At 40.3% G+C, this 72,089-nt stretch overlaps 1 protein-coding gene across 2 annotated transcripts; it reads right to left on the bottom strand.

Annotated features, from left to right (window-relative positions):
- Positions 1-3,900: 3,900 nt before the first annotated feature.
- Positions 3,901-48,547, bottom strand: Vvl (ventral veins lacking). Of its 2 annotated transcripts, XM_072909725.1 has the most exons (3): positions 44,378-48,547; positions 7,020-7,255; positions 3,901-4,087 (listed from the first exon to the last, which is right to left on the bottom strand). In XM_072909725.1, the coding sequence occupies exon 1, from the start codon at positions 47,249-47,251 to the stop codon at positions 45,896-45,898; it is 1,356 nt and encodes a 451-aa protein (XP_072765826.1). In that variant the 5' UTR covers positions 47,252-48,547; the 3' UTR covers positions 3,901-4,087; positions 7,020-7,255; positions 44,378-45,895. The 2 variants fall into 2 exon arrangements, with proteins under 2 accessions (XP_072765826.1, XP_072765828.1); XM_072909727.1 differs by lacking the exon at positions 7,020-7,255.
- Between the last annotated feature and the right edge of the window lie 23,542 nt (positions 48,548-72,089).

Below are 72,089 nucleotides of genomic sequence, written 5' to 3' on the forward strand. Positions count from 1 at the left end.
AGGAGGAGGACGGTTGGTTCGGTTGTGCCGCGCGGATGTCTCCAGCATTGTATGCAGATGAAGAAGGCAGGGCGACAATGACTCGGGACGACGTCGAGGCTCCGTTCGTCTTGAACCGAAAGAAACTCACGAAAGGGGTGTCGCGGGGCTCAGCGGAGGACTTGAGAGAAGGAGAGGGCTGTCTGCTTTGGCTCGTGCTTAGCATCGGCGTATTCTGCTTCGGTACCTCCTTCCAGACACGCTTATGTACTACGCATCCATACATTAACATGTCATCATCGTGTAGAAACCGAGCTGATCCGAGGTGAACCTTTCTTTTCTCTTTCTTTCCCTCCCTCCCCCTCCTTCCCAAACTGCTTCGTTCAAGACTCAAAGTTAAACGTGCCGTCGTCATCAGACGCAGGACGTGTGACGCCTTCCTGTAAAAGACTTGCCTCTCAAAAGTCTCCTCTCGCGCGAAGATTCAGACGGTACGGCCTCCTCTTCGTGGGCGTTTCGTTTGCTTGCACTGGATATCGCGAGCAATTCGTCACGGAAATTCGTGCCGGGCCGTTTTATAGACGGAATAATTACTTTAGAAACTTGTCTGTGTGCATGCACGTGTGCGGGTGTATATATATATATATATGTGTGTGCGTGTGTGTATGCGCGTGTATACTCGTCGACGCTGTTCTTTTTGCGGCGACCGGTCGATTTGTCTGCGACGAGTCCATCCTAAACTTTCATATAAGCGCGAGTAATATTCCGAAGCTCAGTGTTCGATATTATGTCTCTATCGAATTGATTATTATCGATGAATAAATGGTTCGTGTTGAATTTTCAAATATATAAATTTATAATTTATTTTTAATTTGTTTTCATTCTTTTCACACCCGCGACAAGGAAATAACGAATATGAGAAAACGAAAAATCGTAGAGTGGCAAGTTCTTTTTTTTAGCAGGATGAACCCGGTAACAGAATCAAACCTTGGAAAATCGTTTACGAGAGAATTTCGGAATCGCGAAGGGAGTTCGGGCCATTCGAGCTGGTCGATATGACTCCGGGGGTTGTTTGGCAGATACACGTACACACAGGTACCCGGCAGCCCTCGCAGCGGAAAAGAGGTATATAGACGGGGCGTCGGTGGTAGTGATGGTAGTGGCGGCGACGGCGGCAGCGGGGGTGGTGGTGCAGGAAGGACTGGATTGGCAAACCGGTCACGTAATGCACGGCGATGAATGGACCCGCCGAGTCGAGCCCAAAGCCGGGAATTGGCTACTGGGCATACCACCGACCATCTACCCCACTGCGTTAGCTTTAGCCACCCCACGGCAACGTAAAATTACACAAAGAAGTGCTCAAACCTGAGCTATCTCGCGTATCTGCCGTCACACGAATAGAGACGAGTCGCGACGAATCGCCACGAAATTTTAACCACGCAACGTGTGTTTTATATTCGAAAAACGACCGATGTTCCATGTAATCCGATGTAATTGATCGGAATTCGACGGAATAACGTAACAAAATGTATACAATTTCGTTTGTTGACTGAAATTACTAAAGTGATTGGGTCATTTTATATAATGTAAAATTGTAAAATTATTGTTATAGAAAAGAGGAATCTAAATTACTTGTAAAACTGTTACCTCTGTAAATCTTTTTAAAAAGACACAATCACGATCTAATAAATAATTAATATAATTAAAAAAAAAAGTACTTGAGTGACTGTGATTTAAATACTGGATCAGGCACTGTTGTTGTGTATGCTAGAAGCATCTGCCTCATTACATCAGCTTTAACGTCAGCTTCTCGTTAAATGCAGAATTATATAGCGACGCCCGTCTATTTTGTGGCAGTTTACGCATAAATGTGCATAATGAAGACACGCAGTAAAATACTCGTGTAACTTTCTTGGGACATAAAAACCTCCGTATTAAATTAATTCTTTTGCTCCCTTTGAGACAAATTAGTCTGCACAAGATCCAGCGAATATGTTGCGTATAATAATCGCGCAAAGTCAGGCATTTGATGTTACGTAGCACGATTACGAACCCGACTACGTCAGCTCCAGTCAGCTCGCTTAAAACCATAAAAAAGGTACTCAAACCGAATAACCCTTGCTCTAGAGCGAACGTTGTGCGAAATACCTGTGCGCAAGCTATAATAGCTCGTCGCGCTTATGACACATTTTTCTCTATTAATTCATACAAAAAAGAAACTACTCTTTTACATTAAATTATACGGTCTAATAAAACGATGAAAGATTTTACTTACCGATCTTGCTGATCCATATTGCATGAATGACGAGGCTTCGCAAGGACGACGTTATTTGTAATCAGGATTCCATTTGCGAAATTCTCTCGGGCCTGGCTCCTCGTTGTCATCATCATAGAGATAGTTCTCCCAGCTTGGACATGACATCGTATGGAGACCGAGGCGCGTACCCCTTAACGCGTTACTTCTGGACCCCTTATGCAATCTAAAGCAAGCCTCTGATCTGCCATAAAGTCATTTCATAACCCATCCCGAGGGTTAAGTACCCCTCGAGTTCCAAATCCCGAGTTAAGCACGAACCCACCGAGAGCTTCAAACTTTCACGACACGATCTCTGGCCTCTTTCCTTCCTCGTTCCGCTTCTTGCCTCCCACGGCGTTATCTTTCGACAATTAAAGCTACAGGAACGATACTCGCTGAAAAGTTCAGCGAGCAGCAGCGTGGTCGATTGTTTCTGCGACTTGTGGCAAGCCTAATAAACTCTCTTGAGCTTATCTTGTAATAAATAAGTATATTTCCATATTATTAATACGTCATAAAATTTAAATCTTTTTAAAAAATCTTTTAAAAAAAAAAAAAATGTAGTTAAGGATTTAATAAAAGCTTAGATTGTATAGTTTAATTTTTAATGTATTTAATTAATTATATATCTATCATTAAGCTATATATCTATTATTAGAAGTCTATTATTAAAATATTATTAGAATATATGTAAAAAATGTGATGAGAAAATATTATTTCTTTAAGAAATAGACATATCTTTTGCAGATAACGACGCATTAATTTTCCGACTCGACAATGATTTTTCACATTTACGATTAATCTCGACGATGGCGTCCAACGCTATTACGCAAACTCGAGGAGCTAAATAAGACTGTGCATAAATTATAGGCCGCCTCATAACGCGTTCGCGACGCAACGAGTTTCCTGGTAGCCAAGGCAAGGAAAAAAAAACACGGTGACACTTGCGACGGAATTAAAAAGTAAAAGCTCGTTATAAATCAAACGCCTTGTCAGCGGGTGTGGCGGCCGGCCTTTAAGCTGCCGCGCTGGAAAAAGACGAAAGCAGGCGGTCGAGGTGGAGAGGCGAAAACCCTTTCGTTAATTGCGCATCGCAGATGCCGGGCAGTTGCAGGCGCTCTTTACGAGCCACTCTTTCCCTCGGTGCACACAGACACGGTAAAACGACCGTGGAGAAAAGCCGAGCTTCTTTGTGTCCCGGAGAAAAGTTCTCTTCGTGCCGTAAGCTCCGAAAGTGTCTTTAAAAGCGATTACGACCATGCCTCGTAATCGTAACACGATCCGTTTACCGCGCGGAAAAGAAGAACAGGAATTAGACGCGTTCGACAAATTCCGTGGGACGTAGAGCCCGTCGCCAAATTCCAAACGACTTTGGAAGACTGTAATTAAACGACGAGTCCCCGTGTGTTCGAATGAGATTTCGGCTCGCAGCAGCGAGGTAGTCTTGTCACGACTTGAACATTTTTCCTACGCTTCGTGGATTTCGTTGATTACGCGATCCAATTAACCGAGATCCAGTCAGATTTTACGAGTTCGTTCAATCGTCAAAACTTATTTTGATTTCGGAAAACTTTTTGGAAAAAGGAACGGTTCCTCGAAGTAAACGACAGTGGCACACAGGCAAATATACATAAAATAATGTATTTATTATAATACCCCACTTCGCTACAGCGATTAACATTGATTTAACACAACTTATACCGTAATTCTATGTAATTATGTATTTCCACACTGAGACACGATGCCTGGCTGCGACTGGATTCTGGAGAACGATTGCTTGCAGGAGGACGATGCGAGACACAACTCTGTAAGCTGTAAAACACAAAGGCAATTCTTATTCTCATGAGAGATTCTCGAAATGTTGGTCGCACGATTATTCTCGCATCTCTTCACGTTACCGCGATACGTAAATACGGAATCGTTAATATTTCGTTTGCTTGGTGACGCTTTAACTCATTACTGTCCCGCGGCACGATTCCGCGGAGAGGACACCGTAAATATAAAAGCGCGCGAGATCGAGTAGTTACAGGGGGCCCGAGATGTCGTCTTCGGGGAGTCCACGAGAGAGAGAGAGAGAGAGAGAGAGAGAGAGGGATATCTGAAGCGAGATCTCTTCTTCGCGAAGAAGAGGCTGCTGGACGGCGGCGAACGGAGAGAAGAGTTGGAGGAACCCTGGAGAAACGTTATTAATTGGCTACACGATAAAACAGTGTTAGTCCCCCATTCGCTGTCCTTCGGCCAGACCCCCCCTGGTTTCCTCTTAAGATATGGGGCCACGCGACTTCTTCGCGCACGTGTGCGCGCGTATACGTATGTACGTGTATCGCGAAGTTGGAGGTCCGGTGAGAATTACGAGGAAAAAGAAATTCCGAGGGCGTCGTGCAAGCTCGGACAAGCCGTTTCAAGCGAAATTCTTTGCGTTACGAGAAACACGAGAGGCTCGATCCTCCAATGCCCTTTCGAGAAAAAATATTGATCACACATCGGGAATTGTGTCTATATACAAGCTTACAATTTAATTAGATAATTAGATAATTATATTCAATATGTTTGAATATAGTTTCTTCTCTTTACGCTAAAATTTCTTTTTATCGAAATTATAAAGATCTTTGATGGAGTATTATTTTTAATTTTTTTTTCACATCATATATCACGTCACTATTTTCGAATTCTTAATGGATATAATGCGCGATTGCTGCTAATCGCAGCAGATCTCAATGATAATTATTATGATAATTATCAGACTGAAGTAACTCGTGTATTCGCAATTTACTTGCACATATATTAACATATTAAATCACTAATTGTAAAAATCAGCTGGTATGAACTCGGTATAAAAAATGTAGTCTAAACTCGGTATTACGACGATAAACGCTTCCTACTGGTTCAAGATAGCGACAATAGAAGAATAAAAATTATATGCCCGAGAATAAAGTTTAGCGTTCCTTTTTTATTCTCTCATTTCTTTCGGTTTTATTCCTTTACGTCAAAACACAATCGCTCACTACGGTTGATGTCTTGTGTCGTTCGCTAAAAAGATTTCATTTACGTACTATTTCCAATTTTATACAGACATACATCTGTAATGAAAGCTAATAAAAGTAACGAAATTAAAATTTAACTCTGTTAATTCACGTGAGTATCAATTTAAATTTCATGATGCTACAGAATTAATTAATTCTGTTATATTTTTACTGCGTTTTTACTTGACACATTAATTAATTTAAAATTTTTTTCTCACATAATATTACACATAACATTACAAGTTTTATATCGGTTTACAACTATCGTATTTTCTTTATAGAGTGACTCGAATCAAATTAAAAAAAAATCTTCCATTAAAGGAAGGGACGAGAACAAGTGCTCTGTAAAAAAAACACTCTTATCTCTTATCAATGTTTCGATATTGCATACATGTATCAATATGTACTTTCCATATCACGTGTAAGCATTTCAGATTTGCCGAAGATTCTCTCGTCCCATATATCAAAGCTATTTCTTTTATTAATTAGCACATCGTGAAAATAAGTAATGTGACACGTGCAAAATACTGGAGATATAAACGACAATATACACGGTCGATTTTAACATGGAAAATGGACAGATAGTCCATGAAGAAAAGGCGAAAATCAAGGAATATTTAAAATGCGATTTCTTATCTGCTTGTACATATCCGCCCTTTATAATCTCTTTCTCTATCTATCGTCATCATTGATTTTTTCTGTTTTCTACTTATACAACCTTCTCCCTCTTTCTGCTCCCTTTCTTCATCGTCTCAGCTTGCTCTTCAGCTTTTTATAGTAACTTTTAGTTCCTTTACTTCACTCGTTACACCCGGGGTCGATGGGGTACATATATCGCGTGTGTTTGGTACCCCTATCGTTTCTCTGCCTTTTTTCTTCTATTTCTCTCTCTCTCTCTCTCTCTCTCTCTATCTATCTATCTATCTATCTATCTCTTTCTCTCTCGCTCGCTCGCCTTTTTCTTTTTCCTTCTTTTATATCGATACGTGCATCCGTTCGCTGTTGTTGTTGCTGTTGTTATCCCTCCTAAAGATGAGGGAGTGAGCATGAGGGCTATAGGCCATAAGGGCTAACAAGGTGATTACTCATGCCTCCCATAAGAAGAAGTTACAAGCGGTTCCGAAGGTTTATTGCGGCAAATGGCGAAATTTGTACCTTGCTAACGATTGGCCGTCTTTTTTGCGTTTGTCACCTCCTTCTCTTTCACTCTTTTTTTTTTTTTTTTTTTTCTTTTTAATAGTTTTCCGTATTTTTAATACCCCACCATACTATTTATGCATCCCTCGATATGGGCGACGTTCGTGATTTAATGATAAATATATATAATTATACAACAAACATCGACGTATTCTGAAAACGAGTGACACCAGCCTATCGATCGCGGAGAGACCGTATTTTATCGTTATCAATGTTACTGTACTCGCGAGCAAAACGCGAACTATCAAATATTTGCACAACGTATATCAATCAGCTGTCGGAATATTTCTAGTTTTAGAAGGTAATAATTTAAAAAATGCAGGAACATAGCCAAATAAAAGATATTAAAGATAAATATGACGAGATAATTTCTTTAGCGATAAAAATGGAAGAATATTTTCATTTTTTATTTTTCGAAATAATTTGATATGCGATTTTTTTCTTTTTCAAGTTAGAAAGCTTGAAAACTTAAACTGTGCATGGCAAAGTAGGATTTGCTCGCAACGATAAAAGAAAAGTCTCACCTCAAATCCGACGATATTTGTATCCGTCCGAGTGTCCTGACTGCGCGCGATCGACGGATGACACGTCCCCAGACGTCCCAAAAGCCTTGACGACCGATCCTGGATGCTTGTTCAGAGACCCCGACTGAGCTCGATAGAGCAGCGGCTGTGGCGGCCGGGTTGGTCGGGGCCCATCGTCAAGTTCGGTGGGTCCGAAAATGGGTCCGGGGGACGATCGGCAATCCGAGGGCAGGAAACTGCAATTTCGCAAAGTAGGGCCTTAGGTTGGGATCCGTCTTTATTCCGAGGTCAAACTCGCTTGTGTCGAGAAAGAGAGGAAGGGAGAGAGGGACTCTTTCTTTCTCTCTTTCTCTTCGTCTCTCGGTCTTGTTCCTTTCCCCTCCTCCCCTCCCCTCCCTTCTCCTCATATGTTCTGTGGTCGGCCTACGGCAGCTCGAGCTCCGGCAAGCTCTAATTAGATTTTAAGTGAGAAATTGAGCCTGCCGGCAATTTTAAGGAAGCCGAACACACCGCCCTGATTAATATCATTATGCGCGTTCGCTTGTTACACCGTAGGGCCCACGAGATGGAATCCGCGGATATACAGGCAGATCCAAAATCCCTTCGTAATTCCTAACCCAACCTGGTTTGCTATTCAATAAAAGCGACTTAAAATCTTCATTGAAAAAAACATAGACTATTAGATTATGCCTCCCGAAAATATATTATTATTAGATTATTCCTCGCGAAAGTGATTATTATTTTTTTATCTATTATGTATTTTATGTATTACAATAAATGGAAAATTTATATTTTATTATAAAGAGAAAGAGAGAGAATAAATACGATATTAAAAATGTAAGAACCAAAATTCACACGTTTCAGTCGCTGTGTAATTTTAACGAATCGCTTGCCGCGATTCGTCGCGTAAATGAACAAACAAACGTCATTCTTGATGCGTGCTATATCAAAATATGCGACGCGATGATCAAGATAGCCGTGTACCGAATGACGAAAGACGGAAGAGAAACAGCAAAGAGACAAGAAGCAGCAAGAAGAAATATCTGCCGAACACGGGAGAGAGGAAAATATATACATTTTACAAACGCTTATTTTCGGATGATCGTGCGATGGAAAGAACAACTTGCAATTATATTTGTTACATGAATGCATCGCCTGTATCGAACGGTATCTTTTCTGTTTCATCGCGAGCTTACTTTGTTTCTCTGCCCATAGGCAATGCTAATTTTTGCGTTTTGAGGAAACGAGGCCCATTGTCCGCGATCGCTTCGCCACGTACATATGTTACTTGACACGCGAATCGTGCATATCGATACACAAATTTCACATGCGTGTTAAAAAGGCCCGGTAAAGTATAATCTAGGTAAAAATTTAAATAATCGTTCTCACACGAAGAAAAAATTAGAAAGTTAAAAATCAAACTCTCTTTAAATTCACCGAGATTTTATAATTACTAGTAAAACATTATTAAATATATAAAATTCATGTGTTCTTTTTATAACAAATCTCGAATAAATGACGATACTTTATTTCTTCTTTAGAGATTGCAAAAATCGCGGATGTAAATGCAGAGAAATCGAGAATCTCTCGTTAACGACACGTTAGAGACAAAGGCGACGTTAAATATGCGTAAATATAGCGCTATTGCTACATGTTTATTTTAATGACAGTCCGTTGATTAGATGCTACCAATATGCGTATGTTACAACCAATTATATATATTATCTAATCGTACTTAAGTAGCGTATAATCGTTAGGATTATATTAATTATATTATTATCAAGTATAATCGCACGGATGGATGGGTTAGAAATTGGCCTGAGAGAATCGTTGTTGTTTTTGTAATGAAATAGTAAGTTCATATTATTAGCGCGATTCAGTGGTGGAATATTTTTACATAAATCTTCATCTTCAACGTAATCGACGTGTGCGGTTGCACACCACCGGCCCTGTTACTGTTGAATGTCGATGACGCTATCGTTAGCGCTGGACGATCCAAATCATTAGTCTTGGCAAAGTGCCGTCATTAGCACAACATTAAATGGTTATTAAGGCGTGCACGTCGGAAAAATGTGATCTCGCGGGCGAATAAATTAGACGAGAAAAAAACCGACGCGTTTACTATTAATCACCGTCCGCGTCGCGCATCATTTCATATTGATTTCTAACTCAATGTTTTCATGTGTTTGCTCGTCATATTGTGATAGCCGCAAGTTTAACGACATATCGTGGCCGACATACCATTTGTAATTGATGTCGTATAAATAAAAATGGATATCCGGTTTTGTTATTTTATGCTAACAAAGTCTTAAAGTTCGAGATATTTTATTCAAGTTGACATAATCTCACCGCGTATAAAGTACTATTTCAATGATTCAAGTTATATTATTAACGTGTCCTACTCACATACATTGAAATCTCTAGTAGTTGAGAATTCTTCGAACGAGTATTAAAATTCTTGAAACCTCGGCAATTCAGGCGTACCGAGTTAATGACAGGTCGAATAGCATTATACATCATCGAGGTGATTTTTCCGAATAACAGCCACGGTGATTACGTAAATGACATTACGGAAGCGTCGTGCGTGCCTCCGGTTTATTTCGTAAAAGAGAAGCATAATGAATGGTGGCGCGGTGTCGGATAGACTTTACCCTTCGAATGCGACGATCATATAGCGCTATTCATCAGCTGCGCTCTTTTACCACCGGCATGACGTGCCGTGGCTAATGGGACCTTTAAAAGCGCCGGACAGTGACGATAATCCCGACGTTCCACTTCACGGCCGCCCTTCCACGTGCATGATTTCCCAAAATCTCATACGAGCGTCACGCGTGTATCACCTGTCGCGCACGCAAACGCAAAAAATGTGTTAACATGCAGGTAGCATAATTCCCGATGACTCGATGTGGTTTGACCTACGTGTCGATCTTTCCTTAACAACATGTGCCGAGCTCTTCTGAATAACTTTTGCAGACAGCGTGAATATACTTGAGCAATGAAATGTTAATGTATTTCCTTCTCCTCCTTTCCTCTTTATCTATACTTACGAATACATATATAATCTCTTCAAATCTTTTTACAAAATTCCAGATGTGAAACTTAAGTTTCATTAACTTTATTGCCTTAAATCGTGAATCTATGATTTCTCTCTCTCTCTCTCTCTCTCTCTCTCTCTCTCTCTCTCTCCCCCTCCCTCTCTCTCTCCCCCTCTCTCTCTCTTTATTTTCTGCACTTTGATTTCAGGTACGAGATCTCGTGCAGATTACGAGGTCTCGTAATGAAGTTGTTAACGCACGAAGCAGCGAGCTGGATTATAGCCCCTCAAACTTAATGCGAATAAACCAGCAGTTATAAAATATTACACGTATAAAGGATTTATTACGTAGAAATAATTATATAATTTAACACGTTCAATGGCGCATAAATTTTGCGTGACTTGCCGCATGGTCGCGCGAGAAAGAATTAGATATGCATAATTCTCTTATATTATTGCCAGTCAGCGCTAATTCATGTGGTGATAAACGCGTTAATTAATCCGGTATATTAATACTTAAGAAAGTAAACAAGCAGTTAAAAAAAACTTTGAATTTAATCTATTGTGCAGTTAAATAATAAATAAATGACAGAATGTGATATAGACAGATGAACGTCTAGTGTATCAAGTAGTTCGTTGCTCGAACGTGGCTAAAAAATGAGCCAGGAGGTACCCACTTAGCTGGCTTAATTAATGACCGAATCCATCATCGGGACGTTCCCACAATGAAGCAGGAGAACTTCTGCCACCCTATAGGCAAAGCCTGCGCGTAACTCTTTTTTTCTCGACTACCGCCTCTTTTCACGCATATTGCCAAGTAGACAAAACCGCGATGCAACTGGCTGCTAGCCAGTCCACCTTTCCAGAACGAAGGTCTCCACCATCTTCACCTATAACGGTCGCTCCGAACCGTTTCAGGAGGCTGAACTCGATTTCTAAACTGGATTTTGACAACACCTTGAAGAAACATCTCGAAACGAGGATAAAAGCGCGACCCCCTCTAACTGATGGCGAAATCGCGACGTAATCTTCTTCCAGTGAGAAATCCAAGAGTTGTCGATCCATGACCTTGACTATTAACTACCAATCGGGTTAGTACAGAGTCATAAAAGATTTGAGCGCGAATCCCCATTAAATCCGCATCTTTAGTCGAATTCCATCTATAGATAATCTGGAATTAACGGCATCTACGAAAGAAAGTCGGACGTATCAGTGTCGCGAGAACGTCGCCTTCGGTATCAAGTCATCAGAGCGGCAGAAGCGCGTGCAGAAGGCGGCCGATGATAAATGATACGTTGAAATCTAGCTGTGGTAGCACGGCTGGAACCGCGCGCCAGCGATACGGCGTGAAACTTCCTCCCTGATGGACGAAAGTGGAAGAGGAAGGGAGGAGGAAAAAAGAAAAAAATCGAGAGAGAAGAGAGAGAGAGAGAGAGAGAGAGAGAAAAGTCTGGGACGAGAGCTCGTCCCGCGTTGCTCTGCGTCGTAGTGACCGGTAACCGGTGCTGACCGGTCAACATCGGAGAGAATCCCAGAGAACGAGAGCCAGTCTTGCAGAGTCCCGAAGGCTAGGACTCCTAGGGAATCCAAGCAAAACCGGTCCAGTCGGATCCGGAGCACCCGCTGGTCAGTCCGGGCTGCCGACTATCCTCTACCTGATCTTCCTTCTTCTCGTTTCTCTCTCTTTTTCTTGCCTTCTCCGAACGACCACCTCGTTCCCTTGAACACTCGACCACATCTCTTCAGCGCTTGTAAAAGCGTTGTGGACAGGACTGGCGGAGAAGGACTCGAACACGCCCCATCGACTGTCGAAAATCGATATTTCGTGCAATTATTCGCACGGCGCGCCGAAGAGAATTCCCTCGCAATTTCTGTCATCGTCTTGTCGTTTCTATTCGTCGCGATCGGAAGAACGAGGCGAATTCTCCTTACTGTCGTGTAAAGCGATAGTCTTACGTAATGGAAAAATATTCACGGAAAGAATGAGAGAAAGAAAGAGAAAACGATCTTTGTAGTCTACGAGGTTTTAAAATACCAACGGTATTTATGACGGATGTGAAACTGACTCTTCCTTTCACTCCGTCGTTGTCGCTGGCACGATATATTTTTTGCTCGCGACATCTCCGTGTGTGTTAAGTTGCGCTTTAATTTTTTTTTTCAAGAGCACGTGCTTCATAAATGTCTGACAATGAGCCAATGATAGTGCTTTCCATCCTATAAATATCCGCGTTAACTTTGATCATATATTTTTATATCGAACGCATGTTAAACGTCATTCGATATAGTATTGCGTTATATTTTATATATCTAGAAATCGATATTTTTTCATCTCATGCATATTACGCTCATTATCTATAAAAAAAAACTTGTGACCTTCGACGAGACTTGGATTCCTGACTTTGAAAAATTCCATAGCACCGTAGTACGTCTCGTGGTACATCAGCATAATCAATCCGGTAGCGAACAAGTCTACTACCGATCGACGTCAAAGACTCTGTTGTGAGCGACGACGCGACGCAACGGTATGCGAGTAACAACGTCGCGAGATAAGATCGTCTCGATATAGAGAAAAAGTCGAGCGTCGTGGACGTCGATGACGTGATTACGATGGAACGTCGTCGTCGTCGTCGCGTCGTCGTTAGCTCACGCCCGTGACGAATCATCCCTTGAACTATGCAGAGGACGACAGCTCTTTTTCTCTCCCAAGGCTCTACCGATGCGACGACAAAAGGACCACCGGTGTGTAAGGACAAGCCGCGTGACCCTTCGAGGGCATCGTCACGATCGATCCTACGATCAATCTGTCACCATTAGATTCAAAAGTGAGAGAGTCTCGGATGCTGCAAAACTCTGAGAGAGAAGAGATTTCCGCGCAGTTTTAGAATATCGCGCCAATAGCGATATTCTATGTCGTATATGATAGCGCGACACGGTTGTCGATACTCTAATTATTTATTTCGAATGTTCTAGTTGGACCGGATCTCTTCGCAATGATTGCGCATACGCAGACATGTAAAGACAGCGACGAGTATCGCGAACACGCTATGGAATATTGCACACGCGTAATTCTAAAGCTCGGCGAACGTGCGTAGGTAGTTGGCTATTTGCGCGCTCAATGCATTCCTACGAAGACTGTACGACATTAACTCAAGTTCGCGTAAATTAGAAGCGAACGAGGATACGGGTACTGAGAAACGTGGGCTCCATATCTCGGAAACTTCCTCGTGAGACGGAGCCTCTCATAGAAAACGGCCGAGAGACGATCGTAGAATCGAGAAACGTGAAAATCGAAATAGCTTAACGAAGGGTAATAAAGACATCGATAGATAACGATAAAGTGCGAAACGAAGCGATGAGCTGTTAAGTTGGCAAAGTTATCCGCACCAGATCCGCGTCTCTCGTCTCTGAGTCTTTTTAATCTTTAATCGGCCGATCACGATCGTTGTATCTCACTTTCGCAGACTCGCCATCCGGAAACCTTACACCGGATTGTTTCTTTTCCGTAAGAATCGCTGATACGCAGTACGAGCAGTTTTACGATAAAATAAAAGACACGAGCGCAATGAACTCTCTCTGATCTTCGTCGAAATGGTTGTTACACGTGTACTTTACAGTAACGATTTCTCTGTCAGATATCGCGATATTACCGTACGCTGTTATTATCACGAATAAACGTGTGTAATATGTGTAATATTCTACTTATTATTAACGCGAATTCCGATTGTTATCGCAGAGTTTCTTTCCGATTGTATAAATCTTTTTGTATAAGCATTTCTTTGAAAAATTTTAAAGAAAATTTCTGCGTAGTCTCAGGAATTTCCTCACCTTACTCGTATTGTGACATAGATTTATGTTTCTTGACTGAATTGCAAGGACAGGTTGGTGAAAATTGACCGAAAAGCACGTATTCCTTTAGAAAGTACAGAAACGCTAAATTTCTTACGAGCCCAGAACCTGGTCGAACTGCCTGTTGGAAGGTACGAAGGGCGGAACACCGGAAGCCACGGAGGGAGGGGGAGACCAACGTCCCGAGCTCTCTTCTAGACAATTCATCGGTCGATCCCAACGATAGACACCTCGCTAGCACGCTCGAGTTCTCGCAGCGCAGCATCCGAAAAGGATTCGTGCCGAACCGGCATACTCGCAGGATTACGCGTCCCCTTCGTCCTCCCGCTTCCCTCCGGTTCCCTTAACCTCGGCTCGTCTCACCGGATCGCGCTTCTTTCCTCTTTCGACCTCGACCACGACCACACTGTCGGCACGTATATGAAACTTTTACACAACGCTCGCTGACGTGGCGAGATATACCCCTTGCTCCTCCTGGTGTGGAGGCTCTCGTGCCTTCTCTCTCTCTCTCTCTCTCTCTCTTTCTCTCTCTCTCTCAAAGTAAAACGACGCGCAATGAGAGCCGGCGAAGACCCCGGGCCAAGAGCGGTCGCTTCCTTTGAACCTTCCTGAAGTTCTATCGTCGTGCGCCTGCTCACGCCAACCAGAGGTTCTCAGAGATAGTTCTACGAGAGAAGTTGTCAGTGAAGCGAGAGTGGCCAGCAGCTCTTTAACGTGCTATTGTAATGTCCATTATTATTCAAATTCGCCTTGTTTAGCCCTCATACTTTGTCGTACATACAACGTCGAAGCCATAGAGTTCATCGCGCTCCTGCAGCGATGTGTACCACAGAAAATGATAATCTTTAAACATGACGGAAACAGAAGCATAACCATAGAATCAAGTGTTAAAAGATGTTAAAAGAAACACTTGTAAGGGAAACATTTCTATTATAAGTAAAAAAAAAAAAAAAATTGTAAGAGAAATAAAGGGCAAGGAAAGTCTATTATAATTTTAAAAAAATTAGAAATTCTTTCGTCAAAGGGAATAATCGTTCACGAGCCAAATTTTTTTTCTATGCCCGCCCGACATCATAACGAGGCAAAATTAAGCGGCGAAAGGTAGGAAGCGACCATCAATACCGATGAGTATAGCTACTGACACGGTAATTACCGCTATTACGTCCTACCAAACGTCGTATTTAACGGGTAAACGCCATTCGCCTACTAATCGCGCGAGAAGCCCATTGATCGATCGCATTTGATGCACCTCGCGTTACGTCGTTTCCATGTAATCTTTTTTCAATGCTATTACACTACCCGCGGATTTTCTCGTAATGGTCGCTCGTATCCGCGACTCTCGTTACGGTTATTGTTACGGTTACGTAGTCAATATTAAAATCAATATTCAAGAGTCACAAATTTATATCTATCGGCATTAAATTTAATCGAAACTGTGATTGCCAAGACAATTATTTGTTTGATAAAAAGTCTATAAATATACGTGGCACATATATACAATATATATATATATATATATATATATATATATATATATGCTTAATTTTTATTGTTATATATTATATATACTTATATGGCAGAATTATTTCTTAATTTTCTAAAATTTGACAAAACAAATTTGATTATTTTTGGAAAAGATAGAATTTTCTTTGATAAACTTTTTTTTTTTTTTTTTTACAAAAACGATATGATTATCCAGCGTTTTCTTTATTCCATCTCTTATAAAGGAATTTTGGTCGGTAAATGCGTCGAATGCATTTACCTTTCAGCCATGTAATCCTGTAAGAGCCCCTTAGTACGCTTAGCGGGCTCCATTGTCGCGCGATCTTAACTTCTACGGATTATAAACTGTTTTTTATTTAGCATTAGTGTTTTGCTCGCTACTGTGTCTGTTTCTTTCGCGCAGACTTGTGACCCCTGCTGTGTGAGCAAGGCCTTGGTTTTTGTTCCATAAATCCGATGAAACGCCAGTTGCAACGTCACCGATGAAGATGTCGACGGGAAAGAAATTTTCCCGTGCTCGATAATTAAAGTGTATATTCGAGTTTCAAACTAGAAATGTACGCAGAAATAAATTCTCACCTAACAATAAGTAAAGTTTAAAACGAGGAAAATTGAATCTGTCGATATTATACAGCTTTTGATTTCGATACTAGTGAAAATCTTAAGCTCGTATAACAATCGCGTGTTTTACAAAAGTCTTTTATTATTTGATAACTAGTAATATTTCAAAGTGTATGTGAGCAATATCAACTATCGTTTGAACAGCATTTTACAAACGGCTGGCTCTCGCGTGCCAAGACGCATGTTATGAACGGCCATAAGAATTTTTTTGGCAATAAATATCCTTCGGTGCAAGCTTTATCACAACGTGTATGTACCAGCAAAAAGGATAGAAAAAAGAATATCGCGAGCGCATACATCCCTTTTGCCTTGGACTGGCGCGATGCATGGATAAAGCTGGATCCATAATTCCTCTTTCTCTTTTCCCTCTTGCACGTACCATCCGTAATTAATGAACACCATGTAGAATAGGGAGAATTATTGCACGCTTTACGGGCGCGGGTTCTTCTTTTGTGGAAAGACCGAGATTGAAATCGTGCCCACAGATACAAGCAAATTTATGCTCGTTCTCGTAATATGGAAAAAGGAATGAATCATCGAAGCCATATGATTGGCTACTGCGATAATCGAATGACGTGTTTTTTATCGATATCGAAATTCATGACTGTCTCAAAATTATATAATGATTGTTGGAGCAAAAAAAGAAAAATTGGGCCTAAAATTAAAACCATATATCAGTTAAGATATTAAAATTAAAATGCGATACTTCTAAACTATTCGACTCAACGATTTGTTACAACGCAATGATTTAGAGAGATTACAGGAAATAAATATTTCCTTTCCCGTTTGATGTTACACATCACTTAATGTACTTTGCTATCGACAAATTACGTAAATTTAATTTTTATTGTTACGCAAAGCCCTGAATATGTATCTATCAGGCAGTAATTAATATACTATAAAACCTTCATGGAGAAACGGTACACCAGAAGCAATTTGTATCTTCGATATTTCAATTAAAACATCCTTTCGCGGTCGTTTCAAGTCGTGTTAAGGAAAAGCGGCACCTTTTCGGCGAAGCCGAGCGGACGGTTTTCCGTCCGTGGAACACTAGGCATGGACAGCTGCGTCATGAACCCCCATAAACGACGGTCCCCACAGCGTGCGTAGATGAAACTATGCCGATGTGTAACCATGGAGAGAGTGCAGCAATGCGCGCGGACAAAAACTATGGATCGCGTACAATGGCCACATTGTGACGGGTGTATCCACAAAAGGCGTTGATCGAAGCGAGAACAGCCAGATCGTGCCAGACCATCGTGCCAAAAATCGGCTGACAATCAGAAAGGCTGGCGAAACGCGCGTGCTCCATCATTCCACGTCGGGGCTGCGTAGTAAGGGAACGCCCGATAGTCACTGCGCTTGCTGACACACACCGGCTTCTCTCATCCTTCTTCTTAATAGTTACATTTATATAACAGATACGTATCTTTTTTTTGTCAATTAAGGAAATGTAAGAAGACAAGGCTCAGCTGGTTTTTGTTTTTGATTTCCGCGTTACATAATCAAGATTGATAAATTCATTTCTCATATCATATAGCAGCGAAAAAAATATAGCTAAAGTAATGGAAAGGAAAAGGTGATTAATAGTTAAATAATAAGAAGTATGTTAAAAAGCGCGATAAATTAATTGTAATGACCGTAATATCGGGTTCTTTCGAAAAATTATAAAGGTTAATAAGAATATTAAGCGTTATCGTGAACCTGAATTAATTTCTATTTAATCATATGCCGATAGAACGCGTTCTTTCGTGGAACAATGATGCGCATGTCCAGAGAGACGTGGAAAAAAAAAAAATAATTTGCGTGAATAAGCGGGACGCGTGAAACATGCTGGCGCCTAATCAGGAAAGTTTAGTACGTTTATAGAAGGAAATGTCGCTTATGTTCTCGCAATTACATTTCATGGAATATATTTCCGAGCTTGCACATATATAAGTCAAAACTATAACGACCCGATAAAACTGCATTGTGGTTTATCTTTATATTATTAATTGTATCTTGCGAGCTAGATAAATATTATATAAAAATACGCTACTCAATTTTCTTGCGCAAATATTATATTAATTGTATTAATTATATTAATTATATTAATTATATATATTGCTAATAATGAGAAATATATTTTTTTTGCAGAATAATCAAGATTTTCCATATTTTACAGTCATTTATTATTAGGTGAAGATCAAATTAATTATGTATATTATAAAGTAAAATTAACAAGTCATGTATTTTTTACGCAACGCAAATGACGAAACAACGGCGAGAAGCAGGCTCGATAACATGAATCGCGAAGCGATCGGCGCGGAAAATCATCGACGCGAAACTACCGCGCGAGACCGCAGTCAATTAATCTAAAGACGCGATTCCTCCGCTTGCAACTTTATCGCCGGTGTTGTGACTCACGACGATCTTCGTCGCAGGCTATTGCACGAGTCACGAATCCGCAATGAGTCTGAGTATACGATCCTTGGTCACGGAAGATCGTCTGAAAAACCGCGAGAGATCTCAAAAACGGTATCTCAAGCTTTACTTGCTTTACAAAAATGCTACTGCAAATGCTACTGCAAATGATCATCGATCATAAAAAATTAAATTGTTCTTACTCTTATTGCTAGTTAAAGAATAAAAAAAAAATTTAGAAATGTGCAAGTGTTAAAAATATAATAAATGATAATCTTTATTATATCCAAGGGATTAATTATTTTATTATTTATTCTTTTGACAGTAAAGTTTCAAAGTATGCATTTGGAAAAATTCGATCGTACCGCGAATCGAAACGAGAGAGAGAGAGAGAGAGAGAGAGCTCCATACATTCTGCCTCCCCCTATTTATAACGCAAACAAAGATGACAAAGAGTCGACACGGAGAGCGGGGAAATGCACTCCCTTTTTCTCCGTGTTTTGCGCTAGTCGAGATAGAGCTTCTCTCACCTACTATATATTGTATACCATCGTCGCCGCTAATGCCACCGGACAACAATGCGACCGCGTCCGCATCGCACGCGTCCGACCGCTAATTCCTCACGTTTTCTCTCGCCCCTCCTGTTTCGATACATCAACTTCCTCACCCTACATCTCGCACGAGATCTGACTGTACCGCCGTCCGAATCTGGAATTGGATTTCAGGAAAAGCCGCTGTTAGATTTTTTTTCTTTCCGGCAAATCTCTCCATCTGCTCCAAGCGCTTTCGTGTCTCGCTTTTCGCAAGGCACGGTTTGGATATGTAAAAAATACAGAGAGATTTTTTTCAAGCAATTGTGATATTACAAGCGTTTTCGAAATTTTATTTTATTTTCCCGAGCATAATCAAAAAAGTTACTTTGTGTAAATAAATTTTCTTAATTTACAAGGTTCACATCTCTTTGTGAATGATCGTTAATCGTGTCTATTTTGATAAATAAATGATTTTTACATCATCGGGAAATAATATCGTTGATGAAAAATAAAGTGCGAAGGCAGCGGAAAGTAGACGTCCAGAAAGTTGCGGAACGTCCATGGAAGGCCAACGCATTCACAAGGGCTCCTATCGATGCGATGGAAATGCAAATCCTACGGCAAATTCTCTTGAGGATAGATGTAAGAGAGCAAGAAAAGGGAGAGAGAGAGAGAGAGAAAAGAAGAGGTTGGCAAGTGTAAGAAATTGAGTTCCGGCGAAAGAAACTTGAGCACTCCCGCTAGTTTTCCTGTAACGCAAGGTCGACCGTTTCTCGTTATACACAGAGAGACTTGTATAAAAGATGGTAAGGCATTTTTTGAAAAAGTAGAGCAAGATGCATATATTATATTATATATACATTTTGCAATATACATAAAGTATTATAAAAAGAAAAGTTATGTGCCCCATTCAATATTGTAATTTTCCTCATTCTCTCGTGCGTATTAATAATATACAATATTAAGTTGTTAATGAAAAGAAAAAAAAAAAAAAACATCCTCGTTAAATTGCGGTAATCATGCTCGAGCCGTTTAATCGTTTGTAAAGAGAAACGCGGAATGAAGATCGAAAAGGGAAAAAGATAAGTCACCTTTTTTTCCACAGGTAAATATTTCGTCGCTATCGCGGTTTAGACAATTTAATGGACGACCATTAAATTTGTCAGCAGGTTCCGCGCCTGAATTCGTGCTCGATCTGCCTCCCGGATAGAAAGAGACAGAGGGGACTGATCACCTCGCGCACGGCAAGTCCCGGCGAGGGCCCGGTTTATCGCCGCCACCCGGTACATTCGGTAGCCGGGTGTATGCCGATAGTGTACCTGCATCCGAGAGTGCTCGGAGGCTCCTCTCTATCTCTATCTCTCCCCCGGTTGGAAATTTGCATGGCATTTACATCCGATTGCGGCGCAACGCAGGCTGAAAGTGGTGAGCATGGTCGTGGTCGTGGCGGGACCCAGGGATGGAAAAAGAACGGGTGAAGGAGAGACCGAGGAGGTCGACCGATCTCCCCTTCCGTTTTCCCTTCGACGGAGGGTCAGGGACGCGTAGGTGCACTTACGTCAGAATTAGACATTATTTTGTCACTTAACTCCGACGCGTGCACCGGCTACGTTTCAGCGACTCCTTCCGCCCAACGAGCTGCGTTTCGCGCCCGGCTAAGTGCTGTTTACGAGACGGATGAGCTAAAAGAGGGACCGAGGGGAGCCGTCTCATTGCTCGACTGGGAAAAGGATCGTTTGCTCGGTAAACGATTCCGATTTCTATCCGACGGATGTTTATACATGAATCGTTAGAAGATGACGTATTAAATTCTAATAAATAATATCTTTCTCGTCTTGAAAAAAAATGAGATTCAAGCACGTGCGTGTAAAGTTTATATATTTTATAAATTAATTCTTTTTATTATGACTTTGTAAAAGGCAAGATATAAAATGTTTTTTTAAAATGCATCGTTTCTTGATATCGAGACGGCACGTGGCTAGAAAAAAAATATAAATATGTATTATATTTATTATTCATAAGAGAAGAAGATATTTGCATAAGATAAAAAAAAAGATCGCCGTCGCGTCGTCCGATGCAGAACGTTGCTTCGTGGGCGAAATTGACAGGTGCTGACAGGTGGTCGTAATTTTCTGCCATAAGATTCCAACGAAATCTCTAGTCACCGTAACGATATCGATAAATTCATTAACCGCTTACACGTGTCTGCATCTTTTGCAACTTTTTCGCGCGTGCACGTTACAAGGTCTGCAGGATGTTCTCGGGGACGTTCCTCGTGCACGATAAAGATTATTCACTTCTTTTGAATCTGTGCAGTCACGCAATAATGCTAAGTCATCTCGGATTGAATTTAAAGCGAACTTTGAATTTCGTTCCAACTGAATTCCACTGTAAGAAAATTCAATTCCAAAAAGATCGGCAATCTATATATATATATATAAGAGATTTAAAAGAATGTTTTAAAAGATCAGAAATAATTATATATTTTGAAAGATTTTCTCATGATAAAAAAATGATGTGATATTGGAAATATTGGCAAATTTGCATTACATACATATTTCTAGAAGATGGAGAGGAAGCTATTTGTTAGACATTGATGATATGCATTTCTAAGATTAAGCGCGATCCAAATGCAATCACAATGCAACACATACACGCACGCACACACGAGAGCATTCTCCGGAATATCCGAATGAGCACTCAAGGTAAAACCGCGGGGTCAGGGTCATAGGTGCAGTTACGTCGGAATTGGACATTATTTTCAGCGAGTACTGGCCACTTAACTTAGGCGTGCGCGCGTGTGCACGTATGTGCGTGTCATAGGTCCTATTATTGCGGCCACTTGGTGCCGGAATGATGACACTAGTCTGCCCGCTACTCAGTTCGTACTACAAGAGAGAAAAAGAGAATACAATAGAATACGGCTCGGTCCATTTTCAAACCTCTTTTGGCGCTACTTTATGACACTGCTTTATTCGAACTTAAAATTTTTCGCCAACTACGTAAGTATTTATTCAATAAGATACAATATTCAACACAACTCGAACAAAATTCTACAAGCTATAGAAAAATTTATTAAATCAATTTGCAATCTTCGTCCGTTGCAACGGACAAGACTCGCGAACGATAACAAGGTGGCAAAAAGCTTCGTAAGTGAACGTTTGACATCAGATCATACATGACGCGGATCTTTGCGAAATCAGTCCGATCGCAGATGGAATCCGAGATATTGTATAATATATTGACAGACCGTGTCATATAGTAAAATATTTTTCCACTTCGTATATATCCTTTTCTCTCGTTCCTTCCCGCCCCCTCCGTTACTGAAGAATATAGCCACGAGCAATAGGACGGTTATAAAACGTGGCTGACGCATCAAATATAATACCATAAAGGCAAATCCGCTATATAAGAGACCATGGATGTTGCGGACAATCTTACATATACATATACAAATACATATATATATATATATATATATATGCAACGCTCGACTGTGCCACAAGTTTAGATGTAAAATCATCGAACAAAGCTATCAAAATACCAACAGTTCTGCGAGGAAAAAAAAAATGAAGGCCCAGTTACGGTTAGAAAAAAGAGGCTGTCCGCATCCGCGAGTCGAACAGAGTGAAAGGGGAACGCGGTAGTAAAGTCGATTGGAGCATCGATAAAATTGAGAATGCACGCAGTCTGCCGCTTTTAATGAATGAACGTCTCGTGAATATAGTAACGGCAGGGGGGAGTTCGGGGCACCGCGAGGAGACAGGGGATGAGAAGGGGTACACGAAGAACGGCGAGAAACGAGAGGAGCGGGGGCGGGGGCGGGGAGGGGGAGGGGGGGCCGAGTGTACGTATATGTGTTCGCACACACGCTCTCACGTACGGCGGAGTTTAACGTTGTGTACTGTCGGGACGTAGCCGGAACGGATAGCGGTGGTGGCGACGGCGGCGGCGGCGACGCGGAGAGATCTACATAATGTTTATTATGCTAACCTAGGCCAACGCGCTTGCATCAACAAGTGTTATATTATCATTCAAATAAAATGTTTTAATCTGCATACGTTTTATCGCCCTCCCGCGGGCATGCGGAATGCGACGCCGCGCCGGCACGAGACACGCGTTTCACACGCGGCACGGCAGACACGCGCCCGTCACCGTCGTCGTCGTCGTCGTCGTCGTCGTCGTCGTTTGGCTCGTTTAAATGTCCGTCGAGCGAGCGGAATTCCTTCCGGGGCGGTTCCTCCGATGGCGATCTCGCGCGGGCCTTTCTTGGAAAGATTGATGAGAATTGTTTTCTTCACGTATATTATATCTCTCTTTAAGCGAATAAGCTTCTCCATAATAACTTTTACGATAATGCGATAAAGTTATATACGTGCGATTTACATATCTCATATGTGAAACTCTTTTTTCTTTTTTTTTTTTAACTTTTATATTAAACGTATTATGAATGTAAGACCCTTATTTTTTGTAAGTTTTCTCCTCATTCGACGTATTAAAAATACATAAAGCAAAATGATCACCCTCCGGAGGCACGAATCCGCTCTCTCCAAAACCATAGAGGAACGTTCTTCGAGTTGTATAATACGATATTGTATTCAGAATTGGTCACTCAGAGACACTTTATCATCGCCCCGGCAGCAAACGGGACCTCCCGAAGGCAAAAACTTTACGGCAGATTTTCGATTAGAGACGGAAAGAAGCCCGGCGAGATTTACGAAAAGTTTCCTAGCAAAGAGTTTTAATCTGAATGCGCTTTATCGGTCCCGCGGGTCGCGTCGTATACGAAACGTACGCGAAAGTTCCGCGTTCCGACATGCGGCACGCGAGTGCGTGCACGTGTCACCGTACATGAGTATTATTAAAGGGACGCTTTGTGTGTGCCACGAAATGTGGAAAAAAAGTCGACTCGTGGTGACTTGGTCCGCAATTTTAAGCGTGACGACACGAATCCGTGTGACACAATTTAATTAATGATACGCATGCTCGGTAACAACTGCGCGCGTAAGAGTGATTCGAGAGAGCGAGAGAGAGAGAGAGAGAGAGAGAGAGAAAAGAAACGAAAGGGTCCAAAAGCACGCGCGATCAATCACGCAACGATCCGTGTCGCGGTATGATAAAAGAAAACGAGGGTACGACACGATATAATATATATACATATATAAATAATAATTTGCAAATTTTTCCCAAGCCGTTCTTTTCAATATTTCCTCTGCTTTGTAATATTTTTTATTTTTGTTTCCGTAGCTTGAATGCTTCCAAAACAAGAAGAGGCGATGTACTAACAATAAGCGATTTCAAACATATCGTCGAAGAAGATTATACTACGATTATCCGTGTTCATTTCGATCGTATACACGAGATATATCAAACCGCGAGATCTTTGCTTATAAATTCAACGATGCGATATAGAGAGATTATCTCAGCGATCGCTGGTATCGCAGCAACGAGAGCTCGTATATCCGAAGCAGACAGACTCTCACCTCCTCTCTATCTCACTCGCGGCTGATCCGGTAATCATCCTATTTATGTGTCTCTATCTCTCTGTATTTCCGTCTCTATGCCTCCACGCCTCTCCGGATTCGTCCCGCTCCCTCTGGACCATTCGCGCGACGATCAGGGTGGGATCTTTCCGTGCCACCTGTGTGTCTTCATTATTCAGCAATGCAAATAGATTGCTGGAGAGCGCATTAGCATAATTAGATTCAATATTTGTAGCTTGTCACGCCGTTACTATAATTCATCATGGCGACCGCGTGTCTATCGCGGCGATTTGTCAGCCCGATCTCATTTCGCAGGTGAAAAATGCATGATTAATACGTAACGCGGCTGCGGTGAAATTAGCGCGATCATCTTCCGTATATCCCGTGAAACATAACAGCTCTTCGATATAACCAGATGGTCCCTGCATTTAAAATGTGAATGTTGTGCGTCATGACTGCGCGAGTACTGAACGCTTCGAATGTTCACAAAAACGTGATGTGTGCAAATTAAGTTTTCAAACATCAGAAAGCGATCTGCAAGATGCACGACTATAATTGTCGTTATCATTTAACTGCAACTAGCAATATGAAAAGAAAAAAGTGTCATTCAGGAGACATTTTTCTCATCACACTTTAATAAATTTATTTAAAACTGTGACGAGCATTTCAAGTAAGAAATTTCAATTTTAATTTTAATAAAAATATGGAGGGATTTATATCTTTCGAATGATAAATGAATGAAAAAAGTAAATTACTTAATGAAGTGTTTACATCTGATATGCACTTTCTTAAGCGTGAACCATCTACTATAAATTTGCGAGTTTAACGTTATTATTTTTTCCATAAATAACGATATTCTCATAAATAATTCAAGACAAATTTTGCTCGTACGCGAGGAAAATGCAGAAACAAGTCTAGACAGAAGGACATATCTGCGTTTCGATCTTAACTTTGCGAAAGACCGTTTCAAAGTCATAATTTTTTTGCGCAAACGTGGATTCTCAAGAATGGCATTGATCGCCCAAAGATGTACGATGACGACGGAACGACGAGTATTCCAAGTCAACACAAACATAGAATGGCTACAGTTAATAAATTTACCGAGTACAACAATAAAGACTTCTTTTCTTCGACGTTGTCTAATTTGCATGAGCAGGAAACACAGACAAAGTATCGTATAAGAAGAATTGATAGATCTGTCGCGTCATGCGCGATTGTTCGTGCTGGAGTTTGTCGTGCTCGTGACTCCATAACTTCTAACTCTCGCATCTACGTGTCAATCTGCGTCGCGATTTATCATAAAAGCTTCTTTATTATTTTTACATGAACACACACACATACACACATCCCGATAATTCTGGCTGTCTCGTGGCTGACGAATATGGGTCGCGTTTATGTCACGGCGTGTCAACTTGTCATTATATTATACGTTTCGCGTACGGAGTGCATTTCGCGAAGTCGAGACACATTTGTAATGCATGACACTCACAAGCATACTTTACTCCAAAGCGAGTAAAAAAATGATTTTGTCAGCACATGTAAACGCGTCTGGTGGAAGGTAGAGTCGGTTGCACGTGAGCTTCGCAAGTAATCGAGAAAAATTATTTCCGACCCGCATAAAAACATATATAAAGATAACGTTTTATATCTCGATATTTTTAATGTATTAAAAAATATATTTTATATAATAAGCATTTTTTTTTTAACTTGGCGAAAATAAACCTCAACGTTGTCAACGAATTTCACAGGGTCTTTTCCAACAAATGTTTTCGGGTTAGTCAGTAGATCGTGGTGGACGTTTGCCCTCAATTAACTTTATAAGTGAGTAAGGAGGCGTAAGCCCGATCGTCCGTCAGTTCGTCCGTATCTCGATTGCATGAGATGTCCATTCTACAAGTGCCAAATCTCACTATCGGGTGTTGGGCACATTTATTGACGTGTAATGAAGCTACAAAAGAGCGAAGAAACTTGCAGGATGCATCCAGATTATTTAAACGGAATGGCAATTTCGTTTGCATCGCATGCTTGCATAATGCACGTAGGTGTACATCTCTTTCTAAGGTGATATTGAAATATATTATTATATAATATAATATATTGAAATATATGTATAAATTTAAATCATGGAATATTAAAATATATATAATAAATAAATTTTATATACATATATTATATATGCAATAATTACACAATATATATATATATATATTAATTCAGTACAAAATAAATGAATCATGAATTTGCAATATTATTCTTTTAACAATATTAAATGATACCTGTATAACAAAAAAATCTCGAAAGAGTTAAACATTAATTCTAAATTAAATGTCTTTACTCTGACGCGAGATAAAATTTCCCTAAATAACATGAACAATAACACGTAATTTTTTTAGTGAGATAATATTTCCAATCAAGTTGCGCATATTGCGAGAAGGTCATCTCCTACGCTTTTACAATTCAGTCAAGCGCCGGTCCCTGTCGTTTTCGCAACCGAGCGCGTTTCCGCGGGCAGTGCATAAGTCAAGCAAATGTCGACGGATACTGACGGGATCTCGGCTACCTAAAAAAGCACGGTGCTCTCTCGGGAGAGAAACGCGCGTTCAATCTTTATCGTGCTGCAACGCACACCTCGTTCGCACGCGTATGTGCACAAACACACGATGTACGCGTGTGTGTGTGCGCGCAAAATGAGAAAAGGAAGAAAAAAATATCGCGACGCGTACACATGGATAAGCCGAGTCCGCCCACGCGAGCGTGTACCGTACAAGAGGCGTATGTATATACGGCCGCATTCGTATGACGTGCGTTACACACACGTTACGCATGTATACGCACGTATGTAACGCGACACGTGGACGTACAGGTGTACGTTTCACGAGCGCATGCGTAGGCTCGTTTACTTAGCCAATGCCATACCTGAGTTATTTATCTGTCTTTTACCCGGCAGCGCCAGCCGAGAATGCCTCTATATACGAGCCAACACTCCTAGAGTGCCGTACGCGCGTGGGTCCCGAGTTGTTCAAGGCCTACCTGGTTGTGTTGCTGTCGGACACGCGCATGAGAGATCGCTCCTCTCTTTCCTTTCTTACGTCTGTCTCTCGATCTCCACGTTTGTCTCCGTCACTTCGATCTCCCTCCTTGTTTCTTTTTTTCTCTCCTTTTTCCGTTTCTCTATGTTCCTCTCTCAATCCCTTTCGCCGAGGCCACTATGCAATTTCGCGAGAAAAAAAAAAAAAAAAAAAAAAAAAAAGAACGGTCAGAAAATATCGGCGAAAAAAATGATCGAAGAGAAGCGAACGAGGTTGCCGTAAGAACGAGGTATCTCCGAGGAATCTCCCACGAAGTGGATCCGGTACTTAACATCGACGAGTTCGCGCGACTTGATGGTCTCGAGTGGGACCAAGAACGAGCATTAGACGATGATGTCGATATGCGCCGATGTATTTTCGATCATGCCGAGTGGAGGATGTGTTGGGTTTGCGAAACTGACCTGCGTTTGCAAGAGATTCGAAAACAACGATGCATTATGCAGTATGACATTCTGAACTTAGATTTGTTTATAGATTCTTATATTGTTTGCTTATGGATTTACTTTTTCTTTTTTATTTTTCTTTTTTGCATTTATTTTAAAAAATAAAAAGTTTAAATATATGAATGCTCGAAAAAAGGGAAACAGCTTTGTTGTCGCTCAAATTCGTCCAAAATTATTGCATTTTGTCGATTTTTATTCTATGAAGCTGCTATCTCTTAAAATCAAATGTCATGAGACGAAAAGTCGCAAGAAGTCGCACAAGAAAGAAACGGCGATTCGTTGCGGAGATACGTAAACGATAGATGAAGTCTCGCGTACGTGGCTTGCGCTCGCTCTCCGTAGCCGGATTGTTGAGTGACGTCAGCGTCACCGGAAATGGAATGTAGGTAGCGGTGCTTATTAAGCTTCAGAGCGCGAGAGAAGGAGAAACAGAAAGAGAGAGAGAGAGAGAGAGAGAGAGAGAGAGAGAGAGAGGCAAAAAGAGAATGAGATAGAAAGAGCGGGGCGACCAGAGGGAGAGAAAGAGGTCTAGAGTGAAAAACGGGGAGAGGGAAGGATGGCGTTCAATTGTTTCCTCCGCACACGCGTGCCGCGTATGCACGTACGTAGGTACGTACGTACCTACGTCCGCTCGTCTATAGAAGAAGACGAGAAACGATGCCGTGCCACGCCGAAGACCCTAGTGTGGGCATCGGCTATTAAATCAATGCGCTGGTGTCAGGATCTGTTCACGCCTCGCTAATACACCCGTGGAATGTCAACGAGACGACTACCTTGAGAGGAGGCTGTTGTTGCAATATGGAAGAAACTCGACAAAGTCAGAAGGGGTAAAATATTTCTTCTTCGGTGAAGAGAAATTTTAATTTAAGACACACGCGCTGAATGTGACGTAGAAATGTTAAAATAACTTGCAAAATATTTGGAGAACAATAGGATAATACGATTGTTTGTAAAATTAAATTCTGTGGATATATCTTTATGGCAGTCTTTATAATCTGTTAATTTTGAACCCTCTGATGATTAAACTTAGCTAATAAAACTATTTTAAAACCAGTTTTAAACTCCGATAAATTGGACATGTTAACATGTAAAGTTCTATATATTAATTACTTTGTCTGTTACGCTGAATCTAGGAAAATAATTACACATGTTTTGAACTAGTTTTCTCCATTAAGTTGTTTGTGAAGGAGGAACGAATAAGGAAGAACGAGTAAATTTGCGAGACCGCACTCGAGAAAAATGCTTATTTAACCGATACTGGATAGAGTGCTTTGCGGTTTGGCGTATTATTCTCACATTTCCATTTCCTCGTCGCGTCATCTAACATATGCGCGAACAAGAACGACTGCGTCTACGCGTTCGTTACGCTCCGTATCCCTCGAGAGAAGCGCAGACATTAAGGGAGCGGCGAAATGTTCGTCAATAACTAATTAACAGAAGTAACGACAATTTGCGAGGCTCGAGCGACATGCTCGACAGGCGAACGAGAGCTTCTACGCGCGTGCATATCCCATAATTAAGGCCAGCGTTATCTTGTCGCGCGTACACGTTATCTTTCACTCGTTTCTCATCGTTACACAGCCTTACGCAGTTTTCCTTATGCAAAGAAAAAAATATCTTGTAAGTAATTTCAAAGAAGTAAGTATATAAAATATGTCATATATATATATATATATATATATATGTAAATTTAAAAAAACATATAAAAATTGTAAAACAATATAAAAATATATATATTAGAAATGATCTTTTTATTTTTAAATATTTTGCCTGTTTTGCCTGAAACAGCTTGTATGAATGGCAGCGAAATGTCGAAAGCTGTTCACACTTGCAAGTGTATGTACACGCGCGGAATGTCAATGAAGAAAGATCGACGGTAGTGATGGAAGAGATGAAGATCCAGAGGAGACGCGCGAGAGGTGTCGCTAGGTATAATTATGGGTATTCCAGATAAGGCCGAGTAACATGTACCGACTTCGTATGGCTACTGGTCTCTTGTACGTGCGGCCACCTTTATCAATCGACTATTAAATCAATGCAGTGCCGACCGATCGTAGCACGGCGTACACGCCTCACTAATGCGCGATCCCGAGGAATGTCGGGAAGGCGATCGGGATTGGCGCCGTGATAACGAGATCTCTCGAGAGAACCAGAATCTATATCCATATGGCGACTCCATTGAATTACTACCCTTTCGCGTCTTCTGATCTTTTAGCATTCAAATGGAGATCAGACTGAAGAGAGTTGGGGAACTCAATCTTCCTTCTTACAAAAAAAAGATTATTTTTCTCTCACACACAACTAGAATCTTTTTTAAACTCTCTAAATGCGTGCTATTCTATATGATAAAATTATATATTTATATAATAAAAGACCATATTTATCATATTTTTACGAAAATGCTGGTAAAATGAGGCGACGCACGAAGTTGCTATAATGTATTTCGAAAAAATCGTAGAATATGCTTTTGAATAAAGTATTTAAAGTATGAAAAAGAGAGTGGACGTTAAAATTTTAGAAGCTTTAAAAAGACCAATGTTAGTCAAATTGATGGCCAAAGAAACGGTAGATCCTGAGAACGAAACGTCGCAGCACAATTTGCAACGTGCACGCGCGAATCCACGCAGACGTCGCGTTACGTCTATAAAAATAATTTCGGTAGGTGTGAACGAAATAGTCGAGGGAAGGGATTGAGAACGCGAAGGGATGAGAAAGGACTGAGGGAAGGAAACTACGAACATAATATCCAGAGCGCATGCCCCACTGGAATCGGAGGGGTTGATAGGGGTCGAGTAGCGCCTGCGCCTTCCGCTCTTCATCCCTCCGTTTTCTCCCTCCTCCAAGAACTCGCCACTCTCTTATCAGCCGCCCCACTCCGCTATCATCCCCTCTCGACTGTTTTCTCTCTCCCTATCGCTTTTTCCCCTTCCGTCGTCTCTCGTCTTTCTTCTCGTTTCCCTTGCTCTCCCTTCGACTTTCCCTCTCTTCCTCCTCGGAACACTCGGATTTTATCCCTCCCTCGCTCTTTCTCTCTCATTAAACATCTCTTTTTCTCTATCTCCACTTTCCTTTCCTTTTTCTCTCGCTTGTCGGTCAGTTTCATCCCCTTTCGATACGCCGCTCATTGTTCGCGCGTGTCACGCATCGCCGAGGTGAAACCATCCGACGATTTCCTGGCAGGCACCTGGTTTCGCGCGCTGCTTTTTTCCTCTCTCTCTCTCTCTCTCTTTTTCTCTTTCTCTTGTCCGCTTTCACCGCAGAAGCCGTTGTTACCGATGACCGTCGGAGGGCACATACAATCGGTGAGTCGTAACGAGACGACGGAAGGGGAGGACGACTTCCGAAGTGACCGATGTCACTGTCAATGATGGAAGAGTGGGGCTAACGAGGGTGTGACAGGTGTAGCGTCAAATTAGTACATTTGTGATGCCAAACCGAGGGCGAGTAGCGCCGTTGGGGATGAAATCGGTAAAACGCGAGAGACAGTAGCTTTATAATACCAATGTTTAAAGGGTGTTATTTAAGATAGAATTTAAGCAAAGTTTTCACAGGATTTAACGAATTCATCGCGAAAATTAATCTAATGCATTATGTAGTATCAATGAATCGTCAGATTCAGCGCTTGATATAGTTGTACTATTATTAATATTAATAACAGAATAATAAATAGATTCTCTATTTTTAATCTTATATAATATACATTATGCCATTATTTGATAACGTTAATTTGTGAAAATGATACTGAGTATTTCAAAGTCATGCAAAACAAGTGTGACATTAAGATGAATGACGCTTGCATAATTCTTGTGAGATAATTAATAGGTATCATTTCTTAATAATTTCAAGATAGACTAATAATGTTTAATGAGCTTATAAACATGTAAAAAAATGCATAAATTTATAGCAATCGATTAATATTACCTTATTCGCCAATGATTCTTTCGAGCTTCTGTTCTAAAATCATCTAGAGATCGCACGTATTAATAACTTAATCACGGCGGAATGCGCCGCGCTTCGCCGCGCGTTCTTCGTCGAAACGCAATGATGCAGTGAGAAAAGTGCTTACGTTCTTTACGCGGCGTATCTTGCTTTCTCGAGCCTTCGCGTGTGATGAATCTTAATCGGATGCACATTTCCACACATAATTAAAGCCGATTCGCACATTAACATAATAATCTGCCTCGCGTGGATACGCCCGGATGGCGCGCCGGGCACTTAAACGTTGCGCACCGGGGAACCGTTCTTTCGTCGGCACGAGGAACCGGAAGCACGTGTCAGCCACCTGATCGTCACCTCCGTTGCGCACTACGCGATCGTCGTGCGTCGGCATACAAAAACAGGGTCATTCATATCACCGCATCCATCTTTAATAAAACACACTTTAATCTAGAACAGATTTTTAAATGTCTGTGATATTGATCTCTTATTTAGGCACCCTTTTTTTTTTTTAATGAAAGAACAATATTTTATCATGTATTTTTATCCTCTATATAAAGTTTAATTCGAAAGAAGCTAATTACATATTTTTAGCGGAATCTTATAACTTAGAAAACATTGATTCTTCTATTTTTATTGAGAAAAAAAGAAATGACGGCAATTGATCGAAAAAAAGTTCACCGTTCGAGATGCGATGATGATGGATAGCCCAGTGGAATTTTACAAGGATCGAAGCAACGACAAAATACGCTGGCGGATCACAGGTCTACCGCGGCTATCGATGACCACGATTATGATCGCCGGCATTACATTCCCGTCTTTTACTTTCTCGACAGAGATTACTCGGAGCACGTTTTGCGCGCTTCCGAAGTGAGTAGATCGTAACGCGATACCTTCGCCGTGACGCCCATTCGCCTCGATTGGCGAAGATCGCTGCACCGCCACCGTCAGGAAGCCACCGCGATCTCCGCCACCGGCGTGCTGGAATTTGCATATTAATGTCTCAGCCATTTTTACGTCATCTTCCCAAGTGTATTATTGTCATAGGATTCCCACAACGGGAATTAATTCGGAAATTGTAAATGTGTTTATTGACGAGTCTATAAAATTTAATGGATACTCTCTACAACTCCTGTCAAACTAAAAAAGCCGAAGAATCAGCTGTTAAAAATTTCAACACGAGATTGTAAGCGCGTATGGTTAATCCCTCTATTGTACCGTATCGAGAATCAAAGTTTGATTCTTAATTTAATCATTATTTTGATTGAAATTGCTTGTGATTCTCGGAGCAAGAGATAAAACAACTGAATAATGCATCAGAAGGTTAATTTGCGCACGGGGAAGCCGCAGCAGGAAGCGAATGTAGGCAATGAAATCAACGGGCTGTTTCCCGGCCGTGCGATCATATCCTTTCGCCTTTAACGGCCGTAAAAATAAGCGCGACATAAACCGCGAACACAATGCGTGTAAAAACCGACTGTAAAAATACTCTGGCGCGAGCGTATACACGCGCGCGAGACGCAGGAGAAGCAGTGTCCCTTTTTCACCGCGGCGAAAAACGCCGGCAGAGAAGTATTATTCTCTCGAATAGATTCGGCGGGTTGTAAAAGAGGCGAGACGCCACGGCTTTACCCGGTTGAGATTTACGAGACAAACGAACGCGTTCGGAATATAACGGTCAGTCGTATCCTGCGCGTCGTTTGGCGCGGCACGAGAGGTAGTTAAAGTGCTTTAAGCCCGTTACAAACAATTGGGACATCGAGTTCGGCTGAAAGAAACGAGCTGTTACGTGGTTGTCCTACCGATACAATAAAGACGACGCCTTTATCGAGCACCTTTTGCACCTGCTAATTTTACGGCGACGAAATCGCCGCATGACAGATCAATAATCGAAGGGATTGGAGTAAAACAGAAAAAAACGATGAATATATATGGGAAGAAAAATGTCAAAAATCTTAATATAAAATTAGTAAAAAAATTTATGTCAATTGCTTCTTAGAAAGCAATCTATTCCAATTTTTTGCAAAATTTATGCAAAATTCTCATTTTCAATACTTTGTATGTTATTCAATTATTCTGTATATTCTCAAATTCAGAGTTTAATAATTAATCAATTCGGAAGCACATTAAGCGCGACTATTTGTTTAAGAGAAAAAAAATAACGCATTTCATAATTTAGTGTATTTAGGTACGTGCGATCAAAGATTGTGACATTTCTGCCGCATAAAAATATTTTTATCTCATACTGTGATATTTTTACCACATGAAAAATATTTTCCTTTCCTCCAATTCCACGTGGAAAAATTGGACCAAATATGACATACCTCCAATTAATTCACGGGCGTGTAGAATAATTGTATAGAAATAGCGTGGACAAACCATCGAAATTGAGTAACGATCTAAATATTTCATGACCCAAATTTAGTGTGACGCGACAACCAATAATTTCAGCGAAAAGCGTCAAATCACCCGTGATATAATGAACATTGAGCTAATGGTTACGATAGCAGAAATTTTGTTACGCCAAATCGAGAATGATTTCGGCTACGATAATAATTTACTACGTGCCCTTCGATTAGATTTCATCAGATTTTCAAAATCCTCCATTGCAATATCGAGCGAATTCTAATGATATACAATGATGAAATCAGAATAAAATGTCGGTCGAAAAAAACTGCACTGCGTGAATGCAATATGAGAAAAATATTTTCAAGTAGCGTCTCGAATGAATAATAGAAAAATCAATATTTTTCACGTAAATTCTTAATTATTGAAGAAACATAACTTTTTTTAATCTTTTTCCTCTATCTTTAAACCTGAATTATGTATAAAACCTTCTAGAGACATGTTTGTTTTATCCTTCTATCTGAAGTTATCATTTTTTGCAATCCAGTTTTTTTATGTAGTTTACGTCGCGATTCTAGTTTATCAGGCAATCTAGCTATTATATTTACGTAACGTTTACAAGATAGATAAAAAAAAGATACCCAGAAAATAAGCGACATAATTAATGTAATGGTGCGAGAGATTATCCAATCAGATATTTTTAATGGTTTAATATTGAGCAGCAGGAACGACCAGATTTTAATAATATAATAAACAATAATTAAACGCGAATCTAAATCAAAACTACAGTTGCTTAAAAAAAAAGAAGATATTGCATTAATTGTTATCGGATAAAGTCGATGTTAAAGCCTTTTTTGTTTCGGATTACGTCACTCGACTCGGGTAATAAAATCCTGATGGGAGGAGGCGACTTGCTTCTTCAAGGTAAAACGTGCCACGATATTCGATTTCGCGATAAGCAATAACGACACGATGCCTTCGATGCGTAACCGTAGGCGTAGCGAGGAACACCTTCGGAATCAGTATGATGCGTTCGATGATGAGCAAACAACAGGCTATCTCTAGGAGCTCACGAACGTTAGAGCAATGTTTTCCAACCTTCTTTGCGTAATGGACTACTAAATGACAAAACAAGTTGTGAAACGCACGAAAAAATGCATTAAAAAATATCTGTATACATTAAAGCATTAATATTATAATTTAAAAAATCATAAAAATAATTCTATTTCTATTAATTATTCGGAATAATTATTAAAATATTGCTCGCTGGTTAACCTTCTAGATATATGCATATGTCGAATCACAACATGTGACCCTAATTGACTATTGACTAATTTTAGAACGCGATATACGTAAATATAATATAATCAATAATTCCGATTTTCCAACGTTCTCGAGTTTTTGTCGATTGTTTTAACACAAACGATAATTGTGACCAATACTTTTATTCAATTATGACGATATAGGGACATATATATATATATATATATATATATATATATATATGTATATATAATGTATGTGCATGTAAACATATTCGTCCTCTAGAATATCACAAACGATGCTTAATCAATTTCGCTATCTCCAGCATGTTTCTTTCCGCGACACGCGATTATTCCGCTTGTCACTTGGCTGCCACAGCAATTTCATCATATCGTGTGATAATTACATACGATGCGGTGTACGAGATGGAATAATCGAGAGATCGGGCGAGGTACCTTTCTCGCCATCGATCGACAAGCAGAACTGTACTTTGTTCGTGGAAACGCGAGAGACAATCGCGAGGAAAAGGTCGGAGAGATGAAGAGTTATTCAGGTATGATCGATTATACGCGCGAATACACATTTTTCGCCGTTTTCTCACGTCGCTCACGTTGCTTATTAAGCTCTTAATTAATGCAATGAAAGACTTCAATATCACGCCACGGTTAAGTCGCGCGAATGAACTTTTACTGTAATTATTCATGGATACATCATGGATGGAAATGAAACGCGAGAGTAAAAGTGTTCGCCCACAATGATTCGACGAAAAAAAGAAAAATCTCGCGAAAAAGTCGTAGCCTCTATGAAATAATGAACAACTGATTGATTAATGTCACGTCAATATTCATTTTCGTAAAACTTATAATCAGATGGATAACTCGGACTACAGTCTTTTAATCTTGAATATCTCTTTCATGACTTTATCTCGTACAAGAAACGCTTATCAATCATTAACGAGAAATGCAGATTGTCCGCAATGATCAAAATTAAATAAGAATTTTCGCATTTATTATTATATCAACATATACACACATGCCTATATAACGTTTAGAATAACAAGTTATATGTAGGATCTATATAATAAGACTATTTCATTCATGACACTGTTGTAAATAGAATAGAATAAAATATCGAAAGGGTAGAGAGAGATGAGAATTTTCCGACCACAGATGATGATGACAATGATTCGGCAAATAAAGCAAAACGCCAGGTGTATGTTGTATTACTTTCATGTCGTTTATTAATCGAAAATCAGTAATTTAGCTTCCGCCATTCTAACAAAACGTATTCACCATCACTCGCCAGATTTTTATTTTTACGTTAATAATAATTAAGATTTAATTATATTAATAATATACAGTATAGAGGAAAGAGGAGCGGGGGAAAAGAATTGTTTACAAATGCGTATTGTTTAACGATTTCGTGTATACGTGTATCTCTAAATTATCTTTACATGTCTCTCTTTGTCGCCTCTCTCTCTTGTGTACACATCGCTCGCAATTTGCAACATCCGCACGCGTTAATATTTTAAGAAAACGATCATCGAGAGATCGGGGATTAAAGTCCCTCGAAATCGGTGTAATTTTCATGAGTTTATATTTCCAATACGTCCTAAACATCATATAAGAATAATTTATCAATAAAAAAAGCAATTTAAATATAAAATGCGAAATATAAATTATAAAACATTCTCAGAAAGAAATGTTTTAAATTTAAAATAAAAATTTGATACCAAATATGAGATATAAAAGATAGCATTTTATATTAAACTACTCCGCGGTCAACTTTATTTGTAAAATATTGTTTTAACAAACATATATGTAAAATAAAAAATTGAACTTATCGAAATTATACCGATTTCATTCTCTGCGCGAGATCGAATCGAAGAGCGCGGTTATTTCGCGAAATCATTCTGTAAGATTCTGTAAGAAAGGAAAGAAAAAGAAAACGCTGTCTCGGAGAACGATCCAATTATGTACCAATTGTCGAATTTCACGTTCGCGCGCACCGATCTGCCCGGAAAAGGATTTCCTTAATTTCCTTAATGAACAACTGCGCTCCTCGACCTTCATGCGTCTGAACACGTTGTTCGCCACGATCGCAAGAATCGACATCGATTTTTCGCCAATCACGCGCACACTTTTCTGTCATTCGCTTTTCACATTTTTTTTTGTCCTCTATTTTTGATCTTCTTTTTTTACATGTTCAAAAAAAACGTCGAATTTTGCGCAAACATCTCATTCATCGTTTCCCAATTTCGCATCGATTTCTTTCTCTCTCTCCCTCTCTCACACACACACATCCACACACACACACACACACGCACACACACACACTCACTCACTCACTCACACACTCACTCACTCTCTCTTTCTCTCTTGCTCGTTTTTCGGCACCCTAAAAAACGAACGGTCCGATTGTTCAGCCAATAAAATCACCCAGCGCGATCGATCACCGTTAATTTCGATCCCGGGGACGCCCATTCTTTTTGCGCGAGAGCTAAATTATAAGCGTCCGTCGGTCTCACAACGATTCTCACAATCATGCGCCTCGCTATGGTACCGATAAGTAAAATCATTTGTCGACATAACAAAATCACTTTGCCGGCCGTGTACCCGTTTTTTATCTTTCTCTCTCTCTCTCTCTCTCTCTCTCTCTTTCTTCCTCAAAATCAAATTATTAAATTTGAATGATAAAAATTTTAAGAAGGTGTTGCCAGATTTTATGGAAAAAAATGTATTATTTTCTCTCGTTTCGTGTCTCATAACAAATGTAACCGCGATAGCAGATGATTTTATTAATACAACAAATCTTGTCTCACATTGAGGTAAATATACAAACTTTTTACATATCCTCGTATCATGTCACATCATTGTATAAATTATTAATATTAAATATATATTCTATTTAATATTAGTATTTAATAATATACATCTATATATTTATTATATACACACACACAAATATATATATATATATATATATATATATATATATATATATATATATATAATGTGTACGTGTATATTATTAAATACATATATATAATTTTTAATTTTTATTAAACATAATTAATATTATGTGTCCGTTTAAATATGTATGTATATTAATATTTTACACAATGATAATACACGATACAAAAATATGCGTAGAATCTGTAGTCGTCTTTATGAATCGACTTTTTTATTCTTCCGCTTCTCACCCTCTTTTTCTCTTCTTTGATATTTTTAAAAAGAAAAAAAAGATTGCAGAAACTAGTATGCAGTAACATCAAACAAATTCAAACGTACATACATATCATATACAATTCTTTTTTAATATATCTGCTATGCGACTTGTTAATGTGACGCGAATATTTGTTATAATAATACGTGATTAATTGACTAATGCGAAAGATTTGTAGCCAATGCGTCTCTCGAAAAAAGATTTTTCTATCAATATTTATTTCGCTAACAACTTTTTATACGGTAATAAAAAAGATCGCATCATAAAATCAACGTGCAGGGCAATCTCCGCAACGCGGAATTTATAATTCACGAGCATCAATTGAATTATGCGGAACAGCGTATATAAAAAATATACACATGTATATGCAAATGGCGCAAGTGAAATCTTTTGAATCATTTTAATAATGAGCGTCGCGCGTCAATTCGCATATCATTCATGAATGCAATTTTTGCGTTTTAGAAATCAATTTACAGCATTTTTAAATTGAACGTCGCGGCAATGTGTAATCATTTATATGATTATAATTTTCGACATTGCACTTGCCATTGAAATTAAAAACGATTTTACATCGACACATATTTTGCTGATAATGTTTTTGCCAACACTAGGTTTGATCGACAGAATGTATAAAAATTTCATTAACGAAATCTTTATCGCTGCTTAATGTATTTTATTAAAAAAAAGTAAAATTTCTCGTAAATAATTACTACTTCTCAGCAAATCAGATCTTTGCGAAGTGAAAATAAACCCAACGAAATCGCAGATATATTCGATAAATCGCGCTATCGAAGAAATGTGGAAAGAACCCAGTGATAAGCATCAGCGGCCAATTGAGCAAATAATCACAGAAGCTATGACTGATAATAGTACACGTAATCGCGGATGTTATTATCATCTAATATACAATAAAGCTGCTACTTTCAGCAGAGAGAATAACGCATCACGCTAACAACAAGTATAAGAAATGAGCTTTCTTGAAAAGAGCTTTAAAAAAAAAAGAAGATTCTATTCACATCGCATTTGCAAATACTATTTGCACACGACATACTTAAGAAAATTTCCGAGATTTAACACGAGTTTTTAATCTTTTCAAGTAGAATTTGAATGTTCGCAAAATTTCTGACAATGAGATTCTCACTAGGCGTTAAGTTTATTCGAATTTCCTTCGTTTGTGAAAACAGATATTTGTACTCTGAATCATAAGTAGAGACAGAGAGAGAGAGAGAAAGAGAGAGAGAGAGAGAGAGAGAGAGAGAGAGAGAGAAAGAGTTAAAAGTCGAAACAGTCAAGTAAAACTATGTAATATTTATTTCAAAACCACCCTGCAGCTGGTGGTTTTAAATCGACTATCAATTTATAAAATATACACATTTCTATAACGTCATTATTGCAGACAATAATCACGTATGTTCATAAAAAGAAGACATTTAGGGAAAGGCACTGTAATAGACGAGACTGACGAAGGACATTAGCGCGAGCTTAACGACGTCGGGCGACGTAATGCCTGAAATTTCTTGGAGCGAACCTGCGGGAAAATGGAAACGTTTCTATTATACATCTCGCTGGCATCAGCAAATGGACCTAACAAGGATTTGACTCGTCCTCGACGATGGCGCGGTGATTACGTCAAAGAAGGACGACTGTATTCCAATGAACGAGGAGGCTAACGAGCGTCGCTAATGCAGGAAGGACTCAACGGCTCTATCTTCGCACGAGGATGGACGGTCTAATATCGGATCTCGTAAAATTCTAAAGCTCGTCTCGGTAGGCAAATATACCTCTGCCGAGCGCGAGCCATTGTGATAGTCGTAGATAAGACCTTAAAGCTCGGACGATAGTATGTAGAGCGAAATACGCGTTAACTGATTTGTAGGAGACGTTAATTCATGATGTGTAAAGGAAAATAATCGATCGTAACAAAGAAGCTAAACTTTCAAATTCATGAGATAAAGTGAGAATATAAATATCAGACTAGGAAATATATATATATATATATGTGTGTGATTCTTGAAATTAAACAGATTCAGAGGAATTTTTTTACAACACTCTCCATATTTATTAACCAATTCTACATGTGGAAATATTTTACAAGATATTAATATATGTGTATTACGTTAGTGAGAGAAAAAAGACACAATAAGCCTTCTTTTATAAATAATAACGTCAAAGACTAGATTCACTTTATAAATATTCGAAATCAAGTATCGTAAAAAAGCGCAACGGCAGAATATTCTTAAGTAGGGTCTGACAGGGCCGAAAGGTTGGGCCGGGCCCAGGATACTGTGCCATTATCAAAACGTCGAGGAATTACGGAAATGAATGGCCCGCGATGCGTTAAGTACATTATAACGATCAAGAATTACGATGATTAGCAGGTCGCGCGGTGGCCGTGTAATGTTCTCCGTCCAGAGAGTGGTCTCTCTGGTGCGGTAGGCCTCGCCGAGGTGCCTTACGGTGGGGCCCTTCTTATTAAAGTTCCGTGACGCGCGCTCCATGGAACGATCGCCGCGCGTCCCCATAAAAATATCTCTCTTCCTAAATTGGACCGTGAATTACAAGCCGCGGCCTCGGCGCGCGTTTGCGCCCCTAAACGACTCTTTTAGCCCGCCAAGTAGATACCGTTATTAACGCGTACTAGGCAGTTTATATATATATATATATATATATATATATATATATATATATATATATACGCATATATATACCTAGTGCATCGTTACGCAGTAATCTCAACTGCCAGACGCAAGTACAACATCGCGAAAGCGTATAAATTATCGTCGGTATTTCGGTAAATATGCACAATCAACGCGATATTTCGAGCATTAATAGACGATGACGGACGAGTTCGTTGAACTATCTTATTCAAATAAGAACGCGCCCGCGTCAAGAGTATGCTTTTTACGATGACCCGAGTGGTAATGAGTAGCCAATGCTATTATCATCTTTCTGTTATTCTAAGTATTGTATTTTAATTACAATGACCAAAGAATATGCAAAATAAAAATATAAATCTTGCAATTAGTAACCATTCACTAAGTTAATATAATTCTAACATTATATTATTTCGTATAGAAAATGTTATGCGATATTAAAATTAGAAAAATATCGTGGAAAAATTGTATAAGACTTTCAGACATTCACAACGTCTAGAAAATAATTTCTTCATTACATCAATGTCAAATTTCGCGAAGAGCGCGCAAGATTAAAAAGTCTTGCGACGGGAAAGTCACAAAGCTGGCAAATCGGAATAGTCGTAAAAAACAACAATTACGTCGGACATATCAGCATCGAAAATGATGACACCAGGCGAATGAATTCACGCGATGCATTGCGCGTAACGAGCCTACTAATGAAAAAGAAAAGGAGGTAATGCCATGTTTCGCGTAGGCATATTGTTGGTACATCGACGCGACTACCCAAGTATCACACAACGATCGAGGTAGAAAATAAATCGCCAGAGAGAAAAAGAGAGAGAGAGAGAGAGAGAGAGAGAGAGAGAGAGAGAGAGAGAGAGAGAGAGCGAAAGTGCGCGTCGGCGCTGTGAAGTTTGTGACCACCTACGCGTTTTACGACGCCGAGAAAGAGTCGCAAAAAAAGGCGGAGAATTGATCGAGAGGGTTCGATAGATAAAAAAAAAACGGTTAAACAAAGCGACACTAAGGTGATCGAGAGGAGTCGCGACAGTTGAAGGAGATCTTCTTCTTATGGAATCGCATCGTGCGACATTTCTACATGCGTATCATATTCAGAACGCAAGCCCGAGATCGATAATTGCTAACTCAAGAATTATGCAGCAAATATTATAAATCAGATTGGAAAAATGTTGATACGCTTGATTAATCAACGCGATTATCGAATCGAGAGGGAAAGAGAGCGAGCCGTATACAAAAAAAGCGCTGGATACTCAGGATGGGGATGCTGTATGAGACACGTGACCACCTCTGCACTGAACGGCTTTAAAACAACATCAAAAAAAGGCGGAAAGTGAAACCTTGACTAAGCGCGAGAGCAAAAACAGAAAAACAAACATTCGATCGATCGATCTTGTCCCGATTTCGAAAGTGTAGCTCCTCGAGACGCAATTTAAATTTTATAAAACGTAAGGTCATGTTTGTTTCTCATAGAAAAACCTATCGATCTATAAGTATTTATGGAAATAAAATATCGCTGAGGATTTTAATTGCATTAAACAGATATTCCTGCGCCAATAGTAAATATCTCGTAAAGGAAAAACAGATTTTGCGATTATCTACAATATTGACTATAGATATGCTTTTTTTAATAACAATATAAAATTTTAATAACAATATACGGTAATGTGTAAAGTGTACAATTTTTAATCATTATTTGGAGATTATCAAATAAAATATGTATACAAGAGAAATTTCTCATATGTTTATTCTTATTATATTAAATTACATTTTCTCTGATCACTTAAAATTTGAAGACTGTAGCGCGAATTTAATTTTACCGACGGCAAAAATGACAGGTTTGTCATCTTTAACCAGTGTCTCTATATGTTTTATATCACGTGTAAATTAATTATGCACGCCTCGAGATTCGCAGAAGCAACGGGAAGAAGAAATTCTGTGCGAGATGATTCCTATAGAGAGACGATCGGCAAACAAATCAAAAAAGACTAGGTAGAAGCGCAGCTGCTTTTATATAAGATCTAAAATCCCGTATACCATTTATACGGGAAATTCTCTTTTTTTCACAGCACCTTAAATATTATATTCCCACTTTCATTGCCTTTTGTCATATCGAAAATTTAAAATACATAATAGGATCTAACAACTGAGCATAAATATGAGCAAAAAGACTGTAATATTCTTTACAAACACTATACGATAATCTGATCGGGCAATTAATAACACTTCCACGTAAATCACATAGCTTATCATCGTCCACTATATACTTTGTGACGTAAAACACTTTCAGTATATGAGACTGCGTGCGTCAGCTTCGCATCTTCCTAGCCCATTTAAAAAAAAAAAAAAAAAAAAAAACAATTCAGACAGAAGAGAAGACGAGTGAAACGAGAAGCGGAGAAGCAAGGGGAAACAGATTGAGAGAGCGAGAGAGGAAGAATCCTTCGATACCGTGCCCGGCAGCGATGGAAGACGGCGAGATTCTCGACTCCGCGCTCGACTCCCGGACAGCACAGGTATCGATAATATTGACAATGACAATAATAATAATTAAATTATAATAATCGCAATAATAAGAGATAATAATAATAATAATAAGTGACAATAATAATGGTGGCAAATATTATAATAGCAATAATTATAAGATCACCGCGTTAACGCCGGATTTGCCACATTTACAACATTTTCTCGAGACCAGACAATGAACGTCATAATAATATAATAATAATAATGTGATAATATATAATATAATTGTAATGCAATAATAAACATAATAATAATACAATAATGAGATAAGAACATAACTAAAACCTTCCAATCTATACATAGACATAGAGCTTTCGAATATCGCCACACATTCCGCGTTTTCTCATATACATATATATCCTTTTTTTTCTATATTTATATATAATAATATATTTTCATCTATATATATATAGATTCGTGTGTATATACACATATAGATTTATGTATACTTACTCTTTTTATACAGAAGGGGTTTTTCACGCGAGGGGGATGTGTCTTGTCATCTCGCTAGAATTTCGCACGCGCTTTTCCGACACGTGTTCCCTCTCCGATGTATATGTGGACGTTCCCTTTTATATATATATATATATATATATATATATATATACATATATATGTATATATGTACATATATATATATATTTATATATATATATATATATAAACTGTCCCTCTTTTTTTCTACTTTGTCGCACCGCATATTTTTTGTCTCTCTCCCTGTCTTCTTTCATTATCTTTTTTTCCTCCGTTTTTTCCAGCTCCTGCGTCTATTTTTCTCGCTCGCCGACGACGATGACGACAACGACGATGACGATGACAACGACTCATGTTCTCTCTCACTTAACTTACTAGCTTTATCTAGTACATTATTTACAATCCATATTTATACTTATGTTACATCATCCGCCAAGTTTGCTCCGAGCAAATCCCGCGCGAACACAACACTCGCTCCTTACGTACGTTCTTTTTTTTTTGTCGCCCGTTCGTCCATCCGTAATTATCCCGCGAATTTCAGACTCTCTTCGCGGATAATAAGCAGGAAAATCGCACGCACACGGAAAGACATTCTTGCGACGTATGTTTTATGTCCGATATTCGATCCCCGCCTTGTTCATGGGCGAGAGAAAGAGATAAGAACCTATCTCCGTTCTTTTTAGCCGCACCCTTGCCCAAGTTCGTCTCGCACCCTGTTATTAAACTATCTTTCTTCGAGTTCCCGTCGGAAACCGTCAAGTAAACTCACTTCCGCTCACCAACGATGACGAAAGAACAACAACAACAACAGCAAACAGGCAACAAAGTCCGCGGTCCAGCTCGGACTCCGCGAACAGACGAACGGGCCCTGACCTGACCGCACGAAAAAAGGAACGTCATCACTACGGCTGTACCCCTCGAGAGAGATCGACACTGGACCTCCTCCTGGATCGTGTCGCGGAAAAACACAATGAGAAGGTATCACTTATCACCGGGACATCGTCGATGAAGGAAATAATAGCAACGACGAAACGATGACGATGACGATGACGATGACGACGACGAAGTATCCCGAAGAATGTGCGCCGATGATCGTGACGTATCCGCCCTTATCCCGTTTTTTTTCTCCGTTTCGTCCCGGAGCTTCCATCCTCTCTTCGGACTAGGGCGCGGCGGTCAAGGTCGACAAAAGATCACCGACCGAACGCGTCAACTCTTCAGCCTCCCCGGTAAACTGGTCTCGGCCTCGTTGAACCCCGTTGAATCTCTTTGAACGAGCCACCATTTCGTACCTTCATTTTGGTAACGAGCGCCGCCATCCGGCAAGTAGAAAGGGCGCCGTGAATCCGTCAGCTACGAAGGCGTGTAACTGCCGGTGCGCGCCTGAAGGTAGTGATGATAGAACGGCGGCAGGGTCGTTGTTTCCGCCGTTGACGACACGTTCGTCGAGTTTTGCGAGGTTACCGCGAGGCCCAACGGGGGAGGCCCCGGCGAACGCTAGTGAGCCGCAAGCGAGTGAGCCGTGAGAGCTTGCGGGCTGAGCATCGGCGGACTGTGGCTATGACCCATAGGTGAGCCGTGCAGGTGATCCTGCGGATGATAACCCTGATGAAGGCCGCCCTGGCCCTGGTGGCTCGGCGGCATACCCTCCATCATGCCGTCGCCGAGCGTATTGGGCGGCGTCATCCTCTTCTCCTTTTGCCGTCGATTACAGAACCACACCCTGACCACTTCCTTCTCGAGTTGCAGCGAGTCTGCTAGCGAGGTGATCTCTTGAGCTGAGGGTTTAGGTTGCTTGTGGAAGTGTTGCTCGAGCGCGCCCTTCACAGATACTTCGATCGACGTTCTTTTCTTCCGCTTTCTACCTTGGGCAGCGATCTTGTCGATGCTCGTCGGCGAGCCAGTCGTCGAGTCCGCTTCCTCGAGCCACTTTTGCAGCAGCGGCTTTAACTTACACATATTTTTAAAGCTCAACTGTAGAGCTTCAAACCTACATATTGTCGTCTGCGAGAAGACATTGCCGTAGAGAGTACCGAGTGCGAGACCGACGTCTGCCTGGGTGAAGCCGAGTTTGATGCGTCGCTGTTTAAACTGCTTGGCGAAGGCTTCGAGATCGTCCGACGTCGGCGTATCCTCCTCGCCGGCGCTGTGATCCCTGTCGAGAGGATGCCCCGCGTGCAGCGGATGCCCCGACGGTGGACTGTGATTGTGTGCGTCCCTCAAGTGGTGAGGTAGTCCGGTCTGATGATTGTGCAACTGATGGGGATGTTGATGCGGATGCTGGTGAAGCATGCCGTTCATCGCCGCGTGGTACTGTTGCAGAGTGGTGGGCGAGGCTGCACCACCGCTAGGGTTATAATGCGCCGACGGAACGACCGGTGCATGCCAAGAATGCGGCGAGGCCATACCCGGAGACTGATGCGGACCCCGATGATGCATGCCTTGGTCCGTCGCGGTTGCCGCGGCAGCCGTCAGCGGTTTCACGTCGAGACTTGCATTAGCTTGATGGGGATGATGATGAGGATGATGGGTAGTATGGTGCATGCCCATCGAGGCCGCCCAGGGATCGCTGCCAGGCTGTAAGCTCACCCAGGGATTCGCCGACGAAAGACTCGCCGCCGGATGGGAGAGTCCGTTCGGCGACGGCGAGGACGACACCTGATGATGATGATGATGGTGGTGATGATGCTGCGGCGCCGGCATGTACTTCATCTCCCCGGCGTCGGCGGCGCTGCGGGGTGAGCCCGAGGAATAGCCACCTACGGCGATGTTCATTCCGATCGTTGTACCCGAACCACCATCCAGGTCGGTAGACACTGCGCTACTAATCGGCATGTACGTGGTAGCGGCCATCTACTTTCTGCTCGTCGAGAGGTTTCGCAAAACCTCCTCGGTGTGGTTCCACGCCGTGGAACGCCCACGGGGTACGTTTTTCGAGCGCACCCCTTTCACGGAAAGAACTTCTGAACCTCCGTTGATTTTCGTCAATAGATAAAAAAAATGAAGATTTTTATATTTCGATGAAAAATCTCCACGGAAATATAGATTGTCGCGATGGAATATCCTCGCAAGATCTTAGATTCGATTGTTGTCAGTTGTATACATCAGTCACCTTACAATAACATACGATCGTACAATACTTGAGAAGCAGTTTTTTTTTTTTTTTTTGTTTTTAATCACTGTTCACTCGTGGCACAATCCACAGTTCGTGATGACACAATGAATACCAGACAAAGCTGGTCATCGCTCTTGACGAACTTTCGTTCATAGTTTCTCAAGATTGTCATGCACGCGACAGATATATCGATCCCGCAACGAAAAAGGCGTCGCTGTACTACTAATCTACTACTGTCTAACTACTGTCTTCTCTGTTTTCTCCGACGGGGTGGGTCCCCGCGGAAAAAAAAAAAAACGTAGATCTAAGCACCGTTTTGTTGCGGCACCTTTGTTCTTGTGACAAAGAGCGAGAATCACAAGCGAAAAATCTTTCAATTTCGACCGTTCGAGACGAGTCGAGAAGTCACTCGCGACCAAGAATATCGATTTAGCCGAGATCACACATCCCTGGTGGGGATTCGAACTTGTCGAATAATCACAATCTCTTGAAAACGACGACGACGTCGTCTATGGCGATGCGAGGATTACTCCACACTGGTGTTGTGTCCGTGGCCCCGATGTGGTAAACGCGAACCGATGACGACGATGCACGGCGCGACTGCACTCGGGGGTTGCCACCGCGGACCGACGACCGAGCAACGAGCAAGCGACCGACCGGCTCGGCGTAAAGGGACGTACGACGGTAATCGCGGAACGGAAGAGACTCGACTCGGCGGGAGTAGAGTAAGTATATGATGTGCGTGTGTGTTCCTTCTGGCGGTGGATGTCCCTCTCTTTACGTGAGTGTACGTGTGCGTATACATACGGTATACGTGTATACGTGAGTGTGGGTGAGAGAGTATGGGGAGAGAGAGAATATGTACATGTATATGTGAGAGAGAGAAAGAGAGAGAGAGAGCAAGAGAGTGAATGTGAATGTGTATGTGTATGTGTGTGTGTATGGCGGCGGAGGAGAGACGGGTTAGAAAGATCTCGCTCGGGCTTTCATGCGTTATGCATGTCGTAGCAGAGAGCGACTGACTGCCTCGCCTCGCAGCTTGCTCGAGGTTCCCGAGGCTCCCGGAGTAGCTTGTGGTGGAGGTACGTCATGCGCGCCACCGTCATGCTCATCCCTACCAAAGTTGGATACTCCATTTGTGATTGGTCGACCTGGCAAGGTGGCCGTCGATGTACGTCAGCATCAGGCGGAACCAGTACAAGACCTGCCTACGAAGGCAGGCAAGGCACCCCAGGCGCCAGTCCTTCTCGACCCCCTCTTGTTGTCGCTCGACTACGCTCTCGCCTGGCTAACGATGCTCGTTCGCTGATGCCGCGCTGCGTCGTGCTGCGCCGCACCTCACCGCACCACACCATACCATACCATACCATACCACACCACATCGCACCGCATCGCATCGCATCGCATCGCATCGCATCGCGCCGCAACCGCACCGTTCCTCTCGTGGCGATTCAGGGAAGCGCGACTCGAGCTGTCGACTCCACGCGACGTGCGACAGGACTCTGCTGCTCCACGTCTGTCATGACCTAGGCTCCTCGCGACTGCCTCTCGGATATGTGCGCACAGTTCATCTTCTCTACGTTAATGTTCTGCCAAAAATATCTGTCGTTTTTTTTTTTTAAATGATCGAAATTTTTCACGATCACGGTCGGTGAACATTATCGTGATCTCTCGTGACACGGGCACGTATGCAACAGGTACTAATTTCTACGCATAATTGTATGCGCGGTGAGGCACGGTAGATATCGCGATAACTCGGATATTCCTGTCCTCGTGATGAAGTATATCTTGTGAGAATATCCGGTGGGGCGACGAGACTCATAATGCGGGAATCGCGTGAAAGGCTTTATTTAATTAAAGCAATGATATATATATATATATATATATGTATATATCAAATAATTTTTTACACACATCATAAACTTCTATTCTTACTAGATAAAATTAATAATCATACAATCTTCAGTTTGTTATTTTCAAATTTAGAATAACCGTGTATATACCGGAGATTTTATTCCGCTACGTCACGATTGTTCCGCGAGAACCACGATGGCATACACGTCACGTACGCGAGCGAAAGATCAATTTTTCAGGCACCGTCGCGGTACAATCCTGCTCGTCGACAGTTTCATTTCCTTTTCGCGTAGCTCGCGGTGCAACAGGTGTACGGGTAATCGTTGGTCTCGACTCGTCCGCTGATTACGCGCGCCTTCGTTATCGATATTCCGCACCTCGCACCGTAGCCGTCTCGTAGCGCGAGAGGAAAAGAGGAATAAGCCGAAAAGTTTAATCCGTCGCAGTACGAAACAACAAAATTATCCTCTCATAAAAAATGGAAAAGACGATGATTACGTGATGACGATTATATTAAAAATAAATCTAAGAAACTCGTATGACAGCTCAACAAAGAAAACGCAAATTAAAAGATGCACAAATCTATATAAGCTTCAATTATTTAAACATTTTCGAAAGACTCTATTATACCTGCGATGTCAAATTCACGGATATAAAATTTGCAGAAGAAATTTAATCAAAGTTTAATCGATCACACGACAGCACACACCAGATACTAATTCGAGATGATTAATTACGAAGAATATTCCTTCCTGCGAGGGGGTGGTATTAGTAACCAAGCACAAAAAGCGAGTGAATAAGCAAAAGCGAATAAGTGCATTGAAGAGGAAAGGAGGGAAGAAGAGGGGTCAGGGACGAACGCGCGAGTGAACGAGGTTTAGTACATTTAAATGAGAGCCACAGGTAGCAGCATTATGCAGTACGTGCCAGCCACCCCTCAGAGGGGTGAGTTAGATCATCGTGTGCCGCGGGATCCTCCTGTGTCGTAGTCTGTTTCAACTACCCGACTGGCTTTGCGCGCCTTCGCACCTGTGGCCACGCTCGCTCGCGTTATTGTTGCCGCTAACTTCCTTCTTTCCTTTTTTTTCTTTTATTGCTCGCGCGTGCGAGGAAGCGCGGCTAATTATCGCTTATACGAGACGTATGCGAATTTTTCGAGTGTTATAAAAAAAAAAAAAAAAAAAAAAAATAAACAAAAAAAGAGACAACTTATATTTTTCTCTCGGTTTTTTCGCCTTACTATCTGACCGCATTATGTTGAAAAAAAATAAAAATAATATATTTATTAAGGATTGAAAAAAGATATATTATTAAAAAAATAGATTAAATATTAAAAAAGGTATTATGAAATAATGAATGTTATGCTCGAATTTATTATGATTTAAAGTATATATGATAGAATATATTATTTTATATTCATAGCAATGTTATTACAAAAAAAAAAAAAAACAATCGATATCTTTACAGATCGACTGTAAAGGAGATTATTACTTGGATCGTAAATTACTATTTTGCAAATAAATGCGCTAAAAATTTCGTGGTTTGGGAAAACCTCTTGAAGACATTGTCCAAATAAATTTCTACAAAGTGCAACAGTTGTCCCTGATGTTTTTAAATCAACATGATGAAACTGAAGCTCTTTCAACGCACTAGAGAAATCATTATGCTCAAAATATCGCGATGCCTCGGCCAACGACGATCCGTGTCGTCGCAGAATCGTCGATATTTCACTTCGACGACTTTTATTGCGTCTTTCTTATCGCCATCACGGCACACTCGCGTAGTCGCAAAGCTCTGTGGCGTTGAGAGAGAAATTATGCATTCCGCGTGTACGCGGGTGTACGTTGCCCGCGAACGGTCTTCGGAATTTCACTCGCCACCCGTCCCCTTTCTCCATTCCATTGCTGCAAGTATGTATATAGGAATACGCAAAAGCTTGCTCAAGTCCTTGGACCTTAGACAGAATATTTAAAATCCTGATTTTATATACCTATATATCTTATGAAATAAAAGTTGAAAGGTACATTATCAATTATTGAATAGATATTAATTAAAGTATCACTCTTTTTATAACGCTGTAAAATTACTTTCGCGATTTCATATATTATTTATAAACAAGTACCGCACACGTGTGCTAACAGCTCCGATGGCGGCGAAATGTACCGAAAGACCGGCCATTCGTCTTTTCCTTTTTCACGCTTTTTACCTGTCCATCAACTTTTCGCGACTATGCCGACACTACCGATGATCTACGAGCGGCCGATAGAAGGCTCGCGCGAAGCGCATAAATTCACGTTCGTTATGCGCGTTACAGTGGCTCGTTGCCATAAGTGCCACCGCTTGTCGTGGGACACCGTAAACAGGCGATGGAGACAGAGGGACGAGGGGCAATAATAGAATCGTCTTTACATATGTATCGCTGTGAACTGACAGATTATGAATGGCGCTGCTTAAAATGCCGAAGACGGATCTCGTCAAACGCTCGTTCGACCGAGGTGATATGACACGCATACATTTTAACACGACACGCGCGTCTTCGACTAAATTTACAATACCGAATGAGAGAAAAAAAAAGTCTTTAAAAAAGGGTTAGGAAAGAACGCACGAGCGATAACTGGATGAAAATAAAATTATTGATTTTAGGCAAGTTTTGAAAAATGGCAAAAATTTTATTATTATTTCTTTTTATTCTTTACCTTAATAAAACAAATACGCAATTTCCTCGAATAATACTCTACGGGAAATAATTATTTGCAATATCATATTGATTAAAAAATCTCAAATTAATAAGAGACACGAAGCGGAAAAGCAAATTTGTCTTTTATAATCGCCTTAACTATTTAATTGATCACGATACTGTTGTTCCTATCACTTCGATCGTTATCACGATGCAGACAGCCTGGTCTGGCAAAGTTTCATCGTTGAATCGTATCGATCGATCGAGTGGGTCGCGCCATCATAATGCACCCTTAATTCGATTTCGTGTATCCCCATTGTGTCAAATTGGATTGAATGCTGCCGTGAAATATTTGCTTAGGATCCGACAGGTAGCTAGCTGGTTTCCACGTCGTGTACACGAGACAAACTTATGGAAGGAAAAGGAAGAAAGATGAGGGAGAAAGAGAAAGGATAGGTGTGAGGAAACGTAGGAAATAACCAGCAACAGCCTAGTCCTAACTGTGCGAAAACGCTTTACCTGAATATTGCTTGCTTGAATAATTTAGACACACCTTTTGAGGCTTAACCCTGAGGAATCTATGGCCCGGTTGCGTCTTATCCTGGTGATCGGAGGTCTACCGAAAAGTGTGTGAAAACATTTGTGCAAAATCAGCATCGAAATCGATTCTGCTTGGGCGTTAAACGATCAATTTTCCTTGTCCGCCTTTTCCTCTTTCTTCGTTTGCTGACTTTATAATCTAAGCTAACTTTATAATCATTTTATAGCATATATTATCACATTTTAATTGCACTCATACAAATTATCTGAAAATAATTGATAGAAATTTTATCGCACATATGTGTGCAGTAACTTTATTTTATTAATTTAATGGATTTAAAATAAAGTTTATTTTAGTAGAAAAACGTGGCGCAAACTAAACAAGAGTTTATACATGTAACGCAAAACAACCATATCTTTTTGATTTTTCTCTCTTAATTTTAATACGAATACATTTAGTCGCTAACATTGGGCAAAGCAGCGAAATTAGCCGCGACGTTTTGCAAATATCACTCGAATTTCAAATAATCGTCCAGCAAACTATCGAGATGCGCCACAATGCTCGCAACGGTGGCTAAGAGAACGTATTTACAGACAAAATCCGCTTTTCCGCTTGTAGACACGAAGAGAAAAATACGGATCGAACGCACTCCTGGCCACACAATACATTCACAATCCTCGTCCACGTTGGAAGGCCACGATAATAGGATGTGTACACAAGACCTGTCCTCTATAGCTGGACCATCTTTTTTAAATATATTTGAAAATACACTCATAGGCCTTCTTAACATGTCATCGAGACTCGCATCATAATGACAATGATTATCCGAACAATGAAATTCTTAAAAAGATGGTCGAAGACATTTTAATGAGCTTTAACGACTAGCTGCTTATCCAAAAGCGCTTAGCTGGATATTTTGTGTCGTAAGTCTTGATGATCATAAAAAAGGACTATTCAGACCACCTACAGTCACAAAAATATACAAGCTAGCATTACATTATAAAAGCGGTATTTGTTAGTACATACGTTTCATCGGTCATCAGAAGCATAGAGCATGATGCGTAAATTTTTTTCGGTTTCTACCGATGGTCCAAAAAGCTTGTCAAAATTTCGTTGAATCCATTTTGCAAAATATGCGTGAGCCAAAAATGTTGCATGAGAGCACACGTGAAATTCGCACGGATTTGATCATTTGTTAAAACAGAGTGCAACGCGACAATGTGGACTGTCGTTGTGAATTCGATCACATACATACATACATAGCAGTACATATACATATACATAGTATCCACATTTTAACAATCGCCGAAATAAAATCCGCAACGATCTGCGAATCAGTGCATGCCACTCGCCGAGGAGCCTATAAAAACGAATATTTAGAACGTGTCGTAGGTCGCGGTGGTCATAAAAAAAAAAGAAAAAAAAACGGAAAGAAACGCCACGTCACCCGTACGTGAATGGAGGACGTTAACCGACGTAATTTGGCCGCCTTTATGCCTGAAATGAATATTTTAATATTTTAATACGAAATATATATATACGCTATAAGGGATTTTATGGTGCGCTATAGAGCTTTTCCCTATTGTGGGTACCTACTCCCGTGGAAGTAAGGAGAGGGGAAAAGGGCAACATAGAGAGGGAACAGTGAGAGACGCTCAGAAAGAGAGAGAGAGAGAGAGAAAGAGAGAAGGGAGGCAGTGATACGAATAGTGGGGACAGAACTCGAGGGGACAGAAGAGGGAGTGCCATGGCTGTTTAGGGGAACGGAGGGGATTCTGATGCATAGTGAGCAAAACTAAAACGAGATGGCAGCAGCACGCGGCTACGTCATTGTAAAGAGAGTGAAACGATGTGGAACACCCCTTCGAAGGGTTGCTCGAAGAAGGAACGTGTTGATAAATATGGTGACACCTATGGAACAATTCGAGAGTTTAATAGAAAAGAAGGATAGCTTCGAAGATAATATGATACGCTTTTACTGATAATTGCGACCGCATTTGCAAATGTATCCAACAAATTAATCTTTTTTAACATAAACAATAAAATAGATTATAAGAAGAAATAATGAAAATTCATATCATTAAGGAAATAAGATCTTCCAAGAAATTATTCTTTTAATGATATAAATTAGAATAAAATTATTTATATTTTTGTTGATTGCATTTTTTCAGTAATTAAGTGAATAATATAAATTTTATTTAAAGAGAAAGAGAGAGAGAGAGAGAGAGAGAGAGAGAGAGAGAGAGAGAGAGAGAGAGAAAGAGAAAAAGAAGAATTGACGAAAGTAGAAGAAAAGATGTGTCATCATTTTACAATTTCAATATTTTCTGAAAAAATAAAAAAATCACATTTTTTATTTTGCCCTTCTATCATTACTTTTTCTTTTATTTTCTCAGAAGCCCATCACTATGTGATTAAAACGATTTTTCAAGCCGCACGTCAAGATCTTTGTCGTGGCGAAAAGTCGTAAGCTTCCTCCCTCGTCTCGTGAATTTCCACTTTAAAAAGTTCGATCTGCCGCACAGCGCAACCGTTAGGCCGCTCGGAAGGAGAATCGATAGCTCGCGCGTGGAAGGATGTAAGGAGCGTGAAGAAATATGTTAGCGCACGAGAGAGAGGGAAGGACGATGGTTTTATTTACTGCCGCCGGTCCGTGATCTGAATTTTTATGATCGCGGCCGCCGTATCCAAGCGCGATTCATTCCCGCGGTGACGTCACCGCATGGATCTGACACGCAATGTGACACACGGGCGTCTACGCTTACTCCAGATCAATGACACCCTATAAAAGTGTAGGATAGATATTTCAAGTGGGGGTGAGATGGCACAAAGCTAATATATCCGTGAATATTCGCGGAACAGTAAAGAGTTTCCAACGAAAGAAATTAACTTACATAATCTCATGATGCGATCGTATATTGAATCTTTAGATCTAATAAAGTTTTTGATTTAATAAAATCTTTTTAATACAAATGAAAAAAGATCCATTCTTCGTCTATCAAAAAAATTCATTGATTAAAAAAAATCGATGAATTTTATCTCACTCAGATTTAAAGATTTCTATAAACATTTATCAAATTTCTATAAATGGTTTGTCACATAAATCTTAATAGTTCCATCAGCTCTCCGTGTAACAAGTTAATCCTTTGTTACATGCGCGTCAGACATTCGCGATATAACAAGACACTATGAATTAACTCGCGAATGACCGCTATAATACTCAACTACATCGCCAGTGTCCAGGCCAACCGGACGGAAATTCCCAGTGGACAGCAGAAAGGTGTAGAGCTGTTCGTTAAAGCGTCACGAGAGGTCAAAGAGCTGGGGGAGAGGAACAGCCGTTGGAATAGATTAGGCATCTTGGATTCGATTATAATCGCCGGCGGATCGAATCGGTCTCGAGACTAACTTCGTCGACCGCGGATCCTTGGCGGGAGCGAACGAAACTCGCACGGGATTCGCCGGTCTGGTAAACCTTACGCTGTACGCGAATTTGCGTTTGAAATCGAGAATAAGGGGTGGGCTTTCGTCGGGGAGCTCGAACTCGACGCTCTCTCAAGCGCAGACTATTTGATCCTTGCACTCTAAGGACCCGCTAACTGCGGCGGAAACTTCGACGCTCTGGGTATAGAGTTGATTAAGGAGACGATAAGCGTGGCGCTCGAGCTCTTGCCTAATGCAGCGAGCCAGCGGGGCGACGTTACCGCCAAAAGTTAGCGCGCGTTCGCTCGCCGCTGCTGCTTCCTTGATTAAACGATGTAACAATGATACCGGAATAATTCGCTACGATTATCTTGTATGCTTAATTCCACATATTTAATGAATAATAATAATATATAAAGATTAATGAAAAATATTTGATAGGATTTTATTTTTTACAATGATGATGAAAAAAGCAAAAACTTTGAGGTTTCAAGAAAAATATATGTTACAATAAGACTTAATGAATTAAATTTCGAAATTAAACATCTCGCATGCAAGGCAAAGTAAAAATGTAAGATTGACGTAAGGTATATTTGTGTCGTATTTGCAACGAAAATTACATTCATCAAAACAGAACAGCGCTTTCGATCCCTGGTTCTAGCCGCGGCAAAAGTTGCGGGAACGATTCGTCCTTCATCCGTGTGCAGCCCCGAGGCTGCATCGTTCTTCCATCCCCCACGAAAAACGGAACCGCGGCGAAAGCACGGGCAACCAACAGTCTCGCGAGAGATAACGATCGAAGTCTGAAATATGCACCACGCCAATTTACCGATCGAAATTATTATTAAGAGGTACCTGTGGCCAAGAGAGAGCCCGAGGAATGGTGCCCGGGTACCCCTGCACCACCGTCGACGCCGAAACCTGGCGGCTTCTGCTCCTTTGCACCATCAGCCTATAATATTCGATGTGCGAAAATCGGAAAGTCGGGAGAGAGATGAAAAAGGATGGAGAGGCAGCGAAATTATAAGAGAGAAGAAGAAGAAGGACTAGAACTCGAGGATCGCCAAGTTGAAGGGGAGGAGAAGATCGGTGTACCCCTCGTGGGCAGATCTATACCGCTTATGAAATATATCGTAAAGCTTCATGAGAGAGATGGGGAAGAAGAAAGGTGGGACGTCGTTCGAGAAGGCACGGTCAGGAAGGTAGCAGCTTCGAGACGAAACGAGCAGAAAAGAGAGAGAGAGAGAGAGAGAGAGATAAAGAGAGCGAAGAAGAAGGAGAGATTGGAGGCTAAGCCTGTAATCACGAGATTGCCAGGAGCTACTGCAGCTGATTGTTATCTTGTATCTACACCCACCACTTTATCGCCGGCCATCTTATTACCCTCGACATATTGACGTCACGCACGTACACGAAGGAACGTACTCTCTTTCTTTCTCTCTACTCCCCCTCCTTCTATTCGTTTTCTATTTTGTCCTCTTCCTTATTTTTTTCTAAAAACTATGTAGTCTGAATCAAAACCGCCAACTACTCTCACAACTGCTGGACAAAATCGTATTTATAAACAATAAATGAACTGAAACTCTCAATAAAGTATCTCACAAAAATAATTTTCTTTAGATATTCTTCTCAATTTTAAAATGTTGGAAAAAAGTAAATATTCTGAGAGTATGATTTTATTGTGGATAAAAAAATTTCTATATAATAAATCTATTTTTGATAATTTTAAAGAGAATGAATGAATTTAAAAATATATAAATATGCAGTATCAAACCTATTGTCGATTCTCTTCAAAATCCTGAAATTTTTATATATATGATTTTAAAAAATTACTGCTTTTGAATCTAATTGTAAATTATATTACTTTTTAATCCTTCGATTCAGAATATCACTTTTATCGTTTATTATCGTTATTCCTGTTCTTATCAGTATCGTGTCAATAAAATGCTTCTTCGATCGCGATAATTAATTGGCGAGCAGTCCTCCCTTCCCCCCCCCCCCTCCCTGATAAATTCAAACCAACGAAAGCGGGTTATTACATTTGGATTCCTCGACAACACTCAAAGAAGTCGATTCTTTTAATGTTCAATACGCCCCAGGCAACGACGACGATTCAATTTGTTTTATGATCTGATCAGCGTAAAATTGATCGTTTGATAAGAAATGATAAAGTTCCGAGGTAGTTAGAGATACACTTCTCAAGCAATGCATTTAACTCCTGTAGCTTCTAGCGAGCTTATAAGCTATTGCTATTTGAAAATTTTTTGTTAAATAAAGATCAGATTAAAGAGTATGTCATTAAAATATAGCAATAAATTATTTTATATATAACATTTACATTTTTAAAAATGTATTTACGTAGTATATTGGGATATATTTGATAAAAAAATGAAAAAGACTAAAACGATATTTCATATAATCGATACGCAGGAAAGAAGTTATTATTCACGCGAATGCAACGTATGCTATTATACAGACTTGTATACAGTCACGGATTAAAGCACATTACATGCACTTCAATGATTCAAGCGGAATCTTGAAGACCACAAGATTTTAATCTAGATGGTTGCAACATCGACGTAGCTCGTTAGCATAAAATCGTCACTCCTTCGATCGTCTTACTCGTCCCTCGCACTCGTTCGTACACAAATTATTTATAGTGTCTTCTATGAAAGGAATTAATAATGTCGTCGGAACAAGTCGATGGTTAACGACAGCGAGTAATCGTGGATATGTGCCCTCCATATTCGCATAGAGTAAGTCATTGGAGATTAGCCGAGATCGCTAGCTTTGATATGGAAATTATGCGATTGTAAAAGGCATGCGAGCACAGGAATTATCAAAAGGAACATACTAACCGAAGCATGGTGGATACAAACTGATCCGAATTTTCAAACTGCATTGCAAAAGCAACTGCGAAAGTTAAGTTCAATTCTCTCTTGCGAGAATGTCAAATAATTTGAAGTACAGTCAACAAATAAAATGGATATACTTAAATAACTATAATTAGGAAATACGTAAAAACTTTGTCAATCGGATAAACTTTTTTGCGTTATTTTTTGATGTTGAGAAAGAGAAGTGCGAAACTAATAATAATTGATAGCCAATTTTTTCTGAAGATTAAAGTGAGCTAAGAAATTGAACACGGCCGTGGCAAAAAACAAGGAAGGAAAGAAGGAACTCACGAATTGCAAAATGTAATTATCGATATTAGTCCGCGGGGTATCACGATTCGCCAGGGCTGGCCCTCTGCTGGTCGAGTGGGTGGCGAGCTGTTGTACCGGGTGTATAACTCATCGTGAAACGAATCTCACCGTAAATATTCGTAAAACGTATCAGAAATACCTCTCGAGAGTTTCATCGAGACTCAGACTAATTTAAATAATTCGTGAAGAACACTGAAAGAAAAATGTTGAGAAATATTGAATATTACACTGTAAATTATCTAAAAGCAAGTTATATTCATACAAGGGAGAGAGAGAGAAAAATCATATACGAATTTTATTTCTCTGGCAAACATATCGTCAGATTCATTCCAATTTTTCGAGTTTGCTCAAATTTAAATCATCCCGTAAAATCGGCTTAAGTTCTACCGGCGAGATTTTGCGACGGATCGATGACTGCATTGGCGGAGTTGGCTTTCAATGAACGATCATTGCGCGACCGTTTTCGGATAAATCGTGAGTTACGAGGGGTCGACATCATTTGTGCCCGAGAAATCGGGAATAAGGCGATAACATAATCGGCTTGGAGAATATCGGTCGATTACCTGCTGACTAACAAGCCGCTCTTCTTCTCTAATCGCACCGCGGCGATGATTCTTCGTTACGAAACGCGCTTAATAACCCGTTTGCCTATTCACGAACAATCGTGCTGAGACCACTGACAAGTCGATTCTAAATTACAAGTGCATCAGGATACACGTAAGATCTCATCTGAAAATTAATCCGATTAACTATCACTTAATAGAAGCTAATTTAAAAATGAATCACTCGGCGTGAATATATAATTTAAAGCTAAAGAATTTAGGATTAATATGATAATTAGCCTACTAATAATTAATAATTTAATCGCAAGGTGTGTAACGAGTGGTCGAAATAATTGTAGATATGTAAAACACATTTGAAAGTTGTCACTACTTTAATAACATCATTTTACACTAAAAAATACTTGAACTAAACATAATAAAATTTATCTCATTGAAATCATCTCGTATTAATCATTTTAATTCATTCGTCAAGAAAATTGCGTCAGATAAAATAACGGCGAATCACAACAAGTTTTTTAATAAAAATAAAATACACATTATACCACACACAACTTAATTGATATTTTAAATTAATTTTGGATAATTTTAAATGCATGAAATTAATGTAGAAATTAACGCTTTTAAATAATTGAGCATCTACGAGATGTGCAATTATCATGATAATTAAACATCTAAAAAATATATATGCACGCACTCGTATTTTTCGACACCCCATATACGAGGACCAGCATAGGTACGAAGCCCGGTAGCCCAGGGCCATAAGGTCGGCCCTCCTCTACTCCTTCACCTACACGCGCAGGAGTTGAAGGAGGAGAAGGAAGAGCAACGAGTAGTAGCAGAGATGAAGCGGACAAGGAGGTAACAAAACTAACGAGGAAGAAAGAGAAGGAGAGAGACGATGGGATCGTCCACATGCGACTCGAGCTTATACGGTCTATACTTTGCGCCGTGGTATCTGTATCTCAATTCTGACGGCGTAACGTATGAAGGTGGCACACACAGGACAAAGAGAGACAGGACGAAGGAGCCGAGAAGGAAGCTAAGAAAAGGGAAGGAAAAGAGAAGAGACCGAGGGGAAAAAGGAGAAGCGACGGAGCAAGGCTCAACCGGGTCCCTTGCGTTGTGTCGGAGAGCTGACTCCGTAATTTTCTAATTATATACTCGAAAATAATTGGTTATTATCCCCCCTCGTGTGTATGTACGCGTCTGTGTGTGCCAGTGATGCTGCACCGGATCGCGGATGCTCCGTAGTTCGAGCCTAAAGGGAATCACGAGCGCGTCACGGAGCGCCGCACCGCTTCTTCTTCTTCTTCTTCTTCTTCTTCTTCTTCTTCTTCGTCTACGTTTTCTCTCCTTTCTTTAGTGCCTCCGCGAGAGATTCGCTGCGGAAGACAGTTTCTCGAACGGATCGCAGAATTAACATTGGATATTTTTTAGGAATATAACGACACACCAAGCGTAATCTGCGCGTGATAAATTATTCGTACGATTATTGTAATTCTAGTGTTGCTGTTTAGAAAGACAGTCGACATAGGCAAGCGACTTCGAGATAGAGAAAAATAGTCATCCCGGATGCAGGGGACGTACTGACTGGAGGAAAAGCGGGAAGTGCGGCTCTCCCGACGATAAATTAGCAGCGAATTCATGAATTTTCGTCGGCAAGACATGCCGGTAGCAACGGTAGTCTTTCAAGGACAAAACGATAGTCATCTCCTCACGAAGGGTCGAAGAGATTCACGAGTGGAGCGGCGCTTCGCCCCTAATTTGCCGGGGCAATGTTGTTCTCGGGGCCCTGGAACGCGTTCGGGGTATTAATAAAAATGGTGAGAAATAGCTCGCGCAATATCTGAAATCGGTCTCACTGTCTCACCGACATTTTTCCGACGATCGAGGGATCACGATGTGGTTCGAAGGGTTGGTAAAATCGTTAACGTTGTCCAGTACGAGTTGTACGATCGGTGAATCGTCGACAGGTATGCCGAGACGAGATAGACCTCATATCGATGTTATCGTCGCAAACGACTCGGTTCCTCCAAGGATACACGTGTTGGCAAAACGTGTCGATTGGATAGAAACGATATCGTTCTCTTGATTCGAAAGGACTTGATGAGAGATTTTTTTCTCGTTTCGTATAATATATATCGTAATAATTTATATAAATTTCGCGTGACTTGTCATCAACAATGAAAATTGATGCGCCCAGTGCATTAATAATGCACAAAAAATGATATATATTTTAAATTATTAAATAATAAAAAAAATATATTAAAAATAAATTGATATATTTCCAATTCTCAACAAGTATGCAATGTATCTTTCTTTTTGTGCTTCTGTTAAATCATACAGAAATAAAACAACCACGTAATAACGGTGTACATTTTTTAGATGCATATTGAATTGGCTCCATCAATTTTCATAATTCTATTCTACCTAGGGTGGGGGGGGGGAAGGAAGTGAAAAATACTTTCCCAAAGCACGTCACGACGGTTTTTCCTTCACCCATAGATAAATTATCATGTGCATCTTAAGGTGATCTAGCAAGCTTCGCGCGCAACATGAGAGAGATCCATCGATTTGAAGACATTAACAAGTCGGTCCTTCTATAGACAGAACACGACTCGCGATGAAACAGACCTTCGTGAACGATATCGCCGATATTTAGGGCTGTAAGAACGTTGAATGACAGATCATTGATGTGATCTACAAGAGGAATGCAAAAGAAGAGAGCCGCTCTACCTTTCGAGATCGGTGACGATCGAAGGATCGACGGAAAACGGCGGCTACCAGAAGGGCATCCCTGAGGCGGTGGCGACGATTTAAACGGGTCATTAGTTTACAACCGGTGGCACATTAGTTCGCATTAGTACACGCTTGTTTACATACGTATGTCGGCATGGACAGAAATCGACAATCTCACGATCGAATTCATGCAACGGCTAAATGGAAAAATTATGCCCGTAGAAATAGTTCTTTTTATCTCCTTTTGTTCCTCCCGACCCGTGCACAAGCTTATGAAATTCATGAACCACTGCGAAGATCTCGATCGTTCGATCGAGGCGCGCAAGTGTCGCCAGGTCGTATCGCACCGACATTAGTTCGTGCACACGGACATTTACGTAATACCGGTGTAATTCTCAGCCTGATACGATTCGGGATAAATATAGGTTGCACGCTGCACACACGTGTGCCCATTATTTTCGGCGCAATTCTGTGGCTCAATATAGTAAAATTAAATAGCCGCCATGTGTAATAAAAGTAACGTATCTCAATTACAATATTATTATTTTTATAATTTTTAATGTGTTTTTTTCAAATGCGTGTTCAATTTAAATTTGTTAAACTTGTAATTTGTAATTTTGCAATATAATCTGTAAGTTATCATGTAGATACATGAAATGTGATAAAAATATTTTTAAAAATGCTGATTTACAATATTTTATTTACGTGATGATTTAAGAATAATTATCGAAGAAAATTTTCAAGAAAATATATATTTATTGTTTTTTTATCTATATTTAAAGATGATCTGTGAGATAATATTATATATGATGGAAGCATGCGGTTTCATGTTATCGAATGTAAATTAGAACCGGGTTGAAACGTCCGGCGTTAGAGCGTCCGGCGAGCAAAGTTCCAAAATGTCAGAGGGCATCAGTAGCCCTTCGCAAATTGTAGACAATGCACCGGAAAGACTGATATCACTCCTGATAAGAAAACTAACTGTAGGTCAAGTGGGCCTTTTCTTACATTTATGCATCAAAGATGATCAGTCGGTGAAGTAAATAATGTTTTTGTTCAAGTTATAAAAGCATGGTTACGTTATGTACCGCTCTCACACAAATTACTGTATGTCAAGAGATTCTTATGTTAGCAAATTGAAAAGTCTGATAATTGTATTATATATTGCATGTTTTTTGTAAAATTAATTTTTTTTATACAAAGCGCTGAATCTTTGTAATTAGTCTTTCATAAAAAGTAGTATTTTTCTCAAAAAATGTGCGATATATAAAATTTTAAAATATAGAAAAAAGACACAACTGTTATAGAGAATGCAACGTAAGATGACATAAAAATAAATAAAATCATTATAAAGTCTCATTCGTCATCTTAAGAAGGACAGATAAAATCTTGCTCGAAAAAAGCACACAGCATCGACGGAATATATATTTTAGTATCTATGAAGAATAGATTTGTCGCCGTTTTTAATCGGCCGATGCGACGCGACGTTTGCCTCGATATCAAAAGGTTGGTCGTCCAGCCCGTCGTTGACGTCCGAGCTTAATGCATATGGAAGCAGGAAGCCGACGACGCTGAAAGGTCAACTAGCATTTCGCCGGGTGACGAAAGGTTATCTCTCGCACGGCGGACGCGGATGTGTCAAACGCCGAGGTGGTGGCCGGCCGAGTTTCCCCCCGCAGCCTCTTCCTCGCCGCGCGCCGGCGGTAGGCACGAAATGAAATTCAATCTTTGACTACGCCGGATTTGCATACTTTCCCCCGCGCTTCGGAAGCTCGAACGACTGTCAACGCATAAACACGGAATTACCATAAGAGGGCCCTATCCCCGGAGCGATCCATTTTTTCGGCCAAGCCAGACCGGTCAAGCTGTGCCCTCCAGTTGACTCCTCAGCTTGTGTGAATAGCAATGTTTAGATTGTTAAATGTATTAATAATGTGTCTAGCTTGTTCCAAAAGAACACGAATGTTTTTCATCATTTTGATTAAAATGTTATCATAAAAATATCAATATAATTAGTACTTGTTAAATCATGAGCTTGTCCTTCATGATTATTAAAAAGATAGCAAAATTGTTAATAAATTAAAATTTAATGTTATAAATTATTAAATTCTTCTACTTTACATATCGTACTTTAGTCTTTTATCTTTAACGATTATCTTTGTTCCAATTATGGAAGATAAAAACGGTGTAAAGAAATAGACGAGACGATTCGGAAGATACCTCGAGGACGATAGTGAGCAAGACGAACGAGACGATAGTGAGCGAAACGAATAAGAGCGCGATCGTAGAAGGGAAAGAAAAAAAAGAGAAAAAAAGAAAAAGAGAGAGAGAGAGAGAAGGGGCGAAGGATCGCGGGGTCGTCGTTCCTGCGGATGATGAAGTGGCCCTCTTGTTATCCCTAAATACCACGCGCGGCTCATGAGCAAACAGCGACCGCAGTGAGACTGCCCGCCGGTTAACACCGTCGATCCCTATGGGGGCCCATAAGACCCGCGCCTTAGGGGGGCCAGAGCCCCCACTGGCTTCTAGCACCCTTGTTCAACCCATTATAAACAAGGCCTGTCTGGGCCCCAATGTATTATATACCGATATTCCTGCCTCAGCTTGCCGGATTTGGGACTTGCGCGGCGGCGCCCACATCCTCTCCCCCCCGCGACTCTCCTACTCTCTTCTGCTTTTGATTGAGGAACTCGTCGAAAAAAGTGTTCGCGAGATAATCGGCGTTTTGATCATTTTCACGGCGCATTTTTAATTCGCAAATTGACTAAGGGAAATAAATATATAACGACAATAAACAATACGTTTCGTGTTTCATCGATTGAAGGCACGTGAAATGCAAAAATATATATATATTCAAATATTATAGTAAAAAAAAAATAAGTAGGAAAATGTAGCAAACGCAACAAAAAATGTACTTAATTTTTTTTTCGGAGCAATATTACTTCTGTTTAAAACGCGATAAAATAATTCATCTTAATTAACTGTAGCATCAATACATGTAGTACAAGAAACTCCGCCAGAAAAAAATTATATAGCATATAAATTACAGTGACTTTTTATCGAAACGAGACGCACGCACGATAGAAGCATCTCTTGTATACTTATACTGGCACCTCGCTGGATCGAACCTATCACTTTCACAGACCCAACTGGACTCGCTGGTATCGAGCAATCGTTAACCTCTTGTGTGACCCACGAGAGGTCTGTCCGATATTCACGGAGGGCGCGCGAAAGGAGCGTTGATTAAATACCGTACTAATTAAATAATTTATTACGAACGCCCGCGCGGTCTACGCCCAGCTGATAAACGGCGGCTCATTCTTCTGCGGGCCATGACGGGCCCATGGAATGCCCTCCATGAATCCAAATAGGATTTTCTCTTTTCTCGTCGTGGCAGTTGGCGGACCAGGATCGCCATTTAAAGGATAAAAAATCATCGATCCGTGGAATTAATCCTTCTCGGACGGCGCGCGCTCTTCAAGCACTAGAATCGATATGCCCCGCAAAACCGGATAAAAAATTATTCAGATATATCAAATACTTTAATATGAAAATCAATTTAATACCAGAAACCTTAACGACGCCAAATTATTATTGCTCTTATATCTGCTATTTTTGTTTAAAATTAAGCCTTTTTCTTGATGCGATTTTTCACGGCTTCTCGATTTTTTAATTTAACCTTTATAAGAATATTATTAACTAACGATGAAGATTGATGTTCTTAGCGTTCCTTTTTCTACATCTACAAAGTCTTTCATCAATTTCGACAGGCAGATGTGACAGACATATATTACCTCTAGTTTTGTCATGCCAATCTTTGATGCGTAATCTTCTGGCTTAGGAACATCGCTCGCAGCAATGCGACAGAAAATGACATAACAAAAAGAATCGTTGGACAGATGTCGTCTGTGCGCTAGTCTGTCAAAAAAGCAGCCGCAAACGAAGATTTTATAAAACTCTCACAATAAGATATATTTACTTCATGAAAGCAATATGCCAGCTATTGCATATAATAATAAGATTCTTTAATATTGTTTCATATTTCCCCTAATTTTTCTTTAAAATTATTACTTTTTTAGAATTATTAATATCTAAATTTTATAATTATACTCAACATTTAAAATTAAAATCTAAATATACTTTTTTCAATTTGTAAATATGTAAGCATAACGTTAAAAAAATTAATTGCACGAGTGCTATTAACGAGAATAATGGAGTAGTTTGTCGTAGATTAACAATATATATATATACCCCTGATATGACTTAATACTTCTATTCGCTACAGCTACAGTATAAGCTACGTCATTTATCGAACGATAAATTAACAATAATAGTGAAAGGAGACCCCATTCTTGGATTGAATCGTTTCCGGTCGACGCGTGTTTCACCCCCGTCATATTACCGAGCCATTACTTCCCAGCATCCAGTCATCCACCCCGAGTTGCTAAAGAAGCTAGAAGATTACACGTGAATAAACGCACAACTCATTGCTAATTTTATGTCACTAACATTTATCAATAATTATAAATAATAGTTAATAACAAAATAATTTCCAAATATTCTATTATAGAAATAAATTCGGGTTCAAATAATTATAGAATTATTTTCTTTTAGTAAAAAATATCTATATATTTTCTATATGTTAAATTTATAATTTAGATATTTTTTCCGTAAATTAAATTCTAGGAGATCATTAAAAACGAGTATAAAACTATTTTATGTATGCGTACCTTATTTTTAAAAATAAGTTATAGACTATTTATTTGTTTAGAACTTAATTTGCATAACTTTTAACGTAAATTTATTTTTGTAATATATACGATATATTTTTATTGTCAACCAAAAGTACACATTATTTCTACAGGCAACTCTAAAAATTGCTCGTCACCCCGCCGAAAAGTCACCCCAGGACGCTTAGTGCGCGCGATCCATCCTAACAAAACGTCACGGGACTCGGCTGGCAATGTTGCGGAAGTAGCCTCTGAAGGGGACCACACCGGATCAGAACGAATCATTAGTGCCGTCGTGACACAATGGTACAGTCACGTGGACCCCAGGAAGTTTAACATGGTGGAGATTGCAAAGCGCACGCTGGACAGAGAAAGACTTCCCTTCGCTCGCCTTTTTTTTCTCCTGCAATGTGTACACGTGATATCTAAATCTAAGTACCCGCGACTCCGGAACGAAAGCGGGTCCACGACGTTACCGAGAATAATTTACGATTTGTTATTCCGTCCTGATACTCCAGTCTCTACCCTCGTGCCGGATACATTCTCGCCTTTATACATAGCCGATGGAGAAATCATCCAATATGAAAAAAGCAACGTATATTTTCTACAAATATTATTATTGACTAAGAAAAAAAAACTGGAATATTTTTCTTAACTAAATAAAAACTTAATAAACTATTATTCAAGTAGATTTCGTGGTTTAGAATTTTGAGAAACAAAAATTTGAGGCTAGATCAATTTTCATTATTATCTGCCCTTTAGAATTATAGACGGCCTATATAATAATTTAAAATTATAACACTTTCTACATATACGTATAATAATGTATAATAAGTATCTTATCTAATAAAGCATTCTATATAATAAGTAGTAGTAAAGACTACTTTCACTCGATAAATTATGATTCAAGAAGAATATTCAATGCACCTCTCTCCGCGTTTTTTGACTTCGAAAACCGCGCTTTGCAGCTTCTAATTCTATTCAGCATTCTCGTATTCAACATCCTCGCGCTGGCACAATTCGAAATTCTATGTGCGCGATCATCCCGCTCGGCGCTAACCGAAATCGAGAGTATTCAGAGACAGCGCTGGAGCGTGAAGCATGATCGAGACGCTCGATGCGTCCATCCCTGCCTCTCAAGGAGCCTATCTCGAAGGAGCGAGGCCTGCGGCTGGAAAATATTTTGGTATCCCATTGACGTCGGTAGTGGTTTCGCAACTCCCTTCTCCATCTCTCCTTCGCGATGCGTGGCCGGCGAACAAAAAAAAAAGAACGTACGCCGCGTAAACACAATGGCACGTCCGAAAACGATCCTCGATTTCTTCGGCATTGTGGTTGCACTCTGGGAACAACTCCCTCCTGCTTTTCCTCCAATGCAGTAACCCTCGGAACAGCATGTCGGAGGGACAAATTTCACCCCTAAACGCGCAAATAAAGGATAAAAGCCGGCAAATTAGCCCAGCGAAAGCGGCATAAATCAAAATATTAGAAAACAGCCGCGTGGATGCAAGCGGTCGGTGCTGGATGAAGGATTTATGGGATCGGTTGGTGTACCGGGTCGACGTAAAAGCGAGGGCGTGCCCCTCCGCCGTCTCCCCGTTCCCTCGTGCCATCTCTTTCCTCCCGATGCTTCTCTCCTCGTTCGCGCCTCCCCTCCTACAACCCCCTCTGATGCATCCTGCAGCGCGGATCAGCGCGACTTTTGTTTAAAACATGATCTATCGCTTAAATACCTAAAACCGGACTATTTATGGGTCTGCCACCTAGGGAGGAGGGACATCACCCCGGACGGTGGCAGAATCCTCCACTCCTCTCTTTCTCTCTTTTTTTCGCCAAGAGCGATCCGTCTATGCAGGTGAAATCCCACGCCTTTGAATTCTCTCTACGAACGTGAAACTTTCTCTCTTACCCTCTCTGCCTCTCCCTGTTCTACCCCCTTCTGTCCTCCTCTTTCATCGATGAAGGGCATCCCCAAACTCCCCCTCGAATGCAACGAAATTTGACACATTCCCTTTATAACGGCAGATATTCTTTTATCATTTGGACACACTTTCCAGACGGCGCGATCGAGGGTTCGGGGCTCTCTCTTTCTTTCTCTTTCTCTATCGTTTATTCTTCATGTCATGGAGTCTTTACAAAGGTGGTATCTATAGTGATAGCGACGACAATATGGATTCTCGAGCGGCACAAAGCGCGCGAACAAAGCATGAATAGATATAATATTTCCTTGGACATGCAAATATCTGTTGCGCAATTACGCGCTACTGTACATTTTGACTTGTATCATCGTAGAGAATTCGAAACGCATGTATCCTAAATATCGATAAACATAACATCATTACATTACGATGACGGATGAAAATTTTCTTGCCGAGAAAAAAAATACAATTTCTATTTTAGATCTTTCCGATTTAACCGAATATGTTTAAACAAATTTTGAAAAATTTTTTATTAATCTATTCTCGAAAATAATCTCATAAATGCAATTCGCATGCGTCAGCGATCGAGAAAAGGCGGGGGATTAAAAATGTATTTTAATCAGAAACAGAACTTATCTACGTGTGTTATTTTTCCGTTTTTTTATGTTAGATTTAGTGCGATACACGTCGATTCTTGCGGTGTGATAAACACAAGAGGGAAGAGGGTTTCTTGTGGGATCGTTGTTTCTGCGGCAAAAAATATATACGACACGTGTATATTTTCTCTTTCTTTCGTTCTTGCTCCCCCGCCTTTTCTAAAAGAGAGAAACGAAAAACGCACTTTAGATGGACACGTCGATAGATAGACGAGCTAACGAACAGGGATCCTTTGTGTCAAAGAATGAAATAAAAAGCTTTGGAGATTGCGACGAAGATTATGTCGATTCGATGGCGCGGAAGCTGTGTCGGATCAGCATCGTTAGACGCATATCTTTATGTTATTGCATTGATGATTAATTGATTAATATTACATTAGGGCGAGAAAGAGCGCGACGTGATGCTGGATACTTTTTTTGCCGAAAGAAAATCGAGCAAATGTCTTTAATGCGCATTTAAATTTGGATGCGCATTACTTTGAAATTATACTACTTCAAAGTATAAACAACCGCAAATGCGTTCTTCCCATGCAGGCACTGCACCGAAATTATACAAGAGACTGTTTATATTGAGCAAGCGCATTGTGATTCATTATTAGTATTATGTACTAAGTAAACGTCGAAAAATTAATCTTGTTGCAATCATTAAAGGTGAGTTAATTGACAATTGTCAAAATTACATATCTTTTTAACGAGAAAAATTTTTCTTTTTAGGAAAATTTAATAATCAGACATGAAGAAAATTCTTAATATAGAATGGAAGAAAAAAATTAAATAAAACTTAATATATGGAAGAAAATTAAAATAAATAAACTTTGACAAGTCGCTTTTATTGTGCGAATCAATATCACGTACTTTTATCGTGCTTTACATGAATAATGCAGATTAGAACAAAAATGTCCATGATTATCTGATTTCCTTTCATGTATAAATTGAGAGACTGTTATTTCGAGTAACCATCGACTCACAAGTGTTAAACTGCGTAAAAGCAGATCGCGCGTATACGCTTATCATCGCGATCGCTGCCGAATCTCGTTTTCCCAGTCCAAGTTCGCGAGAGCACGACAAACGCGCAACAACAAACGACAACCATCGTCGACAAGGCCCTTACGTAAAGGTACCGGGCAACGATACGGTGACACTGATAAGGCGAGGAGGGAAGGGGTCATGCATTGTCGCGGCGATACGTAATATGCGCGAGCGCGTGAATAATGTATGTAGCTCGTTGTTATCTTATGTGGCGACCGTTCGCCATCGACGCGGGATACGTATGGCGATAAGAAACGACAGAATCGGACTTGATGTCCCGGGCTACCGCGAAGATAAGCCGCGGAATAGAAAAAAAAAAAATCGGAGGCGGCGAAATCGGATGTGGAACGGCTTAAAGAAAAGGAGGAAAAACAGAAGGAAGAGAAAAAAATGTGTAATGGAAAGAGAGAGAGAGAGAGAGAGAAAAGATAAAAAAAGACAAGGGAAAAAAGTTGTAAATGTATTTATGTATCTCGCGTAATCGTGATTCATCGAGATGCGTCTCCGCTTCTACAGAAGTACATCTCGACCAGGGCCACTTCGAACGACATGCAACGCATCAGTTATAAACAAGCAATCAGTCACCGTAACGTTATAACGTTTATAAACCGACTCTGCGAACGTAAATTTGTATTAATCGCGGTTAAAGGTAAATCCTCTTTCGCTATTTGTATCATATGCAAATTGAAATATAATTTAAATATAAACTAGAATTACTTATTAGTTAAAATTATGGATAAAAATGCTAATCATAATTAATTATTTAAAACTAAAAAATTAAATTAAATACGAAAAATAAAAATTAATCCTAAAATTTACAAGATCTCGAAATACAATACATGTATTAATAAACGGATATCAAAATCAGTCTATCTCTCTCTCTCTCTCTCTTTCTCTCTTTGTTCCGCAAACTGATATCATCAATTATCTTCCTTCATCTTGCAATTCGACTTTTTTCCCGTTGGCATTGCGTCGTACGATCATGTTTACAAACCATGTCGAAAAAGCGCGGCATCGATCGCTCGAGATGTATTCACGAAGACTCGTTTTACAACACTGTATAACCGATCAATACGAATCTACATTGCGTATCGTCACACGGGCACCCAAGAGAGGACAGATCGATTTGAGCAATCGATCTCGGGGAAAATTCAGTGTACCGCTTGTGCGCGAGTCATAGCAAGGAGCTACTTCGATAAAGATCGCTCGAATATCATTTGCAATGCGAGCTCTGTTACT

Source organism: Anoplolepis gracilipes, chromosome 17, assembly GCF_047496725.1.
Source record: "Anoplolepis gracilipes chromosome 17, ASM4749672v1, whole genome shotgun sequence".
Taxonomy (NCBI): Eukaryota; Metazoa; Arthropoda; class Insecta; order Hymenoptera; family Formicidae; genus Anoplolepis; species Anoplolepis gracilipes.

Excerpts from the sequence above, each read along its gene's own strand:
- Vvl (XM_072909727.1), bottom strand. The coding sequence starts at position 47,251 with ATGGCCGCTACCACGTACATGCCGATTAGTAGCGCAGTGTCTACCGAC.